This window comes from Bactrocera dorsalis, chromosome 2 (genome assembly GCF_023373825.1).
Source record: "Bactrocera dorsalis isolate Fly_Bdor chromosome 2, ASM2337382v1, whole genome shotgun sequence".
NCBI classification, from domain to species: domain Eukaryota; kingdom Metazoa; phylum Arthropoda; class Insecta; order Diptera; family Tephritidae; genus Bactrocera; species Bactrocera dorsalis.
The window spans coordinates 14263456-14335544 of NC_064304.1; positions in this window are offsets into that span (position 1 = coordinate 14263456).

The following is a 72089-nucleotide window of genomic DNA, read 5'->3' on the forward strand; positions in this document are numbered from 1 at the left end:
ACATTTTCGCCGAAATATCAACCACGTAATCCACTGCCTCTAAATGCGACCATTCGAACGGTCATAAGCACTCAACATACATATATGCCACAATGCTCATACAAACTCAAGCGTTCACCAACACAATGAAGCAAAAGGGCGCATCGAGCTGCTGCTGTTTATACCCATTCTCTCTGCCACACGCCTCAGTGGAACAGCCACTCGCCCACTTCTACACACACACATACACATGCGCGCGAATACACTGCCATACATATTAATTTACTCGACCGCATACCGTACGGTGTAACGATGGAGATAATCGTATTAGGAAGAGGACTTGATTTCACTGCGCATCCGCTTCGAATGCAAGCACCGCAAGGTGTCGCACACGACGGCAGCGGAGCACAGCACAGACAGCGCTAAGCTTGGTGGACGCCAGCAATGAAGACGACATTCTCTGGTCTGGTTCTTGCTGTTGTTGTTGTTCTTGCGGTTTTTGTTGTTATTGCTATTGTTGTTCTTATTCTCCTGGTTTCTGTTGTTGTTGTTCCTTTTCTTGTTGTTATGGGTTTTGTTGTTGTTGTTGTTATTCTTCTTCCCGTTTTTGCTGTTGGTCTTGTTGTTGTTGTTAAAGTACGTAGCACATCGACTAGTTTGTCTATTGCTTTTGGCATTTGAATGCGATGGAGCATTCCGGTGCAGTCGATTGGAGTGCACAAAAATGCTCATTAAAGGAAAGACGTACATACACACATACATATATATTAGTATGAGAATGCATGTATACATGTTTGTGGCAGTGAAGTTGCAGAGCGTTACCATGCATTCGTTTAAGACAATAATACAACGAAACAGTTGTTTCTGGCACACACATACTTGTACACTAGGGTGGGACAAATAAAAATCGTTTTTCCTTTGTACACTGAAAAGTAGGTTCTTCGACAGCTCTAAGAAAAAGCTTGTGCAAGTAATGGGAATATAATTCTCATATAACTCTTCTACTAAGATAATTGATATTAATAAGATATACATCGTCAAACATGAAAAAAAAATATTCGTATTTTGACCCATCCTAAGAAATATATGCTCATACCCAAACACTACCATAAATATACGCACTCACACACAAATACACTCATTATTTGCCACTCTACACCGAAGGGGCATTGTCATGACGACAAATGCTTTGTCTTTGGCATTCAACGACAATTGTTTTTCTGCTTCGTGCGTTCAGCCATGTTTCGCATTTTGTAGTTCGCATTTCGCATTTCGTGCTGCAGTTCACAAATCGCTATTTTGCATACTCCGTCTCAATTTTCGTCATTTAATTGCTGACCATTTGCAACTGGCACTACTTGAATTGCTTTGGCGCTTGCCGATTTAATCGGGAATTCTGCGAGCGCTCGCATGTACATACCATATAACGGTGCATCAAATTATTCGAATTCGAATGGGAAAGCCACTTGAAAGCGATTTGATAGCAGTTGGCTATTATTTTGTACGCTTAACGTTAAGCTGGATTGATGTTTTGTGTTTACATGGAAGTGGCAGCCCTGTCCGCCGAGAGATTGTTACTTTTGTTGGAAATATTTTTCTAAAACACATCATTCCTTCAATGCGGATTAAAATAATAATAATTTCTAATTAGAGTATATGAAAAAATGCCAGATTATTCGTATACATATATCTTAGAGAAGAAGAATCATCTGGGTAATGATTATAGTGGTCACTATGGTGGGTTAAAATACGCCAAGTTTTACGTGGAAGTCCTCAAGAGACTCAAACGTAGGATCAATCGCGTCCGACAAGACATCACAGCCGTTTGGACGTTGCACCACGTCAACGCTCCGGCTCACAACTCCTGTTTTGTGAACAGCTATCTAACCAAGGCCGGCATCACAAAGCTTCGGAAGCCGCCGTACAGCACAGATGTGGCCTCCAACCCTGACTTTTTTTGTTTCATTGCCTGAAAAAGCCGATGAAAGGCAAGCATTTTGAGACTACAGAGGGGATTCAAGCTCTCAAGGTTATTCCGGAGAATGCCTTCCGTGACGTCTTCAATGGGAATCGCTTCAATTGGGAATCGCACTGGCAGCATTGCATCGACGCAGCTTATTTTGAAAGTTTTTAAAGAAATGTAACGATTGATTCAATAAATTGTTTTTAAAGCGACTCAGCTGATCTGCTAGTTTTGATCTTAAAAAAGCTTATTTTTAAGTCAATGATAAACGTTTTTACTAAAATAATTGAAAGATTTATTTTGTCTGTCCGGGTCCAAATTTGACGAGACGTATACTAACTTATATGAGAGTATTCTCGTAACATCACATGACATTCCGGTATTCATTTATTGTATTGGATCCTAATTATCTGCGGATAATGCTGCCGAGTTGTTGGTTCTAAGTCGGATCAAAGTGTGTATTCGTTTAAGTAGAGTCAACTGTTGTGGAACAGCTCCAAAACATTCGTACTTTTTTCTCATAACTTTAAGATTTTTGGCATCTTTGGAAACTTATTAAACATAGGCCGAAAAGTATGTCTGGACATTGACAGTATATGAATGTGAGCCTTGAAAAGACCTGAGAAACTTGGATTGGTATATTTCTCGAAATAAATACCACTTTCTACTGCTGATTTATCCATAGAGCTTACACGAGCATGTTCATCCTCAGCCACGTTTTCGCATCGCCGTTTTCAATGAAGTAGTCGGTAACTTGTTGTGTTTTGACATTTGCTTTTGCCTCCAATGGCTTTGCCAGTAATAAAATTCGCTTTTGAACTTCAAACGTCGCACGACGTTGTCATTATCCAAAAGGTCTTTGAATCCTATAAAGCAGTCAATAAGATTGCCATTGGGTTTTCAAAGCACATACTTTGTCTGGAAGCAGCTAGGTCTGTTGAAATCCATCCAATACTTCTCTAGAAAAGTGCGTCTTCAAATCTTTGCCGATTGTATCCAACAGAGGAATGTGAAATCCCTTAAAAATATAATTTTATTCCGATTTAATTTTTCTCACAAAAGCCTGCATAAATATTTCTCTGTGCTTCTTTTTATTAATAAGAAATGCCGTCTTTTATCATACATACCATAATATGGTAAATATAAATTTAACTTCTTCACTGCGTGAATTTCCATGTGAACGGCTGAGAATATAAGCAAACTTCGAGTCAACTTGAGCTTTGTGTGGCTTCACAGTAAACAATACAAATTAAATGATGGAAGCCATTAATAGACCACAAAAGCATTTTTCTACGAATCAAAAGTACACACATCCCTACGCACACAAGTGTACTAAGCTTACATGTACACACATACATATATATGTACATACTTGTATATAGGCATGTGTGCTTAAAGCTCCGAGTCGACATGTCAAGCTGCCAGCAAACATTTCCGACATTTTCGTGTATTCGTGTGTGTGTGTGTGTGTCTACCTGGCAACCTGACTTTCGCAAGATCCTATACACACTCACACATACTACACTCGTCCATGCTTACGGAGTATAACTGTACTACACATGTTTCTTGGCCCCAATCCACTCGGAAGCGCTTGACTTGACGGCAGCTGCGTCTATTCATAGATGACACCATATTTCATATTTCATTAATAATTTGTGGAAAAATCATTAATCATGCAAATAATCAAATCTTCACTTGCTTGCTGCTGAACCCGCCCCGTCGGCCCTCCTCCCGCCGCCATTGTTGTTAGGGACCTTTATCATTATTGTTTGCCATTCAAAGTATCGATTCCATTTGTTTCGCACACACAAACACACACACGCATACACGTAGACATTGACGCTCAATGCGACAATAAAACCAATAATGGCGGCAAAAACAATAACACTTACAACAACAGCGACTGTTTTGGCATGAGCGCGTGCCTTCACATTTGGCGCCACCGCCACCGCCGCCACCGCCGCTTTCTCTTCTTGCCACATTTGTTGCGTGATGAATTGCCTAAAAGCTGGCGCACAAACACCGCTGCACACATGCCAACTCACCAATTTCATCGCTGATGATGACAATAAAGATAAGCGAGTTCATGTCGCTGCCACCGACGATGCCAATGTTAGTTAGTTTTTGGCTTCCCTTCGTGGCAAGGCTGTCGGTGGCGGTGGTGGTGATACCTTAAGTTGTTGTCACTGCTGTTGTTGTTATTGCTGTTTAGTTGTGGTCGTTCGGCTGCTGATGTTTTGATGGTATCGCATCGATGTGAGCGTTCAATTTATAGCTTAATATTTGATACTTGACGAAATGCCATAATTCTTGTTGTTGCCGACGTTGCTCAGGTAAATACATACATATGTATGTATGTATATATTGGTGTAATGGGATTTGCGTTCATTATATGTTTACATTCCAATAACATTACGTTAGGCACGTAGTAATCGTGCGAGATTTTTATCCTTGAATGTAGTATGTTTAATTCATGGCTTGCTCAGGGTTGTATTTATTTCAAGGAATCATAGAATAAACTCCGAACCGCAGCTTAAAATTCTGTAAAATGTATCCGTTCAAATATCCTAGACCAAATATCGATTTATGGAGGCAGCTTCCTCAGTCACATTGTGGAGAAAAGGAATCGAACTCGGGTCGCCTCCATGTAACAAGAGTTAACATTTTTTCGTAAAAAATATTTTTGTTGTTAAAAACGGTAGAAACATGCCCGAAGTAATTTGGAGGAATATTGCCGAGTTAACATTCCTTAGTTCGATAAAAGACCGGTTCCTTTCTGGTTACTCAATTCCGATTGTCATAGGAACGGCCAATAAATATTTTCTGCTGTAACGCTGTAAATTTTAGAACCCTTTCCTTCGTAGTAATATTGATTCTTTCAAGTTTAAAGAAATTTTTAATAAGTTCATTTTTATTAACCCATGGAGCTCATGCATATATATTTGCAATTCAGCTGACTTAACTTAAAGAACAGAAGGTGTTTCGATATCTTGAAAAAAGATGATACTTTTTGAAAGACCTATAGAGTAATTACCTAAGCACTACGCGGACATCATTGCAGCAATAATTACAGTAATAGACACACAAGCATAGCGAAAAAGGTTAATCAGGTCACGATACGGACATAAGCATGGCTCGACTCACTCATCCTCCAGCTCGCTAGGGAAAAAACCGAGCTACTACTGCTAATAAATTAGCATATACCCCTCGAAATAAGTATGTAAACGATTACAGATATTCTTAGACTAACCTTCTGGGCACAAATCCAGCACGCCGTCGGAAAGGCGACGAAAATTACCTTCCAACTTAGCAGACTAATGGTCTACCTAAAGAAAGAGGAAACTCCTAATGTGAACGACAATCAGCTTCCTATTATACGGAGCTGAGATCTGAATCATTAGCCTACCGAACAGTGTCAGACGATGCAATGTTAGTATCCGAAGCGACAGCATGCGTGCGATGGTAACGAGAAAGCACCGTCGTAGAAGACCTGGTTGGCCCAATAAACGTGGACAATTTTATCAAAGTCAATGAGAAATATGAAACCCCTGGGACCTCATCATCAACGGAATTACTCATGGTTAGAAACCCATGAAACAAAGTAAGTATTAAAAGTTTCCGGAGCTTTCTGTGCAATCTACTAAATCTTAGCTCTTATTCTTAATTTTCCAGGTTTTGCAAACTTTAAAATATTAAACATAATTTGTTGTTGATTTTTAGGGCTTATATAATTATTTTTAAAGCGAGGATGTGCACTTCTGCTTCAGTGCAAAATGTTGGCTCTTTCAAGTTTAGCCATTTTTGTCAAAACCACCACTTAGGGTCTGGAACATAGCGTGGTGAAGAGGTTTACGTGTGAAACACACAGACTTCAGATAGTGTAGTACCAATTCATTTTCCTCTTTTTCGCCTGTATTTCTTAACTTCGGGTGAAGGTAATCTTTGTTCCACTATAGTTCTAGCTAGTATCAGTTAATCTGGACATGTTTGGAATAAATAGACTTCGGTAAGATCATTTTATTATTATAAATTACAGTGAATCTTAAAAATGTCCCATACATATATAAAATATGCCTTTTCATTTTTTCTAATAAAATACCGTTATTTGCAAGTTTTCGAAGTGCAAAGAAATCATAATGATCCCAGGCTCATCGACTGAAATTCATTTGGTGCGTAGCACAAACCCCAAACCCCTCCAGCCTTGCATAGACGTCAGCTAGTAGCTTATATACATCAGTGTCAAGATGTGCGCGTTCGCCTGTTATTTTCGCTTTCGCTGATGGATGTGTGCCGACACTGATTCGCGCTTCGGGCCGATAATTAAATTGAATTTATGCAGCGACGCGTCTGGTGTAAAATTTGCGTGCGACTTTTCAATTTTGGCGGCGAAGTATGAGTGCGGCTGTGGGTGTGTGTGAGAAGGGGGCTCTAATAGCGTCTGTATGCTTTTTGGGCAACAAAAAATAACATTTTTATTCCGTTAGACGTGCATATTTATACACTAGACGCACATTTACTTGGTGTATGGACATGTGTAAATGGCAAAGTGCTTTGTTACGGCGCAACATTGATTGAACTGCAGACGCGGCACATAATATTTCATTTCAGTTTTAAGGTGGTTTTTGTCTACGAAATCATATAGATAAATATGAGGCGTATTTATTTCAATTATTTATGGGAATCATTTGCGAGCAGCATGTTTAGATATGTACTTATATTTTGTGTAATACTTACATTTTCATTTTGTTAAAATTTTTATAATTATTTGGTGAAAACAAAATTAATTTGAAAATTTAGAAATAGTTGTTAGGATGTTTTAATGTTTAGAATAATAGTTTCCCGGGTCTTTTCAAATCCACTGCAAACCTCGTTCTTGACCTTGCTTCCGGTCTAATGGAGAAGTAAATGTATCTATAATCAGAGAAGGATGGTGTGTTTAGCACCCTCCAGTTTTCCACCAATGTTTCTCTACTTGTACTTGTGTGTCTGGAAGTGGGTCCAATGTGGGTTGGTTCCTCCCATCAATTAGCTACCACTAGAATACTTTGTATTATGATTGGCGTTAGCACCGGTGCTGGATGTAGCCGCCAGCCTTTGGAGCTCTACTTTTGGCGCCTCACAATCATGTGGTATGTAGCAGGATACAAGGAGTAGAAATTCATTCTTGGCAACCTTCACAGCCACAACCTTCAGATCATCTGTGGAAAGACTGTAATATGAGAAAACAGGCGTTTCTTCACTAATACCGCTGATATTACCTTGTTATTTACGCCACGTCATAGCCGGCCTTCTCTAAATTTATAAGAAGCTAGGCAGAGGCGATTTTACTCCTGTGGAGGTTCACTTGGAGTACCCTCAGTACTTGGTTTTGAACCGTCAGGCTTCTGACTGGGTTTTCCTCCACTTCCACCTCTTGGAGGATAAGTGAAGTAGCCATAAACTATTCTATTCCGAGATCGTTTTCTACTTCATCCATCTTAAGCGTGCTTTTATTGCTGTCCGCGAGGTGGTGCTTCTTGAGGCGAAGGAACACGCTTCCCACTTCCCACGCCATCTTCCCGAACCTCGCGTACAGAAGACCCTCGGCTACTTTATTGATCTGGAAGATGTAGCTCTGGCCTCTCTCTTCGTTGATGGATTTCGTCACGCTTAAGACTCTCCAATTGTCCGGATTTTGTTTTTGTAACAGCCGCAGAGCATGTTTCGGGTCCAACATGCTATCCTGTTCCATCAAATGACAGCATGAGTGCGCTCGGTTCGGCGTCCATTCTTGAGAAGAGGGATTCCAATAGCTTTATTTTCACTGTTTTACCCCGCTCCTGTGATATTTGTCACTGTTTCTCCAACTCATTGGCCGCCGAAAGACAGTGGACGCTTTCGGTTTGCCGTCCACGTGCTTGACGTCTAGCTTCCCGGTACCCTCCGTCGCCTGAACCGGAGAGCGAAGAAGTTTTTCATCCCTTTCCGCGTTTATGCTTACAGTACTGTCTTGGCCCGAGTATTCATGGACTGCTCTCATTGCAGGAGGTGTGGCCGGTAGTAGCAGCTTCGTCTCAGTCCGCTCCGTTACTTTGTTGTCCCCCATTTTCAGTTTTTGATTCGCAGATCTCTACTTCTAGCGTTTATTTTTAATCGAAATGCGTAATTTATTATTCATCGTAGTCATCAAATAAAATATTCATAATTTCTCTTAAAATCGTACAGAAATATTTATACATAAATCGGTCATTAACAACTTTTCGCAAAACAACAAAACAAAAAAATATTTTGACAATAATTGTCACAAGATATATACACCTATAGTACACAAAAGTCAGATATATGTGTATGCCATACATATACACGTACATACATACAGTTAGTCACTTAACAAAAACGCATACAAAATGGCAGAAAATACAAAAGGCTTTAAGACGTGGAGCGCACTTTTTAATTGTTCTTTGCTTCGTATGGAATATTTACTTATTTGCCGCTTTAGATGTATGTTCAATGGGGTTTGTAACTAACTGTATATATACATACATATATATGTATATCAGATTAAAAACGTGCGAACATTTTTACCACATTCGCTGCAATTACTTTTATGATTACAGTTATTATTGCTGACAACAGTTAGTTAGCTACAACGCACACATTTTCATACTCAGAAACGTGTTGCAAACATAATTCACACACACACATACAGCGAGCGCGGGTGTTTGACTGATTTATCTCTCAAGGACATCATCCTATTTAAATAAAGCGCTACACTTTGAACATTTCGCATCCTTTTTGACCCCACGCCGCCGTCGTGCTGTTTAAATGACAATTTACAAAAACAAATCCCGCCAACAACCAAGTGTTATATGAATTCACAAAATAAGCGCGTGTGAGTGTGTGCGGTTTCAACCGATTGCTTTTTTATATTTTGTATAATTTTCCTTTTTACACTTTGGTTAAACATTTGCATTGTCTGTCCGTCCGTCTGGCTGGTGACGCGCTTATCTGGGTTTCTGTGCGCGGGTAAATAGCAAAACATGGAATCGCACACCCCACACGGCCGCCCGACTGTCGGCGGCATTGACGGGCAATCGCGGCGAATGACATGTGCCCGAAAGTGTGGAAGTTGTGTCTAAAGCTCGGGGAGACAACAAGCTAATTACGTGAAACCATGAAAGTGTTCATGGTCTTTGGCTTACGAATACGCTCGCGCGCCTTTCGCCGGATGGCTTACATTGTACGGGGGTTTGTCGTTCGGTTGGGTTTCGTTGTGACGCGACGTGGACTCGGACCGCAATTAAATGAATTGTAAGCAAATGCAAAGCGCTCGCGTATAACTGTAAAGGGAATGTGAGCGAAAAGTGAAATCATAATATTGAATTGTTTGTTTACCCTTTTTGTTGTGTCGGCTTCGCTGTTTGTGCTGTGACCTTCGTGGTTATGAATAAAGAAGGGAATATTAAATTCAAATTTTAATTTATGAAAATGTAATAGCTGTTTGCATTCCATTCCATTTCCATTTCCATTTCCATTATCTCACGTGTTTATTTAATGAGAATGGAAATAGAAAGTTACATTGAAATCGGCCTAGAGTTGATATCTTCTATTTCTTAGAAAAATAATAATAATAGTAATCTCCATTGTATTACCGAATTAAATACTCTACAACGATGAAGAACTTATTTGTAATGCGAGTCAAATTGGAACATAAGTACGAACGAAATACTGTAGTGTCGGGTCTTAAAATTATATTATCTCTATAAAAACTTCCATCCTAGTTTAAAACATATAATTTTTCTCTGAAAACTATATTGTAACCCATTAACACCAGCAAAGCTGCATTGTCCTTATCTGTGCCCTTCGAATTGAAGAAGATTTCTGAACCTAGCAGAGTTGATGACCGCTGAGCTTCGTGAATACTCATTTTCCATTCGTTTCCTCAAAGTCTTGGGCAGTACTGAAGCGCTTGTACAATCCTCCTTGTTCAATCTCTCTCATATCCGTCTACCTTTCACTAGAAATTATTGCGATAAATTTGGCGATTTGTGAAAATATAATGTGGGATGCCATATTTTTTAAAAAATTTAATTCTTTATATGTAAGTTTCCTCTTTGAGTATTTATGATCTTTTGGATCACATGTGGCATCCCTTATATACCCAAAATGATAACGGTAGCTTAGTGGAAACAGGTATGAAAGCTTAGGTAGTTAACTGATGTAACCCTTTTTATAAAGCTGATACCTGCTCTGCCCTCCACATTCTATACCTGTTATTACAAATGTACTCGACATCTAATTTTGAGATTAAAATATTTTTAAAGTCACTTTAATAAGTTCAAGGTGGCAGCTACCGGATATTTTAAACTCACTGTTACAACAAACAACTTCTCGAACACAATGAGGACAAATGTAATGATCGTTCACTGGGTAGTAATTGACATTTTGGGAAGAGATAACAGGTACAATTCGATCAGATGTGAAAGTTACGGATTAGAAAAGTTAACTTCAATCGCTAATTCAGAAATAAAGGCTTTGCCATGTTTGATGAAGACGCTTTGGCATTCTCTGATTAGGAAAGGAAAAGCCGTTAGGGTAAAGGAAGTTGCTAAATAACTTTACTCCTCAGCTTCTGTCAAATGCCAATGATTGTCTGAATTATATATAACTCGGTCTCCCATATTACTTTATCAGAAAAGAGTGGGAAAGGCGTGAAGTGCACAGGGAAGCAGGGATAACCATGCATGCAGATGGGTACAAACTAGATAATCGTGTGGGAGGCAGAGCCTTTTCAGCAAAATTAGATATCAAAAGCGCCTTCTGTCTACCAGACGACTGCAGTTTCTTCAAAGCGGAGATCACGGCAATTAAAGAAATCTTTCTTTTCTGACAGAGTGTACTCACAAGGGACATACATATATATGTATAGTTTATTTCAGATAGCCAAGCGGATTAGAAATCGTTGGGGTTTCCAAGGGTTTCGGCAAATCATGCCTTCATCTCTTAGTAGATCTGACATTCTCTTTCACGAAAAACCTGTAATGGGTCCCTGACATAGTGGTGTCTGTACAGCGGATGAACTAGCCAGAGCAGGATCTACCTTACAATTAGACTCCGAAATTCATATATCTTCGGCATATAATTTTGATATTTAATCGACCAATATGTGATAAGATTAGTTGAATCTCGACAAGTCAATCCCTGGCTTGCTCAACAAGCAGGCAAACGTGGTGTATATGGAATATGGGGCGCTCATATCAACTTCTGTATTTCCAAAGCAATGCCATAAGAATTTTGATAGGAGGTAGAAAAATGGGAGACTGTAAAATTTCTATGCGATCGTAAAGCTGTTTACTAATAATCTCAGCTATCGGTCGAGGGTTTCTTGGCAACGTCTTGGAAGTAAAATAAAACAAATGAACTGAGAAGCGAAAAGAGTGAGTGGACTTTAGACCCTTTCTCAACACAATAGGCCTCTTAAGGACCAATGTGCGTCACGCAACAACCACTGTATCTATCTATCTATCCATTTACCTACTTCAGTCATTACTACAGTAATCATCACAATGATATTGGACCTTAAGCGCATAACTGGTCATATTATAGGTAAAAATAAAAAACTGGGTGTCCACTTGGATTTTCAACCCACAATGACTCTATGATATACCTAAGTAACAATAGATACTTCATTCTGTTTTAATATAATACTTTAGGTAGATGACATATTAATTACTTCTTTAATATCCCAACCTCAACATCAACTGGTAGGTATATTTTGTATAAAAGGTACAGGTATTTGATTTAGGGTTAACAAAAGAAAGGTATCACCATTTAACTACCTGTTCACTTGCGATAGTTTTTACCTGTGTTTCCCTACCTGCTTCCACTAAGCCAGCGAGAACTCGTCAGCTATAAAAGGGACAGCACTGGTGATTTAAAGTCATAAGCTCACAAGCACTCGCTGAGAAAAGTTCCAAATCGCTTTCGCAAAATTACAAGTAAAAATTTTAAAATTTCTAAAAATATGGCCACTTACGGAATTACATTGACACAAGTAGCCGAATACATCGCAATGATCACCACCGGCAGGTTTGAGAAGGTTACAGAGCTCAACCAACAAGGATTCTACAAGCGTTTCTGCGCAGCACAGGACTTTGAAGAACTGATAGGAGCAGATATTTCAACCAACATGTATAACTCGATTGAAGAAATTGATTACAACGAATGGAAAACGAAAATTCATAAAGTTCAGCGTTCGTCAACACCCTTGCTGGGTTTACAAGCACCGGAGATATTAGTTGCTCCGTTCGAAAAGGAGAATGCCGCATTATTTATGCTGATGGGCAATAGAATAATCGAGTCAGAAGAAAGCTACGAAAAATCATTGGACGATACAATCACTTCTACCGCTGAACCAACAGATTACTGCGACTGGAAGATGGGGCTTGATGAAGTTCAACGGTCATCGACACCACTGTTTGGACCTCAGGGATCAGATATGTTATTTTTGCCATGCGAAGTGGAGGATGCAGCTGTGTTTATGCTAATGGGTCACAGGATTATCGAGGAGGAGTATTAGCTTTAGTTTATAATATATAAAGGAATGTTAGTGTTTAAGAAAAATTGTAAATTTATGTAGCTTATTGGACGATCTTATAAATTTGTTTATAAAAATATAGTTTTAAAAGAAATTTTTAGTTTATTTGCACTTAGGTCAGATTTTTATAGAATTTATAAAATTACGACAGATGGCGCCACAGTATTTCGTATTTTAGTTCAACTGCTGAGGGTCGTGGTCGATAGTTTTATAAAATTTGTTTCATAAAACTTACCTTCTTACAACGATATTCATCTATAATTACAAAAAAATATATTTCTTCTAGTACAAGACACGTACATTCTCGTATAATCAGAAATGTATGTGTGTGTTCCCTGATGAACTTTAAAACAAATTCAATTTTCCTGAGGGGATTTGCTTGTGAAGTGCCGCAGAGTGTCATTGTTTGTAATTAGACGTGCAACACCAACTTGCAGTTGCCACGTCGGCGGCTGGGGCTGAGGTTGCTACTGGGGCTGGGCTCCGTTGGCTGTGCATTTGCCGACGAACCACAAAACGAATTTTCTTGTCACACAAAATGTTCAATTTAATGAGCGCTAATTAATTAAAAATTCAAAAGACACAACGTTCGAGCACACACACACACACATAGACAAACAAACATATGGCATGGTAAGTGTATGTTTGTGTATGTGCTATAAGTACATTTGTTGGCGCGCTATGAATATTTGGTGTGTTGACGCGCGGCTGCTTGTTACACTCGCCAGCACCGTTGGAGTGGGGAGTGGCACATGCAACACACACACGCCTGCTCGCGCTGCCAAACGCGCACCCTGTCAAAATGGCATTCGTGCCGTCGCGACCGCCGTACGTGCTGCAGCTCCACGCTATGCCCACTAACACACACATACACTCACAAATATAGAGTAGAGCAGAGTGCAGCAACAGCCGAAGTGACGGCCTCAAGATATTGGCAACAGCTGCAACTGCCGCCACTGCTATGCATGCCACAAGCGCACTGTTTATGCGCCAACACTTTGCACTTATTCTCAAAGAAATTCCATTAAGGCCAAACGCAGACGAAATTTTTCGGATATGAAATCTCAAAGGATGGCGCGGAATTTAAAGCGCTCAGCCGCGCCGTTTGCATAGAGTTTTAAATCGGATAATTTTCTTACATAATCAGCGTTATTATCGTATATTAGGGTGATTCTTTTTTCTTATTTTTTTTTGTAATTCAACTTTATTTGCGTGAAATCCGGTCTTAAGAGAATTTTCCTGCATAATAAGCGATATTTTTTTTATTAGGGTGGTTCACATTTAAAAAATTGTAGTACTTTTTTTGGTTCTTAAGAACCTCAACATAGCATAACTTTTTAAATCTGATATGTGTTTTGCGTATTTATTGTTTATTAGGGTGGTTACTATATTTAAAACAAGAAATAAAGTTAACGTCGGCTGAACCGCAGTTATAATACGCTAGAAGGTTTCAAGTTTTCTTGTCAGAACTTGATTTTGATCAGTCATTTGTATCTCGCTTATCTTACTATAGTTGTCCGATCTGAATAATTTCTTCGGCTATTGTATTGTTGCGTAATTAAAAATAAATAATATAATTATTAATAATTAATCTATGTCAAATCTTTTCACAGTGACGTTTTAGCAGTCCTACTCGAGTTCTTATGTCATTCCTTTGATTTTAATAGTCAACATAGGTTGCCCAGGCCGTTTGCTTGCTTTTTGAGCAAGTCAGGCATTGACTCCACTGATACTGACCTATATTTATAACATGTATCTTATATATAAGTATTAAATATCTTCAAGTAAATCCCCTATTTGCCACAGTGCATTCGCTTCTACTTCCCAGTTGCCAGGGATTTTACTATGTCCTGGAAGCCCTCGCAGGCTTATGGTGAAATACAATGTTATATTTCACTACGATATCATGGCATTATTTCACTATCTTTGACGAAACCCAAGGCGAATTTGGCGATTTTATAGCCCCTGGGTCTTTTTTCATTCTTTATTGGCGTAGACACAGGTTACGCGCTTATAGTCGAGTGTACAACAACGTCTCAGTCATTCTCCCTTTTTGCTGTTTGGCACTAATTGGAGGTTCCAGTGTAGTCAGGTCCTTCTCCACTTGGTCCTTCCAACGGGTCTTCCTCTTCATCTGCTTCCCTCCGCGGGTATTGCGCCGAATACTTTCAGAGCTGGAGTGTTTTCGTCCATTCGGATGACATGACCTAGCCACCGTAGCCACTGCCTTTTGATTCGGTGCTTTCAAAATCAGCTTTGAATCGAATATCTGTGCAGTTGTTGATTTTTCAGGTCTAAAGCTACACTGACAAGGTCCAATCAGTTTGTTGATGGTGGGCTTTAATTTTTCACACAATACGCTCGATAGAACCCTATATGCGATATTGAGGAGACTTATTCCACGGTAGTTGGTGTAGATTGTGGGGTCTCTCTTTTTGTGGCTTGAGCAGACCATACTTAAACTTCAATCGCCAGGCATGCTTTCATCCGACCATATTCTTCAAAGAAGCGGATGCATGCTCCTTATCAGTTCTTCACCGCCGTGTTTGAATAGCTCGGCTGGCCCCGCCGCTTTGTTATTCTTCAGATGGGTAATTGCTGTTTGAACTTCTTCATAGTCGGGCAATGGAACGTACGGTCCATTGTCATCGATTGGGGTATCGGGTTCATCATCTCCTGCTGCTATGCTTTCACTGTCATTCAGCAGGATACATATTTCATAATTTTAGTGTGCTCTGGGCATCAGTCACTAAACTATCTCTGGGGGTTCTACAAAAGTATACTCCGTTTTTGAAACCTTCTGTTAGTCGCCACATCTTTACGTAGAATTTTCAAGCATTACCCCTGTCGGCCAGCTTGTCAAGCTTTTCGTACGCATTTCTTCCTCTTTCTTTTTGTCTGCAAATACGCCTCGCTTCCCTCTTCAACTATTGGGGTCTATCCGATCCCAAGGTCGATTGTAACGTTGCGAGGTAGGCAGTCTGCTTTGTTTCCACTACGACACGGCACTCCTCATCGTACGAGCTGTTCTATGCTATTCCATGTTGTGAGCACACTCCTCGACAGAACAAGAAGATGTTTTTTAAATGATGATCTCCGTTTAGAAGACACTGCAGTTGTCCGGTAATTGGAAGGTAGTTTTGGTATCTAATTTTTATGAAAACTCACCACGTCCCAGTTGAATATGTAGTTTACATCTATCCTTAATAGTAATTGAGTCTTCGGTGTAACAGAATATGTAAGGTTTACTTCAGCTATAGCAACAACAGAATGAAGGAAAAGACCAGAAGAAAACGGATTTGCGTCGGATAAGAATACTGTGGGTTGTTCTAAATTTACAATAGCCATTTAAGTAGCTACTTACTTATATTAAAGCGAGAAACATCTTTAATAGGCTTCTCTCAAACGACTCGGGAAGTGTTTGGAAATCCAGGAAAATTAAAGTCTTCAATACACACACAAGCGCCTATATGCCTCTCATGTTTATAATTAATATTAACTTCAATCACGAATATAATGTTCACCAAAAAACTCACACAGACACACACTTGTACGCACACCGAAGTACTCGTAGCTTATCCGCCATGCACGCAACATACGTAATTTAAAGCCGCTAGTCATAACGGTCAGTAAATAATTAATTAAATATGTATATTACGAGCATTTATTGATATAAAAGCACAACCACACACACTACACGTACTCACACACACACTCATACAGGGTGTTGCAGCACCCATTGGCAGCACAAAGCAAACAAAGGATGGACCGCTGCCGGCCAAGGTGCTGGGCAAACAAATAACAAATACATATACGTATTCACTTACATAAAACAATGCTGTCGCACACATACACAAACATACTACACACACACACGCACATGCACGCACGCAACGGCATTCTTATTGTTTTGATTATATAATATAATATTTCACTTGCATAATATTTGCTTCGTGTTAATAATATTTTCAACTCATCGAGCCGTCAGCACATTGAATACGTAACGAATAACGAATAACACATAACGGTGCTTGGCCGCTCGCAGGAAGCTTCAAACGCAGGCCGCTACTCTTAATGGCCACAAGTAACGGCCGTGCTCACATGTATGCGTGTGAGTATGTATGTGTGATTGTGTGTGTGTGTTGGATATGCAAATAAAACGGCGTATATTTGCTCATTAATAATAATTATTAAATATAAATACGCCATTTCATTTAATTACGAAAACATTTTTTAATCAACGCAACGCCACAAATGCCCCAGAAACTTGTGCTCGTCCGTCCGTTCGTTCGTCCGTCGGTCTCTCTTTCTGGTTCTGTGTGAGCGCTGGGCATAATGCTCGTGTGCGTGTGTTGGTGTGTGCTGTTTTAATTCCGTTGCACACTTGTTAATATCTGTTAATGGCACTAACGAAGGCATAAAAAATAAAAATTATCGGAAAAAAAGTTAGCATTATGAATTTAAATTTAGCCTCGAAGGCACTTAAAGTAAGACAAAAAAATTAAAATACAAAATGTAAGTATAATGACACAATGCAAATATAAACAATTTTAACTGTATATATGTATGTACATAGATACATATGTGCTAAAAACAGCATTACGATAATGCGAACCTCGATAAGGCCACTTCCACTTCTTTTTTTATAATTTTTTTAATTAATCAATTACAAAAATTTCTAGTTTAATAACATTTAATATTATTAAAGTTTACTAATGAATTTATTTGCCTTAATTTTCAATTTCAATTAACCAATTTACAAAAATGATTAGCCAACACGCAACGAAAATTAATGTAAACTTTTTTTGGATTCAGGAAAAATAATTTAACAAAAGTATCCGGATATTGCAGATAAAACGCAATATATTTATTTACTCATCAATATTTATTTTCTTACTTTCAAAGTAATTCTCATCAGATGTAATATGTGATAGTCCTCGAAACACTTTTCATAGCACCTTATGGGATGGCCATCAGCTCCTTCAGCGAATTTTGTTTTATCTCTTCGACCGACTGAAAACGAGTTCCATGGAGTGGCAAATTCAGTTGGGGAATAAGAAAAAAATCACACGGAGCCAAATCTGGTGAATAAGGTAGTTGATCGAAGGTATTAATTGCGTTTCTGGCTTTAAATTCGCTCACAATCGTGGCTCGATGCGGTGATCAGGGTTTTCATTTATTACTCCATAGCAGCAAAATTTCTAGAATTATTGCTATGCTGTAGCTACTGCCCTCACTTTGTTGGGAGTCAGTCTCTGTTCTGCTCCGAGTTTTGTTAGGTAAAAACTATAGCTGTAGCGAGAGCAAAAAATGAATGTTGTGCTCTGCTTTGGCTTAGCGGTAGCAAAAAATTGGGAGCTGTAGTAGAGCAAAGCTAATAAAAATGCATAGGTTTTTACCTAACAAAAGTCGGAGTAGAGCAGAGAACATACTTTTACAATGTTATGCTATGACTTCCAACAAAGTTAGAGCGCTAGCAATAGCAAAATGAAATGCTACGGGAGTGGAGTGGTTTTTCAAACGCTGGCGATGATGCGTTATCATCGTGTAAAACTTACGAGGTGTGACAATTAAGTAATGAGACTGATTCCATAAAAACCGTATATTTGAAAATTATTCTACAACTCTGCCATCCCCTTTAAAGTAGTGCCCTAGGGCAGCTATACAGCGATTCCAGCGCGTTGTCCATGAGTCGTCACCTTTCTGGAACGCTTCAACTGGAATGTCCGCGAGTACCCGCATCACGGCCGCCTGGATGTCTGTAATCGACTCAAAATGGGTTCCTTTGACCACCGATTTTGTTTTAGGAAACAAAAATAATCACAGGGTGACATATCGGGCGAATAAGGCGGCTGTTGCAACATGGCGATCTCTTTAGGGGCCAATACTGGGACACGCTGAGGGCGGTGTGTCACGGCGAGCGATGTCTGGGCACACCCTGTCTACTCGTTTTCGCAATCTTTCGAGTACTTGGCAATAGTAGACTTCGTTCCGGTGGAACGAATTCTTTGTGGACGATTTCACTGCTATCGAAAAAGGCAATAATCATCGTTTTCACCTTCGACTTGCTCATGCGCGCGGAAATAACCATTGTGAGCTTTGGCGTTTGGTTTCCGGGTCCTATTGGAAAAATCAGCTCTCTTGATTACGTTTTTATACTCTCGCAACAAAGTTGCTAAAGAGAGTATTATAGTTTTGTTCACATAACGGTTGTTTGTAAGTCCTAAAACTAAAAGAGTTAGATATAGGGTTATATATACCAAAGTGATCAGGGTGACGAGTAGAGTTGAAATCCGTATGTCTGTCTGTCCGTCCGTGCAAGCTGTAACTTGAGTAAAAATTGAGATATCATGATGAAACTTGGTACACGTATTTCTTGGCTCCATAAGAAGGTTAAGTTCGAAGATGGGCAAAATCGGCCTACTGCCACGCCCACAAAATGGCGGAAACCGAAAACCTATAAAGTGTCATAACTAAGCCATAAATAAAGATATTAAAGTGACATATTTGGACGTAATTTTTTTGAAAAGTGGGCGTGGCCCCGCCCCCTTCTAAGTTTTTTGTACATATCTCGGAAACTACTATAGCTGTGTCAACCAAACTCTAGAGTCGTTTCCTTCAGGCATTTGCATATACAGTTGAAAAATGGAAGAAATCGGATTATAACCACGCCCACCTGCCATACAAAAGGTATGTTGAAAACTACTGAAAGTGCGTTAACCGACTAACAAAAAACGTCAGAACACAAAAATTTTACGGAAGAAATAGCAGAAAGAAGCTGCACCCAGGATTTTTTAAAAAATTGAAAATGGGCGTGGCGTCGCCCACTTATGGACCAAAAACCATATCTCAGGAACTACTCTACCGATTTCAATGAAATTCGGTATATAATATTTTCTTAACACTCTGATGACATGTACGAAATATGGGTGAAATCGGTTCACAACCACGCCTTCTTCCCATATAACGCTATTTTGAATTCCATCTGATGCCTTCTCTGTATAATATATACATTAGGAACCAATGATGATAGCGGAATAAAACTTTACACAAATACGGTATTTGAGCTGAGGTATCCCTTGTGGAAAAATTGTCGTGATCGGACTATAACTTTTCAAGGTCCCTGATATCGAACACGAAGAACTCAGTGCCTAACCTAACCTAATTTTTCACCGAAAATATCGGTAAATCTCTCACAATTTAATTCTAATTAATTTTACAGCAAAATAAAAAAAATATGTAAATGACGGATAATGAAATCTCGAGTATCACTTTATCATGCGAGAGTATAAAATGTTCGGTGATACCCGAACTTATCTCTTCCTTACTTGTTCATTTTCGTGACGAGCACTACAAAACACACGTCTACTCAACTTGATACAGCAGGTGAACTAAACAAGCTGGAGTGATGGTACATACATATGTATATCAATGGAGAGGGGAGGGATGCCGGAAAAAAAGAAAGGGGAATTTCACACAGTTACAGGTTACAGGTTTATCACAAGCGCGGCAATAAAATCAGTCTCATTCTTAACTTAATTGTCAAACCTCGTATGAATGGCTCTTCCACAATTTCGGCTATTTTCGACGGATGTTCTCACGCAAACGCCGCAATATGTCCAAATAGAACTTCTTATTGACCGGAACAAATTCATGATGCTGCAAACCACAAATATTGAAAACAACATTGAGGATCACCTTGATTGTGGATTGTGGATTTGATCCCCAAAATATCCAAAACGAAGCATGTTTTTAACGATCTCTCGACCGTCTTTGAAAGCTTTGTACCACTCATAGGCTTATGTTTTTGAATCACGGTAAGCCTTTTTCAAAATTCGCAATAATTCCGTGCAAAAAATTTGTTAAAAATACAAAATTTGAGACAAATTCTGCTTCCGATATTATTAACCATTGTAAAAATTGCAACGTACGCGGACTCTACTTTAATACGAACACAAATATTTGAGTGACACAAGGCATTCAGCAAATGTCTTTTGGGAAAGTTGAACTAATAGATCTTGAAAAACAATGGAATTAGAGAAGTAACAGAGCATCTCAACATCTTTCGATTGGATCGACTCAACATATTTTGTTTAATGCTTTGGGTATGAAGCGTGTCAATGCTAGACTTACTGGTGGTGAGGCGGAACTCCTTATAAATATTAGGACGAAACTGTTCCACAAGGTAGAACATGACGCTCAAAAATAAAGCCAATACCGAAGTTTTCTCGCAAAGTGCTTTTTTGGCAGAAAATTCATGGACTTCTTACCACGATAATGCGTAATCCCATTCTAATATGATTATTACCGGACCGAACTGAAAAATATTTTTCAGGCAACGCGTATGCAAATTGGATTAAGCATAGGCATGCTTGTATTGGCTCAAAATAAGCCTAATTTGAAGGCCATAATAAAACATGTATGAAAATAAGTGAAAACGGTTTTTTTTTGTTAGTCCGCGTCAAATTTGATCAGATGGTAATGTAAACATTTAGTTCTGCTTTCTTCAGGTTGGGCAAAGAAGCGAAGCAAATGGGTCTGGTACTGCACGAGGGTATCGAATACCACACATCATTCAACGATAAGCTGTACGAGATATACGACGACATTGACATAGTTTGGCGAATTAAGAGACAGCGGCCACGCTAGTTAGATCTTGCCGTCCGAATGGATGAAAACACTCCTGCCCTGAGAGTATTCGACGTAGTATTCGCCGGAGGAAGAAAAGGAAGACCTCCACTTCGTGAAAGGCCAGGCGAAGAAGAACCCAGACAAGATGAATCCAGCAAACTCAATCTGTTTCCCAAATTCAAAAGTACTAGGCTTTATGTCTGTTATTTTTCCTCAGTGAGTCTGCCCATCACTCTGCTCCGTGGAGCAAGACATAGAGGATAGTTGAAATTTCCGTGTGTATGTCTTACGATATTGACCATCAGCGAGCTGGGTGGGACGCCTTTTCCGCTGCGTGTTGCATTTGTCCCCATAGCTAAGCCTGGAGTTTAGTCTTACACCTAGATAATTGACGAACTTTTGTGTCGTTCATACCCGCAGTACTAAGCCAAAGGAGGGTTACGAAATCTATTCGGTCTCATCTTTAACTTTGAAAGCTGTGGATACATAAATTTTGATTATCTTTATTGAGTTACATTCAAAGAAAATTTGGACTTAAACTACCTAATCAACTGGTAGTTATTTGACAGCATCGCTTTGACAGTGATCCATTTTACGGCTTCCAGCTTAAATGCCTCCAACTACAATCTCTACAAGTTCAGGAAACAATACGAATCCAGTGTAATGACCTTTCCAGACCGTAACGATCGGAGCTATCTTCAATGCTTGCAGACACGCTTTAAGGTGCCCCGAGCATCACCTATCTCAATGCTCGCACACACTCGCGGCTCTCAACGGCACACATGGAAGTTATTAGCCGGAATATTATTTATGAACACGCCAGTGGCTTGACTGCTGCGTGATGCCGCGTAGTATTAATGAAATGCGTAAATTTTGCCAAATTACTGCCATCCAGAGCAGAGCGTAAACTTTCCTGTAGCGCGCAACTTCAGCTGGCTGACTGGCCACTCACAAAGGATTATTAATTAATTTTTATATGTTGGCGCATTACTTACACTTGATGTGACCTTCAAGTCGGCGGCAGGAGACACTCATACACGCACACACGTGTGTGCACATATGCTAGGGGCTCTGATACAGCGAAATTAATAACGCTAAAGCGAAACGAAAGTAGGAGCAAAGTATAAATATAAAGACACACATAAATATTAGCCGGCTTCGGACTGTGTGTATGTATGCATGTGTGCGTGTGCCACAAGTGCCGTTAGAAACAAAAACTTGTTTACACGTGCGCGGACGGCGTATGGAACAGATAGCATTCAGCTGCGTGGGTATGCAAAGTAAATAACAACAAGAACAAGTGGCAGTTGAAAAGAAATACGAGAAGTTGGCAAAAAGAAAGCCACTCGTCTCGGGATTTAATTATAAAAATAACAAGGATATATGAGAAAGCCAACGACTGAAGACACCGCCGCCGCCGCCGCCAGCCAATGCGGTAGCGTATCGTTTGAAAGTCGGCGGAAGGTGTGTGGGTGGCGGGTGTCGAAGACCGCATGGTATCATCGCTGTTTGTTGCTTGGTTTTCTTCTCTCTCTGTTTGTTATCGTGTCTGTGGCTTTTGTTTGTTATTCTAATTTCTTTCTTTGTTTATTGAAATAAATAATAGCTTAAACATGTTATTTACCGGTTTTGCGGGCGGCGCGAAGGCGCAGAGGATGTGAAAAACAATAAGATCGGCAGGAAAACATAAAAACAAGGAGCGAAATTAACAAAGACAACATATGTAGTCCGCGTTGACATATTTTACACTCACACACACATGCTCGGCTCAAGGGACTTATTCACGCTCGACTAGTCGGCCGTTTGCCAGGTTGGCGCAAAGCCTTTCGGTTTCGGAATTTAGCCAACGTTTACCATATTTATTTCTCCTCTACAGTAAGTCAACAGTCAAATGGGGAAACAACTTCGGTTACTTATATGTCTAGTTGTATGTGTCGCATAAGTAGGCATTTCGTTGGCAGGTACATTGACCTTGGAAGTTCTAAAAAGTTTCTGTTTTGATAGCTAGTTGTTCAGCCCTCTTTGGCTTGCTTGAAAAAGTTTCCAATAAATTTCCAAGTGATGCAATGTTTACGGCATGGTATCTTACTCCACCTTGTTAATGAACTCGGGATAAATTGGAAAGGCGACCAAGAAAGAGAGATTCATGAGGAATACAACACGAGAGTAAAGTAGAATGGACCAATGGTTTTCGGATCGACAGTCTCAATTGTAAAACCTACATATTCTTTGACGCATCAGAGGGTGAAACAGGAACAGGAGCGGGTTTCCGCTGTAGTAATCCAAACGCAAAAGGTAGACCAAAAGGTGTGCTTCAGCTTTAGCCACCAAGTCCATACTCCTTCTAGTGAATATCAAAACGGCAATTATGGCTCTCCGTAGGACCTTTCTGTCGAAAACTCGTCACGCCGACCCTTTAGATGTTGTCATCAGCCATGCCTCTGCACCATATAGCAGGACGGGGATGATGAATGGCTTGTTGAGTTTGATTTTTGTAACTAGACTTTCAGGTTGTAATTATCATCTGGGTTCCCAGTTAGGGTAGGGTAAGAAGGAAATGAAAGACATGCCAGTTGGCAAGCTCGCTGGGAACGCAATTTCCTCAAACTGTCCTAGGCTAGTCAGCTCCTTCAAGGATTGTTTGAACTAATGGACCCCGGAAGGACCACAGGATATACACAAAATTACTTAATTTTGAGAAAGTGCTGATGATAGAGATACCAAAAGGCTTCTACTTTAAGGCGAAAGGTACCTTAACAATATTGGAAGAGTCATCACAGGGACCTACCGTTAAGATCCCATCTTGACAAAATTGAAAAAGCGGATTTGCAGGAATGCACAGCAGAATGTTGAGACGCTGGAACTTTTTCGTTCCGAATCTTCTGCCTTCAACGGATGAGATGGAATACTATATATTGCACGACTCCCAATACTCCAACTTAAGATACATTGAAGCGCAGGGCCGGAAATAAGTTAAGAATTATACAGATTCCATTGAATTTTTTGATAAGATTTAATTTGGTTACCACCCGGGAGCACAATGGATCTAATGATGATAAGAACTTATTTCTTTGATAGTTGGGTCTACATAAGCTAAATTGATTTGTTTCCGGCTTTTTTGTATTTTTTTATAATTTCTCGCTCTGAATCGAAGCGGGATTGTCGTCATGGACTTAAGACTAGCATATCCCCACAGGAAAAAGTATAACGGGGATACCACATGATCTTGGTCACCAATCAACCGGCCCAAAACGGAAAATTATGTGCTCACCGAAGTGTTCTCGCAATAAATTCTTTGATTGATGCGATGTGTGTGAAGTGGCGCCGTCTTGTTGAAACCAAACGTCGCCGAGATGACAAGCTTCAATTTCAGGCATCAAACAGTCGGTTAACAAGGCGCGGTAACAGTCGTCATTTGTTCTCACCAGCATCTTTTTTAAAGAAATATGTACCGACGAGTCCACCGGCCCACTAACCACAGATCGCTGAACAAAATTTAGTTCGAAAGCGTCGGATCTTGGTGGAAACTTTCAAAAGCTCATAAAGCGAAGCGATGTCAGTTGCGAAGGTCGAGCGGCTTCAAACAAACTGTATTTTCTACGATTTCAATTTAAGATCTCGACGTAAAATACACCTAGTCGTTCCGTACGTCAGTCCGAGTTGCTGCGAACGGAACCGAAACGACTTTTCACAGTCTTCGTGTACACTCTCAGCTACGGCTGCTATATAATACCATAAAACTAATGAACACTATTGCAATTAAAGCATTAACTCGCATTTAAAGCGACGTAATTTAAATCCTATAAATTAATACACCTTACTTAATCAGCTATTGCATAAGTATAGGTATGTTATAGAGGCTTATATAAAGCTAGTTCATAATATATATATAAATATTTACATAATATATATGCATATTTATATTTATAGATGTTGGTATATACTTGTATGTATGTATGCCTTAAGCGTGATTGATTAGCGTAATATTTATACGCATTTTAGACAAAATCTATTAATTTCATTTATGTAACTTATATAACATATAGACATACATACATACATTGATATATTTATGTATATGAATATTTACATTAGTTAATGCTAAACATACACACACAAGCGTGGTTACACATGTGGGTGCCAAAACACCTTCCGAACTCAGAACCCTTTCTCCTGGGCGACACTAAACGCGTTAGGCCGGATGCAAATATATAAATAAATAAATAAACGGGCCAATGAATAAATACGCGTTTGCAACTAATTAATGCGCAAATGTGTCATTTCATCAATCAGTCGGCCAATGATTGACATCCGACCGGCGACGAGGTGTGATGCAAAAGAAGTGAATTTAATTAGCAACACCGTTAGCGCAAATGAACGCCAATGAATGGCATCAAGGGCCAACATGGCGGCGTTACAAGGGTCAAAGCCAGATTTTGTCAACAAATAACAGTTATACACACACCATCAGTTATACGCATGTGTATGCATGTGTGTGTTCGTCAATTAAACAAATCCAGTTCGCACCAAATTTAAGAAGTTACGTCGCAAGCGGAAGTGTCACCATTTTTGCCAACGAAAAAGTTCATTAAATCCAAATAGTAAATTAGTCAGCTCAAGCCTGACAGTTAGCCAGTTGTTTATGCGCTTAGCAATAATAAATGAACGGTAAGTCTGTATTAGTGTATTAACGCTAATGAATTGAGTGAAAACAATGCGCAAAAATATTGCGCTTTTTCCTCTACTTTCGCAGACAGCGCTTCATTGTCTCTGTTTATTAATTGGCGTATTTTTGTTATGTTTGTTGTAATCGAATATTTCCAGGTCGATAACAAATCAAATTTCAGTTTGTTCGAATGGAATTATTTTCGGGAGAGAGACGGTAGCATGTAACGGTAAATGATGAAAACAGCAAAATAAAACGTAGTGGAAAAAAGGCAGGTAAATCCACCCATCATAAGCTGTGTCTTAGAAGTAGAATCGCTTAAACCAATGTAGGCTCTGGTAGCATCCGACTAGAAAAAATATAGGGATGCCCCTAGGAGGAAGTGTGGTCACCTTTGCTATGAAACCTAGTTGTAAATTTTTTGTTTTTATAGTAGGAGAAAGCATCGAAAGCCGAATTGCGTAACTTTAATCCACTAAAACTAATCTACTTCCAACTCAAGACTCTACCACGGAACCACCAGCTAAGGCATGCCTTCGTGGAAGTGACAAGACATTTTACGCCTCCTCCATAGCCTGGATGGACTGACGCTTATTCTGCTCTAACTGTCTTAATTTAGTCATGATGAGAGTTGCTGCTTCGTAAAAAGCTTTCAACTTATCTGAGAACTGATAAATAAGTGCAGTTTCTAACTTTTCCCTCATGTTTCTTCTATGGACTCCGTACATATCGAACTATATGGACTGACGTCTTTTTGAAATTAGTATGGATAGCCTCTGAAGCACCCATGTTCGCTTAATATTTGGGTCAGGTGAAAATCCATTTGTGTGATTCAAAATTTACATGGAAACATCACGTGGAATCCACTTTCCAGCGAACATTCTTTTGAGATTTGCGAACAGGAAATAGTCACTGCTGACCATATCTGTAGAATAAGTTGAATGCGGAAGCAATTCAAAGCCCAGTACATTGTCTTAGTGAAAATTTCTTTTTTTCTTCAAATGCGGTGGTTTCATTCTGCAACTGCTCCGAATCATAAACTTGTCGTTGCCTTAGCTCCACAGTGAGTTAACGAGGCCCCCACTTCGCACAAAGCTTTCTCATACCCAAATATTCGTGAAGGACCACATGTATATTTTCGTTAAATTGATATTTTTAGAGTGCCTTCTACTTCGATTAACTTCAAAATTTAGTTCCATATTTTGTGGACTTTTTTGCTGTTTTCTTCGGGAACAGCCTCTTTAAGTCATCCACTGCCTTCACCGTCTTCGGTGCTCATTTCCCCACGTTAAAACTTAGCATATCAATCCTTGATGGTTGATTTTCCTGGCGCAGTATCCGGGAACTCGTCATAAAGCCAAGATTTTCCTTTAACTGTATTTTTTCCCTCCAAAAAGCAATATTATATTTGTAAATACGCAAAATTCTTATCTCCTCTTTCGCAATAACAAATGTTGCTTTACTCATTGTGATATAATTTACAAACTAAGATCCGACTATTATACAAGCTGTGTTCCAAAGTAAACAGGACTTATAAAAAAACAGCAACTAGTTTTTTCTGCAAAATCAATTTGTTTTATTCAAAATATTCTGATTCTGCCTTTTTGCATGGTCAAAAAGCATGCCGAACGAGTGTTTTAGCTCGTTGGCCTTATGGCCGCCAGTATGCCGGTGCAAGCCTTTTGAATAGCCTCTATGTCTGCATAACGCTTTCCATTCATGAGCAAATGCATTTTTCCGAAAAGAAAGAAGTCGCACGGTGCCATATCAGGTGAATGCGGGGAGTGGTTAATGGTTAAAATGTGATATTTGGTCAAATAATCGGTAACAAGCGTTGATAATGACGGACACTTCGGATGTTTGATTCTGAGCAATTTTTTGGTCGTCAGTTAATTTGTGCGGAATAAACCGTGCACTACCTTTCGTAAGCACAAATGTTTGATCAAAATGCGATAAGTCGATGTTTTGGAGATATTCAATTCCATTTCCAAGAATTTCAATGATGATTTCGGCTGATTTTTTATGAATTCACGCACAGTTTCGATGGAATTTTCGGTGACCACGAATTTTGATTGGCCTACATGTCGATCGTCATTTATGCCCTTATCATCGCCATAAGCTTGTTTCATCAATTGAAACGTTTCGATAAAAGTTTTACCAATTTTAAAACAAATGTATTTGTTGGCTCTTTGTTCGAAGCTCATTTTCGCACCGATAACACAAACATACTGGCACTTAAAACGCAATAACTTCACTTCCAATCGATGAAATATAGCAGATTCTAACGCACCAGTCGACATATAGACGGCGCCACCAGGGAGCGCTTCATTCAAAAAGTCCTGTTTACTTTGGAACGCACCTTGTATTATACATCTATAAAATAATAATAAAATAAATTACAATCAAATAATGAAGAATCAAGCCTTGGACTTTACAGCGAAAAAAAAAGAAAATCAACAAAATGGCCATCAAAACCCAGAAACCAGCTGCCATCGTTTGCTGCGTCTAAGTATTCCACTTCTAAATTAGCGCAATCTATTATGCATATTTCTAGTTGGCAATTTTCCATCAATTAGCCCGTCACAATAGAGCGCGAAGCATACTTTTAAGAGCCACGAACACAAAACTATCATAAGGCGAGCGCCGCCGATCTTATCTCCAGCATTTCCATAAACAAATGAATATTTGTCTGCGTGGCTATGTGTGTGTGTGTGCGAGCGCTGTCAAAGTGCATAAATCAATGCGGTTTGAAAATGCAATAAATCATCATGATTACTGCCGCCCTAATTATTTATGTTGGCTAATTAAGGCGACGTTGCGGCGATAGCGGCGCATCAAATCAACGCTAATTAGGTTATTTGTAGCGTGCAAAACGCGTTGCCACTTGCAGCCAGTTGGGCGAAAAGAGCGCAGAGCGCAGAACGTCGAGCGAGTCAAAGTGCCGAAAAGAAGCCAAGAGCCGGCGAAGCGACCAAGAAGAATGAAAATAGAATAAAGTCATAAATTAAAATTAAATTCGCGGCGAAAGTGAGAAGCGCGAAGAAAGTAAGCTGCCGAGCAGACGCTGGCTGGCCAGCCAACGGTTGGTTGGTATATGTGTATGTGTGTGAGTGTTTGCATGGGGCACAAGACGTCTTCGCGCTTTAAACTGCCCAGCGAAGCAGGAATTCGTAGGCAGCGCATTGTTATTGTTGCTGCCACTGCAGCGGTACTTCAAGAACGCCATTACTTGCTGGCGCTTAAGCAGGACACGTCCGCGTAAGTGTGGGCTGTGGCAAATAAACCCGAGAATTCCACAAATTCAAGTAACAACGCGGCTCTGTACTTTGCCGCTTGCTGACACTGCAAGTGGCGCCACATAGCGCACTGCAACACTGATGTTGCATTTTATGGCATATTCGAGAATTCATGTGCGAATTGCAAGTGGTTGCATGCACCTCAGCTCGAACGCGGTCACGTGGACAACGGTTCCATTAGTCGGTGGACTCCACAAAGCACACGTCGGTGGTGCAAGCGACCGTTACACTCACATGTACGCCTACATATATGTGACATCTGTTGCATGCACGCAAGCAGACGCGGCAACAATTTATGCAACTCACTGTGGCTTAAGCCGCTAAAGAAAGCAGTTGAAAGCTGGCATATAAGTAAGTAAGCAAGTAAGTTGTTCCAGTTACGTTGTGGCAGCGCAGCACTTGCACTTGCCGCAAGCACCCGTAAGCACTCACACACTCATACGCAGAGTCATATTTGCACTACTTGCAACAGCTTGCCTGATCATCATGCCGCAAACATGTCTCGCAATAGTGCAAATCACATTTAAGGCGGCAAGCACTCACTCCCACACACACACACACACGCATCCGCTTATGTTATCACTCACACACCCCTTCACTTCCCGCTCACCGTCCGCAGCTGTTAGCGCGCTCCGACTGTCAAGTAGCGCATAAATTTGTCATAAAATTCATTGTTGTCTGTGACAGGCGGCGAATGTGCGGCAACGGCACTCCTCCGACGTGCAGTTGTGACAATGCTGCCACACGCCGAGCCAAACAGTCAATTCTCGGCGCTGCGAGCGCGCTGCCTCAATTGAGTTACTATGTATTTTAATTTCAATCATTGTCTGCAGTGTGTCAAGCTCAATAAGCGGAAGTTACGATTCTGATGGCATATTTGTAACGGTACACACATCCACATAGCATCAACTATACGGTATACGGCTGAATCTATAAATAGTTAATGGGCACGATTGGCACTTTCACTCGGTTGATCCATTTGCTTAACCCATATTTGATTTTCAAGATTTCGCTGAGTGCGGGTGAACCAAATTGCAAGCTGGAATCGTTGCCGCCTATTTACTCGGGCAAAAATAGAACACAAGTAACGCTGAATTGATTTCGAAATTGAATCCGCCAGAGAGAAATGAATTTGTAGATTGTTGTATTATACTTAACGAGCATATTATTATAAGACTAATGGAGTCTTTTGGATTTTGAGATTGGAACCAAGATCTTCGCTTTGGGACATGAAGCGGTACCCTGTACTGAAAAAGTGTATACTGCTCAGGAGGTATAAAATAATTTCTTACTAATAGATGAAAGTTCGACTTTAGAATTGTGGAAGGAAATATACTACGCAATCTTATTCCAATAAGCTGTACTCCCTGTAGACAGAAACTAAAAAAACCTACAAAAATAAAGCATGGCAAGCCAGTTAGAATGATTTCACTCATTCTCCACTCCAGTTCTGTTAGAACGATTCCTTTCAGAACACACTTGGATACGCTTCGCCTTAATACTGCATTCTGAAAGAATTCGGATTTTTGTTATTGGATACAACATGATCCATGATGGTTTTAAGAAATGGTACACTGGAAACAGTCTCTGGTCAATTATTTATAAATTCAGTTCTATTTCTTTTATAGAAACCTGTTTCTAGTTAGTGCGAGCGAAGCGAGTGAGATCTAATGTCTTGTAAAAGCAACCACGAAAAGGCTGTATTCGTTTTACTAAATTATGAAATCAATCAGAGATTTGACTCGAGAAGTATATAAGCCCTCTCGTTTTTAATCGAATCGGATTTGCTCCAGACATATCGGTTTCAGGTATTGAGTTGACTTGTCCGTACTAATATTTTATATACAATAACCTCTCATAAGCCTGACACAAAGATGGCGCTACTTGAATTAAATAAATACAGTTAAGCTATTATACCTGTGTATACAAAGCTTATAGTAAATCCACACTGGTCGAATGGACTTATTGATGCTTTTCGATTGTGCATATTGTTTGAACTCGATATTAGGCGAACAACTTTAATGGGAATACTTGTATTCCTCAAATCGGTATCCTTCTTGGCTCAGATACTGCTGAATACCTTTTAAAACCACGATGAAAAAATTTTATAACCAACCAATCATTCGTAGCAATCTTTTCAAACCATAAAGCGGATATCTTACGAGGGCTTTAAATTCCAATATTTGCGAAAAAAAGATTTTATTCTTCTTTTTGGATACAAGTAGAAATTGGCTTCCTAATTATTATGGCTATCAAAATTCGGGTTTATTCGCCTATCTTTTTTGGCAAAATATTGCTAGGGTGGGTAGAGTGGGTAAGTGCAATGGCCTGCTGTAGTGAACAATAAGATAACCATGGACAAAAGTACACAAATATCCAGAGTCTGATATCCATTCATCTACTACATCTGTTGATACGAAATGCCGACTTTACGAAAATGCAACACTGTGATTAGGACCAGATAAAGGCGCGACATTCCAGGAAGTTTCTGTCTTGACTTTCTGTGACTACTGGGTTGTTCACAAGGTAGTTTCGTTTGATGATTATTATATGTTTTCGCAGCTAACTTCACACTTAACCTTACCATTATTTGATTGAGAATTCTTTGGCCAAAGTAAATACGAATTTTGTCTGCTAATTTATTCCTTTGTTAGCTCGTATTTCGATCTTCTTTCGACCTTCTTGGTAAACATTGGATCAAAGTTTTTTAACTGTCACGCTTTGCGTTTTTCCGGTAGTGCTTTTTATGATTAAACCGTTGGAAATTCATAATTTTCGTACTGAAAATAAACATATTTGGGTCATAACTGTACTACTTACTATTCATTTATAAAAATGTATGTGCTTATATGTATCCATATGCATGCGATGTCATTGAACTAAACACATACCAAGGATTTTCAATGTGAAGTAGATCAAAGTTTCCTCAATGTAATAGTGAAATGTTTTGAAATTTTGTGTATCCAGCAACCAAGGGTCCCAAACAAAAATGAACGAAATAACAGTTTTCACTGCAATTACAGTTTAACCAGCCGAATGCTGGATTACACATATATCTTCTACCTGATGTTTGATTGTATGCTGGAGTGGTTAAGAAATGGTCATAAACGAAAAATTATTGGTTTTAAATAATTTTTTTCTGTTTGAGTATATTTTTTTCATATGAAGTAACATTTTTGCATAGAAAAGTGAGGAAAGTATTGAATATTCAAATTGCATTGGGTGTGTGTCTTTGATGAGCTACGCGCCTGGATGTAGGCAACGATTTAGATATTTTTAATGTTTGTCGTTCAGTTTTGTAGTTTAAAAGGAATATGAATGGGATGAGTGGTAGGATTGTTATCATGTTTTCATAAAATATGGTAAAAAAGATATTTTTTTGGTCTCAATATAATAGAAAGAATTCATTGAAAGAATATCAAACTACTACGGATGCTTATTCCAGACTTCACTCGAATTCGTACCAGACACAGTCATATAGTTAAGGTCACTTGCATAAAATGTATTGACCACAAAAATAGACCAGTGCCTAACCACACCATATATAGTCCAATTTAACGCTGCCTTTATAAGTCTATATATATTTACCGCTATTTACGCTTGCTACCGCATATCAACTAAAAAAACAACAATAGGCATCTAGGCGCGCCATTAAGTCTCTCCCGTCTACATGGACCCAGTAAAAATTCGAACTTTTTGTTGTTGCAGCAAAACTTTTTCAATTAATGCTCGCAATCGCTGAGCAACAAAGAGTTGCGAGTCAAATAAAAAGGGAAAAGAATGAAATACAACAACAAGTTAATTAATCAGCAATAAACTTTAGCACGGCCACACACATACATACATGCATTCTTACACAAACGTATACATGCACACATACATATGTAGAAATGTGCAAAGAACAAGCATGCCACACATACAGCTGAGCGGAGTATAAATACACAGACACAACTAGCACATACGCACACACATCCGCAGTCGATCAAACGCCCTTCACTCGTGCTGCAACGAAAACGCAATTTCTAATGAGTAAACTTCCAGCAGTCAGCGCATAAACACGCCATTTGCGAGCGGTGAATGAATGCAGCAGTTCAGCAGTGCAGCAATGTTTTATTGCGCGCAAACGTGCAACAACAAAAGCAAAGAAAGTGAACTACGACTGCACTGAAGCTGTGATACCCTTCACAGGTGCATTTCTTATAGCATTAAGGGTATGAAAAGATCATTATCTAGATTGCGACCGATCAGTTTGTTTGGCAGCTATATGCGTTAGTGGTGCGGTGTCGAGGGCTCTGACAAATATACAGTTTCTTGGGCAGAGCAGGACGTATGCAAAATTTCAGCTTGACATCTCCAAAACTGAGAGACTAGTTCGCTTATATCGAGACATTTTGATGGGAGTGATCGCAATATGGTCTCCAACGTGTTCTTCTAGGTGTTATAAATTTCGTGGCAAGCTTACAGATACTGTTCAGGGTATAAACACGACACATGAAACGTTGAAGAAATACGTGTTTGTGCGTGGGTGGGCTGAAGATACCAAGCAGCCAGCAGGTGAAGCGGAGTTGAGATAGAAACTAACGGTATTTATATTTGTAAATCACACCTCATACACCTACACAGTATATGTAAATTGATATGCTTGAAAGCGAGCGTTTGTGTGTGGTAAAGAAGACCGGAAAATAAAAGGTACCGCAGCAGAGGCGAAGACAAAAGTTTGCGCACAAAACATCATTCACAACTCATCTCTGCTCCTCAAGTGCCACCAAAAGAGTGTGTGTTACTTTATCATCTAATCATTTCGGCTTGTTTTTGTGCAGCGAGTTCACATGAAGTTCATAAGAATTTATTAACTTTCAGAAAACCACACAAAGGTTGTGTCTCTGCTGCTTGAGAAGTTTGAAGGTAATTTTTCTTAAATAATTAAAATCGGTTGTGATTCCTTGAAAAGTGATTGCGAAGTGATTTTGAAATATAAATAGTTTCAATGTGTTCTCGTAAATGTCGGTGAACATAGAGGAAAAGTCTTTTAAAGTCTATTGAGTAAAATTTGATGAAGTAGACGAAGGCTTTACCACCAGAAGCTTTTGAAAAGAATACTGTAATTACCGTAGTCCAAGAGTAACGTTTTAAAATAAAACGACATTTTCGTTCCACACAGGTGAAACTGTCAACTATCCCAACTGAGCTCCGATACACCAACATCCTAGGCAAAAAGAGTTTCATTATGATACGCGGTTTAAGTCGAGTTAACAACAGCCAGTGGTTTCTTCTTTCCGCTATTGGCGCCAATTCGTGATACCAAGTGCAGCCTTGTCTTTTTCCAACTAATTTATCCTACGGAGTGAAGGTCTTCCTCTTCCTATGCTTCCACCGAGGGGTACTGAATCAAAAACCTTCAAAGCTGGAGCCGCTGTTCTTGATTCGCTGAGCAATATCCATGTCCGTATATCTCGTACAGCTCATCGTTTCATCAATTTCGGTATTGCCAATGCGCAAAGGACCATAAATGTTTTGCAAAACTTTTATCTCCAACAATCCTAAACCGACTCATCAGTTGATGTCATTGTCCATGCTTCCGCAACTTATAATATAATATGTGACCTGGTCTACGGAAAGGGGCTTAGGTGTCAAAAAATCAATTTTCAATTTTTAGTTGATTCGGATGGTTGTTTATTTTTAACAGCTGTTTCCCAGAAAACTAGTTTTCGCACGTTAGCTCCCTTTTCGTAGACCACGTCACATATAATGTTGTAGAGTTTGGTCTTTTTGGGCGAGAGTGGAGACTTATTACATGCGGCTGTAAAATCGACGAACAGGAGGTGTGTGTTGATGCTTCTTTCACGGGTCTTTTCTAACATTTGGCGCATGGTGAAAGTCGGGTCAATAGTGGATTTTCCAGGTCTAAAGCCACACTGATAAGGTCCAATCAGTTTCTTTGCGGTGGGCTTTAATCTTTCACACAATACGCTCGATAAGACCTAATATCCGATAATAAGAGTCTCATGGTAGTTGGCGCAGATTGTAGAATCCCTCTTTTGGTGGATTGAGCAGAGCACAATGGGGTTCCAATCGTCGGGCATGTTTTCATCCGACCGCATCTAGCAAAGAACCAGATGTATGAACCTTGTCAGTTCTCTGCCGCAGTATTTGAATAACTCGGCTGGTAATCCATGAGCTACTACTGCTTTGATGATCTTCCGACAAGTAATTGCTATTCGATGCGCAATGGAACATCTATTCCAACGTTGTCAATCGGGGAATCAGACTCGCCATCAAGACACTTTCACTGCCGTTAGCAGGCTGAAGAATTCCGTTAATCGCCTATCGACCCGCTTTTCAAGGTCTTCATACTCACGCAAGCATATACATATAATAGTTCTTAGGTTTGACCCCGTCAAAACTCATTAATTGATGCTGATGACAATATCTGCCATATTTGTCCCCAGACAGGATCCAGTTTGTACAACAACAACATTAATCTTTTGACCTCACTAACCGCAAACCAGACTTGGCACTGTCTGATATGCGGCTCTGAAGGTTCCTACCTCTTTCGATCCTACCGTTTCGATTGCCTGGGAAACAGCGGTATTATAGTACCAAGTTACAAAATGGTCAGGGTGGCGCGATGAGTCCATTATTTATGTCCGTCTCTCTGCAAGTCTGTATATACGCGAACTGACCCTCTCACAAAGGGCACACGCTCTTTTCTTCCCAAGAAACAGCACATTTCTCGGAATCGTCGATATCAGACCACAATAGCATATAGCTGTCATACAAACTGGCCGATCAGAATCAAGACAACGATTTTGTATAACTCTTTCTGCTGCACGTGTAAAGGGAATTATGACTTCAGTGCAACCGAAGTTAACATTTTTTCTTGCTTTTACTCAATTACTACAACAATACTAACAACGTATTTGGTATATATGAGTGTCCACATGAACTCATATACATATGTCTCTATATTTACTTCTCCACAATTTACTAGTAGAAAAGTCGATAAGTAGATAAATTGCAAATTGTTCAAATCAAGCGCCTTAAGGTACTAACATACACACTTACATGTTGCAAAATCACCAATACACTGTCATATTTGCGTCTTAAGTAGCTTAGAAGTTGTGCAAACTGATTTGTGGCAAGTTAAATGCTGGGTATTTTAAAAATGATTTAAGCTTAAACATTTTAAATGATGGACTCACAGTTGAGTAGCGCAAACACACACACCTGCATACATACTCCTTTCCAAGCGGGTATATTTATGTAAGACCGCATAATAGTATTGCCGGTAAATGAAACCACAAAATTTAGCATTGCACTTGGCCAGGGCGAGGTGGATGTTTGTGCGCGTGTGTGTTCGCTAAGGATTATCCGGCATTTAAGGTGGTCCCGTCCGTCCGTTTGTATATACATGTAGGTAGACATATACACATATAAATATGTATGTATGTATGAGTGGCAGTGTTTGCTCTTTGGTGCTCGTGTGTACTCTGTGGTCCCCTGAGCTTTATAAAAATGCTTATGGAAGCACACTTTACACGGTCAGCTATATACATATGTATTTGTATGAAGATGTAGTCAAGTACGTATGTTTGTATGTATGCAAATGTACATAACCCAATAGTAGTTGCGTTGGTAGTATGGTGCTCTTTGCTCTACTAATTGTAGAATTTGGTCTTTGTTCGTCGAGAGAGGACATTTATTCTCAATCGTCTACTTAGACCAAAGTAGCACCTGTTGGCAAGAGTTATTCCGCATTGGATTTCGAGGTTGTCATTGTTGTTAGTGTTAATATTGGTTCCAAGATAGACGAAATTATCCACGACTTCGAAGTTATGACTGTCAACAATGACGTGGGAGCCAAGTCGCGATTGCGACGACTGTTTGTTTGATGATAGGAGATATTTCGTCTTGCCCCCGTTCACACTAACAGACCAATCTGTTTCGCTCCTTATCCAGTTTGGAGTAAGCAGAAATAACGGCGCGGATGTTGTGATCAATGGTTTTCGATTCAGCTCTCATGATAGGGATTCGCCTTGTCTGAAACATCATTTGGTATCGAACGGCTCGGAGAGATCCTTCTCGATCCTGTCATGGCTTTTGGTCAGTTCACACAGTCGTATTAATTTTTTGAGGATACCAAATTCAGACATAGAGGCAGCTCATTTTCGTTCTGTCGAAAGCAGCTATAAAATCGACGAAGAGGTGTGGTTGTTCTCTTTTCATGGATCTTTTCCAAGATTTGGCGCATGGTGAATATCTGGTCAGTAGTTGAATTTTCAGGCCTAAAGCCACATTGATAGGGTCCAATCAGTTTGTTGACGCTCTATAGAACCTTAAACGTGATGTTGTGGAGGCGTATCCCACAGTAGTTGGATCTCGTTGTGAAGGTTTGTGAGTAGTTCCCAACTGATGACCATAAAACTAGTTCAACGAATGACTACAAGTTGCACTATAAAGCTGCAGCATGTACCATTTATGGACATTCCTATGTCAAGTATACATATTTACATGAGTATGCATGTAGCTGTGCGCATTTACATTGTGCTCTCATAACCCAAGGCATGTGTGAGATGTTCGGCCAACAAGCGGATTTGGTGCGCCACACACGTAGCAACGGCCTTGCTATTAAAACTAAAAAAGAACATTATTGTTGTTGCAATTGTTATTATTACCGACTTGCTTTATACGAATGCTGCTGGTATTTGCACACACACATATACCCATTAGTCTGTGGCATGTATTAGTTTGCGGGCGAACGCAAAATAATTCCAAATTTTGCGGTTTTGCTATTACACAGGTAGGACAGCAGCATAACACCGGAAGTTGTGGCAACAACGTAACAATGCTGTCAAATTCAAATTGCACTAGTGTTTGTACAACAAAGCGCTGCTAACGAGAAGCAGGCGGACGGCTAATTTGTTATAAATATCTGGACGAAATAAAATCAAGGCAACAAAACGCAATATAAAACGCAATACGCCCGGCAACAAGGATGTTCCAGTGTATGAGAGTGTAAGTGTATGAGTATGCTTGTGTGTGTGTGCTTTTACCTTGCGTGCATATTAAAATATGCTTATTTCTATTTGCTGATAATCATATTTGCATACTCCTAAGTATGTGTGCATGTGTCTGTGTGTGTGCGTTTGCAGCTTGTTAGTTTATTGTTGTTATTACCTCTGTGTATTTAGCTATTTACTTCTCAGCGGAGCTAAATTAATCAGCGATTTAGTTTGGTCGAGATTTGAGTGTTTTATTGGTCCCTATTGACCGTTGCTACAAGTTAAGCCCTCAAACAAACAAACATACATATGTATATGCACTGGAGAGTAATTTGTGGTCTGTGCATGTGCATATATATGTGCATGTAAATGTAAAGCGTAGCAAGCGATAAAAGTATGCTTATAATAACCTCTAAGCGTAAGCAATATTTTGTATGAAAATATTATTGAGAATTCTGAGTATAACTTAAGCAAATATAACGGTAAATAAATGAATATGTACTCGTATGTGTACATCATATAAATTATGTTTATTTAAACAGTTACATAACCGAGTGTTAATATGTCTGCGGTTGCAATAATGTTATAGTGCTTTGGATATATAGTACATATGTACTTAGTAGTATGGTTCAAAAAAAAATATTTTGGTTTTGCTTGATGCTCTGAAAAAGTACATTTTTCTAGAACAGTAAATTAAAAAAAAAATATATGAAAATTTAATGATTTTCTTTTTTTGATTATATAATTCAATGGAAAAAAATATTTGCTTTAGGAGGTCAGTAGGGTAATCTTTAAAAATTTTTTTTTTTTTTACATTTTCTGTTCCCTTGTACCCTTAGAATCAATGTAGCAACCCACTTACCATTGTAAGGTTTCGAAAAAGACCCAAAAATAATAATACTGCGTTAAATGCGTTTTTCTCAAAACAAACTTTTTAAATTGGCGGACATGATTCCGGTCGACTAGTCAACCGATTTGCTTAATTTTTCTTTAAATGTGCACAAAATGCCTGGCTATCGTCCCTATATTTTTTTACAGTTCAGATCACCCTACTGATCCCTTAGAATAGTCAAATTTCCAACCTTAATATCTTTCAAATGGTTAGGTTTACGAAAAAATTGTAAGAAACTTTTTTACGAAGCTTTCAATTTCCTACGGGTGATCCAAGTAGATGTATTTTTTTCACAGATAACGAGATTACTTTTTTCGATTATCGCGCCGTGATAACCGACTAAGATCTCTGGAATATTTGGTTTCAACAAGACGACGCCATTTCTCACATATCGCATCAATCAAAGGATTTATTGAGAAAACACTTCGGTGAGCAGATACTTGTAATTTCACGTTTTGACCATTCGATTGGCCACCAAGATCGTGTGATAGCATACCGTTAGACTTTATTCTCTGAGCATGTGTATAGTCTAAAGTCTACGCAGGCAATTCGGCTTCAATTCAGGCTTTGGAGCAAAACATCACGAGTTTCAATCGCCCGTTACCAGTCGAAATGCTCGAAAAAAGTAGTGAAAATAAAGCTCTCGTATGCTAAGCGAAGTCCCAAACCTTAAATAAGTTAGAGGATAAAACAATGTAAACTACCGTAATATTGGCATTTGCGAATATGTATCATTGAAATACGCTTAGATGTAACGATGGGCGATAGTATCAGAACGAAAAAAAAAATTGTTAATTTTGCAGAATGATTCGAGAGTTAAAATATAAGGAATTTCAAGAAAAGGTATATTAAGTTCGCCACAAAGTTTTTATTGCACAAAAGTTAATATTGAAGTTCCTATAAAGGAAAAGCCGATGAACCATGTGCGTCTGTATGCCATATATGAGAAAATAGCCTAGTCTTGCAAACATTCCTTTCTCCCAAGAATTTTCAATACTAAAAAATGCACCTCTGAAAGATAAATGTAGAATTTAGCTTCGATTCAGCCGTATTTTTCGTTTTTTGATAGTCTTTAGGTTAAAGCAGAAAAATATTTTTTAGAGTGCAGTCGACTTTCAGCGGTCAGTATTGAATTGCCAAGCTTATTTCTGGCGTGTAAAGTTACTCATTAAATCCCCAAAACTTCTGGAGACAACTTAAATCTTATTAAAAAAGATATTCGACGCATAACAATCACACAATAACCACAAATGGCAGTCGAAATATCCAAACAACCATTCTTAAAAATTTTTAAGCGAAAGAGAGAATCGCCTAAAATATATAATATTACTGAATTTCTGCTAGAAGCTCTGCAAGTAAGTCCAGTAAGGTGGGTCTTCGTACTCATTGTAACCCCAGCTCTCATTTTAGCAAAAGACTTGTAATTTCCATCTCGTAGTCTAACTCATTGAAAAGCAGTGTAAACATAAATGGTGGCGAATTTCGTAGCAATCTCGATGGCTTGCAATTTAGAGAAAGTATTCTTATCTCCAAATTTTTAACAACACTGATGCATTTTATTTCTATCTCATAATATTAATATAAGTACCGAATACTTCAGACACCTAATGATTTATAAAAAGCTATTAAGGTCATGGGTTTGTCTATCGGAGTTCTTTCAAAGTATCCATGTAGACAAAAGTGTTGCTAGAGATTCTGCTTGCTTTGTTGCCTGGTAGAATGCTGTCTTCTGACTATAAGAATACGATAGTCAGTAGATCCGACATTCACCTATTATCGTTATGAAGATCAAAGTTCGTTGCATACTTTTAAGCGCCCAAAAGTTAGTTCAGCCGTGTTTAAAAGAGTGTCAAATAGATTTCCAAAGAAAAAACTAAAAAAGTAAATTATGTTATAACTATAAATGCATGAAATCTTTTACTTAAACACAACTACAACAATAACAATAATAATAATAGATAAATGCATTTAGTATTTTTGAACAAAAGCGCTTTCTCTAACACACGCAAGCTGCATGTCGGCTTTATGTAAAGCCTTTAATCGAATAACGAATAACGGAAATTTCGATGGCATCAATGAGAATGAATTAAGTATTAATTAACTAATTGCAAGCTTTTGAAGTGAATGCGACACTTTTGCATGCGGAGCGCGTATAAAATTCGAAAACATTAAATTGAGGCACACACCCATACATGTGTATGGTATATATGCATATGCGCGAATATATGCTATTGTCGGATTTCCAATCACACACGGCATTTTCACACACATTCTCAGTGAACACACACACACACACACATTTAAACGCAAGGTAATAGGTAATGCGCTTCAGTCAATATTGCCCGGAGCGCTGAAAATATTTGGCCAAATTTAATTTTATCCAACTAATTTCTGCCATTGCATATTCAGCAAATATTTAAATATTTATAAACTCACGAAATTATTTTGTCAGCGCGCGCGATTCACGTGACTCATGATGAGGCAATTTGTTTTATGTGGCAAGCGTTTCTTTGTGTGTGTGTTTAATGGATTACTTGCCGAGTGCAGCGGCATTATTGGAAATTCATTAAATATGCTGCAATAATTTTGTCAATGCAAGCAAGCAAACAGCCACACACAGACATACGCACTTATGGCAGCAAGCGCTCCCACGCAATCATAAACGTGTAAGTGTGTGTGTGTGTCTGTGTTGGATGTAAATAAATGTTTTGTTTGCTCATAGAAATTAGTTTCTATATATATATATATATGTACTCATTCAAGTATGTAGTAGTATGTGTTTATGATATAATATGCACTTATACATGTACACACACATACATTTACAAATTTATGTCTGCGTGTTAATGACACTTTTGCATTGACATTCAGTTGCAAACAGGTGCAGTGTAAAGCGCCGCTTTCATTCGTTCAATAGAAAATCCCTGATGCTATTAATTTATCGCTTTGTTTGCGTAGTTGTAGTGATCCCCCGAATATCGCACGAATCTAAGCGCATTGGCAATGCTTCAGAGTATGTTCATGCGCAAATTGCCAACTATTTCATTTTCTGTTAATGTGTCATAAAGGATTTTTCCATAAAATAATCATATATACTTAATATAACTCACTAAATTATAACGTCAGAAGCATTCAATTTCAAATGCTTTATGAGAGTAGCCTTTATATTTAGAGATTAGAGAACACAAAAACAAATATTAATTATTGAAAAGTGCTTTATTGATTTGCTGTGAAGTGCTTCGCGCGCGAGTAACATTTGGTGGATGTGGCTCATCTTGAAACACCCATGCAACGTGTTACTTTTCGGAAACATTCGCGTAAATGCACATTTCGTCAAATGCCACGATTTCACAGACGTGTTTCAAAGCACCACTATCGTATTTTGTTAACATTTTTCGCGACCAAACGACACGAGCCGTTTTTTGAGCGACTGACAAATTGTGTAGAATCCGAGGAGACGTTTTTTACAATGAAATGTTCCTGCGATATTGAATATATGCTGGTCGCATTAATTCAGCGTTAATTGGTTCCGGAAGAACAATTAAATTTAGACGAGCTTCACGAAGTTCGTCTTGGAGTGATCTACAACCTCGATTGAATCCACTACACCATCGATTAACACTGGTCCTTGATGGAGCATCATTGCCAGAAATTGAATTATGTTTACCGATACACTGTCTCTGAGTTAATCCACATCGAGAATTGTTAAAAATAAGCGTGCGAAAATATTAGTGATTTAGTTCCATTTTTTTGCCGAGAAGCATATTTTAAGCTACTGTAAGCAATACAGATGACGCTCGTATGTCAAAACGTTGTTCAAAAATGAAAAACGTTATGATAGAGGAACGAAGCGGACTGGGATGGCAGTCCAAACGTCGGTGGAAGTAGAGGCTTCTACCACCGGCGCGCACAGCGATCTGAGGAGGCCACACCTCCAAGTAAGTACTACTGCCAAGCCGGCTTTGCAGCGCACAGGTGCCTCAGTCCATGAAAACTCGGACCAAGAAAGCGTTGTAAGCATTAACGCGGAAGAAAAGCTTCTTCGCTCTCCCATGCAGGCGAAAGAGGGTTCCTACTCTGACAACAAGAATGCATCTCGGAAGTAGCTAAGCAAAGATGGGTTGAAGCAAAAGACGGCGTTCGGAATATGCAACCGTTTCGAGCGCAAGTCTAGTCTGAACGAAGAGGAAGTGAAACGGCTGGCTTAGGCTAGAGAGGAGGTAACGAACGGCTGGGCAGAGTTTGTCACTCGAAACTGGTGTAATGCCTCGAATCCAGCGTATGATAATCATTGCACTAAGAAGCATATCGCTGGAAAGAGACAGCGTTCGACGGAAGGCGACACGAAGACGGCTTCGAAAAAGAGAAAGTGCAAACACGTAATCTAGGAAAGCTAGACGTCAAGCACGCTGACAAGCCGACAACGCAGCCAATGAGATTGCAAAACCGCATTTGACCATCGCGCTCATAGACCGCAGTAAACCGCTAGGATAAAAGTTACAGTAGCGGTGGAATATTGTGGAAATAAAGCCATTGGAAGACTCTTCTCGAGAATTGAAGCCGAACCGAGCGCACCTGGAGGTAGTAGACCGCAGCAATGTTCCGTCGGTACTACTCTTAAACTCTCGAGCTCTAATAATTAATGAAAGGGCTCTAAGGGGACACGAAGTTGTTTCTTTTTACGAAGTTTTTCTTTTCTCAAGAACATTTAAAACATTTTCGCCTTCGAAGCGGTAGCGTTTAGTGCCCATTATGGAACTAGGGGTCAGAGAAACTCTTCACCAAGCTCCATTATACGACTTGCTGACATTTGTAATGTAGCTCCGTACCAGAATCTGGTTTATGACATAATTGGTATCCTCTATGGAACCTTAATCACTGAAATTTTCCATCTGAATGGCCAAAGAGTTTAGTTACTCACAGCTTCTTTCTGAAGCAAATTTACTGCTTTAAACGTATTTTATAGTATTTGAGTCCTCAAACTTTAATTTAACTAATTTACTATAAATTACTTATACTTAAATATACAAACATGATTCTGTGGATGTGAATACAAAGCAATTCTGATGATTACTGCGCAACGGTAAATTCTCGAAAATAAATGAAATCGCTTATTTTGGCACTTTGCAACAGTATTATTGAAATTAATTTAAACTTGAGCGAGAAACACACCTGATTCAGCCTAAAATGAGTTAATTAATGAAGACGTACTAAATATAGACGGCTGCTGGGCCGTACTGCCACAGCGCCGTGTAAAGTTATAGAAGCTTTGAAGATAAGAATGGAAACTACTGGAGTGTAATTTTTACAGGTGAAATGCTTTCGAATGTCTAACGTACACGTATAAAAAGAAGACCAAAGAAATTTAGCTCTTTCGTTCTCCTGTGTATTGAACTCGGTTTTATAGTTGCATTAGCCATGGACTTAAGCACCCATTCGCGTTTGAAATTATGTAAATGTGTGCGTGTTTTCGTATATTTATTTCAAAAATAAATTTGTATGATTTATAAACTGGGCAAAATACGCCATAGTCTAATTACATAAAGCGAACAAAAGGCGCTGGCGGCACGAACGACATAATGTGGCAACGCACGGCATGGCTGGCCATGCGCTGCTGCTCACCAAAACGTCGAGCGGAAGCGGCTACATATTTAGCAAGAAATTTATAATAACGAAACTGATATTCGCAAATTAACATGTGTCGGGCAATAATTAGTTATGTTGGGGCTTTTGCCCGGCAAGGCAGAGCCAGGCACAACAAGACTTGGCATAATGGCAATGTATATGTATATGTGACTATATAACTATTTAGAGCGTTATAAATATGCATATTGTTTATGGCTGCAACTAGCAGCAATAAAAGCAACAAAAACAACAATGAAGTCTATGCAATTTATTCCAACTAATTGCATTGCAATCACAGGAATGCCACCACAGAAGCGACAAATGAGCAGCAGACGACTAAGTGCAGAGCCTGAAGTACATATTTACGTATAATTATAAATGTATGTATGTATGTATATATGCCTATGTATAATATATAAACATATTGGTGTTATAGTTAAATAATTTGTATAGAATATTTTCAAATATGCCGAATATGCATATTTATGCCAAAAATTTCCGTAATTTTGTGTGTGTGAGAATACATTATATCGGTATATGTGCAACATAACTGTATAGTTTAATATACACAAAATGCATTAATAATAAATAATATTAGACCCATTTGGCCTAACTGCATGTACAAAAACACATATATAATATATATGCACTTATGGACGGACATCCTTTCTGTGCATAAAGCGAGCTTGTAATTAAACATTAAAGTCGCACGTGCGTGTGTGTGTCGGTGTATTGGTGTAAATAATTTGGATTTGTTAATTTCTAATAACATCAATCATTGCGTACAAGGTTAGTGGTAGACAATTTAGATTGCTTGAAATTAAATTGCCGGGTTGTTGTTGTATTTTAAGCGAGTTGTTAATGATATTCAATGTTATTTAAAGAGAAAGCTGTAGTTTTGGGGTCTTGAAACAGCTTTAAAAATTGGAAAAATCTTCTTCATTGACGTAGACACCACTTACGTGGTTATAGCCGCGGGTCTCAAGCCCAGCGGTCAACCCTGTGAACTGATGTGTCGTCTTTTCACTTTAGTTCGCCTTTAAACGCATGTTTTTGGCTATTCAGAGGATAATTGGCCTAAGACAGGAAGTTGTGAGTTGCTTGAGCCGTATATTGATTAATCGTTTCTGGTTACTCCCAAATGAATAGCGCTCAGAGAACTTTTCTTACTTGCGTTAACTTCTACACATGGCTCCATCTTCCAATATTCGCGCCTTGGAAAAGTCTTTGGACCATTCAGCGGACTTTTAAGTCGCTTTTGTGACCAGGCGTTACTAAAGTTGTGAAATTGTGAGTTTGAATATATCCAGTTCTTTAGTTTTACTGCTTAATTTATGAGTTATTCGGCTCCAAGGTAATTTGTTCTGATCAGAGTTATCGCACTTCCAACGAAGTTTTCAAATATTAACTTTTTATTTCGTAAAAGATTGAATATATCGACGAAATTTGAATTACATATTTCCTGAATGTAATTAAGGGTTCTCTTAGATGTAAGCACTCAGATTGTGCTCAAAAAGCTTCTGGGGAGTTTTCTTGTGTTCAGAAAAAAATTAGCTATTGATTCGCGACGACTTGAACATATAGTATATTTTTATTCTACATATAATAGTAAATGTTTAAAGTTCCGAATGACTTCAGTTGGACTACTAAAGACTATAGTTGTCGGGATGCCCAGAACTCCTAGGTATGGATCAAATCGACCGTCGCATATCTAAAATGTGCGCTGAGCCTTCCAAAACATTGAGTTGACTGATATCAAATCCAACTAATTTCCCGGTTCATGTATGGAAAACCAGATGCTTCAACCTAAGTGAACATCAGAGGACAAAGGCCTTTGGTGTTTCACTTCATCTTCTTCATTACATCTTCAATCTTCTTCTTTACAACGTGAACAATGTCCAGTTAGGACACCTATCATTGAGGCAGTGAGAGCCTTGCTAGAAGAATTTCTGAATATTCCTCTCTAGGACCCTTATATTAAGAGATCTCCGGAGTTTGATATCAAGGAAAGACGAAGTCATCTAAGTTATCAGGGTAACAATCGAAGGGAGAGAGAATTTCTGAATGTTTCTCTGGGACCGTTAATATGTCCAGTTTTCCGTAGTCTGAAATTGAGTTATTCATCAGCACGAATTTCTTTAAGGATCAATTAAACGGCTCAACGGAACGTAGACCTGCCGAATGTTTTCACATAAACCACCCGTGATTATCAAGAATGTTCCGTTTCGAGGTTCCTTTTTTTTTTAAGAAAACACACTGAGAATAAAAATTTAATGGGGAATGTTTCTTATCATTCGAAAGAGAATTCTTTTGATTTTATATTTTGAAAATTATCTCTTTCAAATGTTGGCCGCGGCTACGTCTGAGATGGTCCACTCGCTGGTAACTGACGAATGACAAGCGTGATGTTTTGCTCCAAGTCAGCGAAGCGGAGTTTTCCGTACAGTCTTTAGAGTTTACATATCCCTACAGTAAAACGTTTAAGGGTCTGTTATTACAAGATCTTGGTGGCTATTCGACCGGCCCAAAACGTGAAATTATCTGCTCACCGAAGTGTTCTCTCACTAAATCCATTGATTGATGCGAAGTGTGGAAAGTGGCGTTGACTTGTTGAAACCAAATGTCGCTGAGATCACGAGCTTCAATTTCAGGCATCAAATAGTCGGTTATCATGGCGCAATAATGGTTGCCATTGACGGTTACGTTCTCACCGGCATCATTTTTGAAGAAATATGGACCGATGATTATACCAGCCCACAAACCGCACCAAAACATTTCCTGGATAAAATGGCAGCTCTAGAATCTCTTGAGTTGGCTCTTTGTCCCAAATGCGACAATTTCTCTTGTTTACATATCCATTGAGCCAGAAATGGGCCTCATCGCTGAACAAAATTTGGCTCGAAAACGTCGGATCTTCTTGGAACTTTTCATAAGCCCATAGACCGAAGCCATGTCGCTTGTTGCGCCGTTACAAATACCCCTGCCTAGGATAGTTTCTACTACTTCATCGAAAATGTTACAACAACACCAATAACAGCTACAATAAATTACATTTATATTTCGCTTTCTCAAGATATTTGCTTTTACAACCAGCACTAACCCATAATTCCTTTAAATAGTGCCATAATCGGACTAACTGTAAGCTTGCGGCAAGTGCACTTAATTTTACATTACAAAACTAACAACAACAACAACAGCTCTTGCAATCAAAAGCAAAGTAAATAATTTTCCAACTCATAATTGGCTTTTACGCTGCAATTTATAAGATTCGTGCAGCGAGGCACTCAGCCATTGCCCAAAAGCAGGAACATAGCACTTCAGCAGCAAACCAATAACAGCAACAACAACAATGGTGAAATTAATAAATAAAAGTAAAGCAAAAGTTACGAGCTATCGAACATAACGAGAACAAAGAGCTTAAACTTTTAGGTGCTGACTATAAGCACATAAACATAACGGTATGTATGTGTGTAGACGAGTGTGTATACCGTTAAGTACTCGTACTTGAAAGGTAATGTACCTACGCGTGAACACATTTATGCTACACGGATGTATGCAGTGCGTAAGTGTGTGTGTGTGTGTGTGTTTAGAGCAGGCGCTTGCGTGTTGTTGTGTTTACAGTTAAGAATGCGGAAAATCCAGCGGCGATGCCGAATTCGCACGTAGCTGCACAAGCCTTACTTGCTTACCCTCTTACTTTGGCCCAGTCAACAGTTGTTGCTGCTTCGATTTCAGATTTCAGTCGAAAGCGGGGCTGCAGAGAGAGAGGCGTGAGGCGAGGTGCTGATATCGACTGCAAGCACCATTCGCCATTCACCATTCACCATAAACGATTGGTTACGCTCGGCTTTGGCGCAACGCAACACTCATATATCGGCCCTATTTACGAGTTCAAGTCTTACAACAATAACTATAACAACAACAGCGACAGCAACAATAAAAAACGAGCTAAGCGCAATGTTGTGCATATTTTCCACTCAACTTGACTGTTTGTTCGCTTGCTTCTTCTTCTTGCTGCTTCCATATATATTTTTTTGCCTTGCCTTGCCGCCTTTTGTTTCATTGCTTTGCGGCGCACTACATATCCGCTCATTGTGTTTTGTTGTTGTTGTTTTTGTTTTATGCCATAAGTTGTGCCGCGTCCTTCCGCCATATGACACATGTGCCACCTTTGTGGGTATTGTGCCCTTATTTATGCACTCAAACACACACACATACACAATACACATATATGTGTTTGTGTGCGTGTGCTTGGACTGTTTGTAACCGAAAATTTATTTTCTCCAACACTTTTTGGCATTTTACGCCAATTTTTATGGCTTCAGGATGGCAGCGCACTGATAAAGTGACTTCTGAATTATGTTGTTTCGCCCCCTCTTATTCCGTCTATGTCCCGCCATTGCTTATTGCTGTTTAACGCGTAACTCGTATTTATAGCCGAAGCAGCAAATATCACATTTTATTGCGTTCCTTTTAGTGGTAATTTGAATTGAACTACAAGTTTAGTGGCAAGGTGCAGTCGAAAGAGCAAAGCAATAAACTATATAATTAATAATAAATTATTACCGTTATCCGAAAAGTTTGTTGTGGCGCTTCGTTTTGCGATAGTTTGGCAAAAGTTGACGAAAGTAATATCTTTCAGAAGACTTCCGTTTTTGTGGTAAATGAAAGATATATGGGGGTTTCTTTTAATGAGAGAAAAAAAACTTGTTTTGATTTTGATAGTAAAGTTTCTATGATAGCTACATATATGAAATAGTGGTCCGATCTGATTTTTCTTGTTTTTGTAACTTTGTCTTGAGAGCAATATATGCCATGTATTATAAGGATACCTTTTCAAATGTGTTTCCTATAAGCACTTGCATCCGATCGTTCAGCTTGTAGGCTGCCATATGAGCTGGTAGTCCAATCTGAGCAATTTCTTCGAATATTGTAGCTTTGTTTTAGGAAATAATTTCAAACTTCGTAAAGATATCTCGACAAATAGAAAATATTTCTATAAAAAACTTGATTTCGATCGTTCAGTTTATAGTAGGTCAGCTATATCTAAAGTGATTCAATCAGTATGGCAGCTATATGCTTTAGCAGTCCGAAATCGGCGATTTCGACAAATAAGCAGCTTCTTCTAGAACTCGCGGAACTGAATTTCTGTAAAGTATGATTGCCACATGGACTATATATCACCTTAAAGTCAGGATCAAGATCATTAACCGTTAATATGGTTTTAGAAACCTTGGTTGATGGCTGATCTGTTAAAAGTAAAAATGTGTGACCATCTTGGTTTAGTTTTGGTATAAGATTGCTATTGTGATCTATTTGCCAGTTTGTTTGAGTTTACTTCGCTAGACTTTCTTGAATTCATAATAATTTTTTTTAAAAAAATTAATCAACTTGAGAAGTAATAATATTGCCTACTTTTGCAGCGTTCTTCTATTATTTATTATTTGTAGTTAATGTAAACTCTATGATAACTATAACGATATTTTCGTCTTGAGGAAACAATTTTAGCCAGTTGACTATAAAGACTAATTTGTATTCCATTCCTTTACTAATACAGGGTAGGCCATTTAAAGTTGACCCATCTGGCAATGCTGTAACTTTTAACAGCGCTGACAAATCGGCTAATGTCATACCGCGTTAGAAGCGTCATTCGAAGACAATTTATACCATGGAACAGTACACTCCAAAAGAACGCGCTGAAATTGTTCAGCTTTATATTCAAAATAACTTTTCAATTGTTGTTAACTCAACGTGCGTTTCGCAAAAAAAATAAAGTGAAAGTGCTCCAGTTAAGAACACAATTAAGTCTTTATACGCAAAATTTGTGAACACCGGTAATCTCAGTAATGCCAGTCATGCATCCAGACAACGCACAAGACGTTCTGATGAAAATATCGAAGCTGTACGAGCCAGTATTGAGGAGACTCCATCGACATCGAGTTATCGCCGCTATCAGGAATTAGACATCTCTCGCACCACTCTCCGACGCATAATTCATAAAGATTTGAAGATGTTTCCATATAAAATTCAAATGGCACAAAAACTAAACCCAGCTGATTATCCGCGACGCCTTAATTTTGGCAAATGGGCCATCGGGCGATTGATATCGAAAAATGGTGATGTTGACTGGCCACCGAGATCACCAGATTTGACGCCACCAGACTTTTATTTGTGGGGTTATTTGAAATCCTAGGTATACGCTAATTAGCCTAAGACCTTAGCTCAACTGAAAGCCAACATTCGACGTGAAAGAACAGCCGCCATATCATCCGAAACATTGGCCAAAAGTCATGGAAAATGTCGAAAAAAGAGTGCATTTAGCTGTCAAAGCTAAATGTGCCCATTTACGCGCGATCTAATTTTTAAATATTAGCTGAAACAAATCCCCTTGGACCAAAATAAATTATTTTTGAAATGAACAAAAAACATTGTTTTCTTTTGTTCTTTTTTTTAGAAACAAATGGGTCAACTTTAAATGGCCTACCCTGTATTTTTGGGAATTATATAGCGATAAAGTAGTGAAATAGTGAGCAAGGTATAGCTAAGTTGGAGGATATGTTCTTTCCGTGACATAATATTAAAGACGAGGGTCTGGATCTTATAGCTCTGTTTCAAAAATTCGCAGTTTGAGTATCATTCAGAAAATTTTTCGTATATTCGATTCTGAGCTTTGGCATTTATGAGCCGATTTTGATCATTTGAAAGATTTATTATGTATTGTCCGGGGAAAATAATTAACTGCACTTAAAAGAAAAATAAGGAAGCGAAATATTTCCAAAACTAATTTAAATCATCCAATGCTCCATGTTCATTACGTCTTTAGAGAGACTGCCGAAGTCCAAATTTATCGCAAAGTCTGAATATGTCAGTACTTTACCAACATTAGGTCTTTCGGTCGAATAGAAGAAAAGTGCAAATATACGCTCCTACAATTTTTTTTAGTCGAAGAATGTACAGGAAAAGCGCATCGATAAAAAATTTTCTATCCAAGACTAGTGCAATCTTTTTTATGTTTATATGAAGTTTGTTGTTCATACGTTTAAATAAGGTTTCGCTGAAAGATTTTAGTGAAAATCGTATTTTGGGTATGAAAGGGTGTCAAAGCTAGACAGAAACAATAGATCAGAATTTTGAGCAACTACGCCATCGACTACGGTCCAAATGAGCTGCTTGACAACATAGCTGAGAATCTTACAATTATCAAATGCATCATTATTGGTGACGAAACGCGAGTAAAATGAGCCGTTGTGAGCAGAAAATTTCTAAATTTTTCGCTACGATAATATGCCATCATATTCCTGCATAATTTTAAAATTCGCAAAATTTGGTTCCCTGCAAATTTTTTCTAGTATCGAAACTGACAAATCCGCTTCAGGCAACGCGCCATGAGTCCACAGAATCCATTAAAAGTAATTTGCTAAACTGACAGATATCTTTGCCGGTGCGAAAAGCAACTGCATGGGAATTTAGATTAAGGAGTTAGGTGGGTTTCAGAGGTACGAATTTCTTTTTTAAATAAGCAGCCATATATTTGAAAAATAAAATATTGCATATCTCCTGAAATTTTGATATAAAAATGTTGAAAATTCAGCCGTTGGGACATCATCATCTCTCTGGATGTCTCTCAAAAAAAGTGCTCTCCGTGGGCAACATAACTTGTCATTGGTTCATCTAAAATTAAAAACTCAAAAATATTCCGTTAATACATATGTAAATATCGTTTTTGAACGAAGAAAATAAAAAAAAAATATTAAAATTTTCCTTTTGTTTTCAGAAAATCTCAATTTTTGGTAAAATGCTCCCATTTATTGGCAAAAAAAACATAATTGTAATGAAACAAAAAAATCTTAGTTCAATATCTATAGGGTGATTTTTTAAGAGCTTGATAACTTTTTAAAAAAAAAAAAAACGCATAAAATTTGCAAAATCTCATCGGTTCTTTATTTGAAACGTTAGATTGGTTCATGACATTTACTTTTTGAAGATAATTTCATTTAAATGTTGACCGCGGCTGCGTCTTAGGTGGTCCATTCGGAAAGTCCAATTTTGGGCAACTTTTTCGAGCATTTCGGCCGGAATAGCCCGAATTTCAATGGAAATGTTGTCTTCCAAAGCTGGAATAGTTGCTGGCTTATTTCTGTAGACTTTAGACTTGACGTAGCCCCACAAAAAATAGTCTAAAGGCGTTAAATCGCATGATCTTGGTGGCCAACTTACGGGTCCATTTCTTGAGATGAATTGTTGTCCGAAGTTTTCCCTCAAAATGGCCATAGAATCGCGAGCTGTGTGGCATGTAGCGCCATCTTGTTGAAACCACATGTCAACCAAGTTCAGTTCTTCCATTTTTGGCAACAAAAAGTTTGTTAGCATCGAACGATAGCGATCGCCATTCACCGTAAACGTTGCGTCCAACAGCATCTTTGAAAAAATACGGTCCAATGATTCCACCAGCGTACAAACCACACCAAACAGTGCATTTTTCGGGATGCATGGGCAGTTCTTGAACGGCTTCTGGTTGCTCTTCACCCCAAAATGCGGCAATTTTGCTTATTTACGTAGCCATTCAACCAGAAATGAGCCTCATCGCTGAACAAAAATTTGTCGATAAAAAAGCGCGAAACACATTTCGAACCGAACACTGATTTTGGTAATAAAATTCAATGATTTGCAAGCGTTGCTCGTTAGTAAGTCTATTCATGATGAAATGTCAAAGCATACTGAGCATCTTTCTCTTTGACACCATGTCTGAAATCCCACGTGATCTGTCAAATACTAATGCATGAAAATCCTAACCTCAAAAAAATCACCCGTTAGATAATGTTATTTTAATGATGTGTTTATAATTTTAACTTTTTGAGAAATTTGTTCCACCGACTTCAAAAACGCGTTTAAAGACGGTGCACTTACCGTAGCTAGCCTCGAGCGCCCAAGTTCTCAATGCTGTATCTCCGAAACTATTACTCGGATCAACTTGATTTGAGAACAATATTCTAGAGATATTGTAGGTTTAATGAGTTAAACCAAAAATATCGATTTTTTAAAATTTTCAAAACCACCGAACCCCTTAAGGGCTTGCATGAATATATTGGCTCAGGACCGTATACTGAAGGCGATAATAAAGATTTGTTTTAAACTATGTAAATAATGTTTTGTGTCTGTCCGAACAAAATTTGATCGTGATGAATTAAGGATGCTCTAATCTTAAAACCATTTCGAACCGTATTCTGGTATAACAAATTGTATATAGCGGCTACCAATAAGGGTGAATTGATTTTGTCAAGTTCTGTCAGAATATTCAGTAATGTTTTTTACTAGTTCTTCGCTCAAAACACCACTTTCATAATGGAGGCCCATTTCTGGCTTAATAGCTTTGTCAAAAAACAAAATGGTCGATATTGGGATGAGGTTAGGTTAGGTTAGGGCTGAGTCAATCGTGTATGTTTTGAGTGACCCGAGCCGAGTACTGAAATTAAGAAGATATATCGTATTGAAGATATTTTTCCTGCTTTGCCACTGAAAGGTAATAAAATCAGAAAGTGTTGAGGGTATTATACCTGTAATTATAATTGTATTAATAAGATATTTTCGAAATTATTGAAAGATGTCTTAATTCAGATCATTTACTTTTCAAAACGCTCTGGCTGTGTACACATTTCATTAGTTCGTAGTTCATTACTTTCATGAGCTTTCTACGCTTCGCTGTGTACTTAGCCTTCTTTGCACATGTTAAGCTTTCTTAATAAAAAATGATTGATGGTGAACTTTTTGAAGGTCATGGCCATATTTTACTTCTATGAACGAGTATATAATATAATATCTCACAAGCACAATCAATTTTAACAAATCTCTACTTCCTTATGCTTGCACTGTTGGGTTGAGACGTTTATGTTATAATCTAGGTTATGGGTTTTAGAGAATTTTGAATGCGTGGGGATCCCCCTTTCCAACGAAAACGAACATTTAACGTTCGAATGCATTTCTGTGCTATAAAAAACGCATTTATTATTCATGAAGCACGTGACGTGCAGCATGTATTATTTTAATATTTTGTATAAACAAGCACTTAATACTTTTTTATAAACGAAAATAAATGCACTTCAACATAACTGTCTACATATACTTGCTTTCAAGTGCATAAATTCGCAATATTTTTGCAACCAAACTAATATACGTGAGTGTTTCGGGGCATGTGGCATGTGGCAACGTCAGCGGCGTGCAAATGACGTGCTTCAACTGAAAGCGGCTAACTAATATCTCTACTGCTTTCGTCAATTGGCTTCGTTGTGTTGCTGTGTGTGACGGTGTGTGTGTGTGTGTGTGGAGCTCTTGAAAAATTTACAACTAATTGCATTGCTATTAGTGCAACACTGTCATTTACCGCCACCATTTGCTGCACAACACGCAAATAAACGCCGAACACACAGCAGCGAGCACGAAGAAAAAATCAAACACACACACACACAAGCATTTATGTGCATATACTTGCAACCGCACAACAGCGCCATTCGCACGTAAATATGGGCGAGTGAAGTGCTCGGCAAATGGCAGCAAATCGCATTTAGGTGAAGTTGTTAATGTCGATGACGGCGATTGGCGGTTGTGTTGGTGGATCGGCGGTGATGATTTCCCACATTAGCATGCATGTGTGTTCACTGTATGTCCACGTTGTGTTGCATGTTGCACGTTGCAGCTAAGCAAGTGGCAATTAACTCTCAATTGCTGGCAAAACACTAAACACAACAACTAAACTAAACAGTACGAAAACATTAGCAAAAATAACAGCAACAAAAACAAAAACAAAAAGCTTGAAGCACAATCGCATCTGTATGTTTATGTATATTGGACATGAAATAAACTGTAATTTTGCAAACTGCGGCAACAAATTGGGGCCATTTGCGCCAATTCAGCGGAAATGCGAAAAAATGGAGCGCACATTTAAGTGGCCATGTCGAAAGAGATGTGTGGCAAGAAATATGTATTCCCATTAGGGTGATCCAATAGCTTTCAGGGTTTTTTTTTAAGTAGGGCGAAGCAACGAGAACCGGATTGCGGAGCTTTAACCAAACGTACTCTCAACTTAAGACTCTCTCACGGTACCAATTGATTAGGTATTCCTTCGTGAAATTGATGGGATATAGTTAAAGGTATTCTCTATGGCAAGAGCTGGCGTTTTTAAACCCGGTTTCCGGAGTTTCGTGTGAGTCAATATTAAACTCTTTGGTCTGACGTTTCCCTGATGGATGACAAGCCCTCTTCTGCCTATATTGCCAAGTTCAGCGAATTAAGAAACAGTAACTATGTTGGTTAGGTCATGTCGTCCGAATGGATAAACACACTCCAGCTCTAAGAGCATTCGACGCAGTACTCGATGAGGGAAGCAGAAAAGGAGTCCTACTCACTTGAAAAAACCAGATGGAGAATGACCTGGCTACACTTTGGTGCCAAAGGACGAAAAGGTAGAACGACTGGAGTAAAGCAGTGTCTAAACCAATAAATAAGATATGCTTTATCGCCTTGCGTCTGGATCCGTATTGGAGTCGCATATAATACAACCTATCTCACTATCTTCTTCAATAAAAGATCCTGCAGCCTTTATTTGTCATCACGTTCTATAATAAATGCCTGATTATTATTATATATTGATGCTACGTCCAAAATATAAGTTGAACGCGAGAGATTCTCCAAACCGAGCTTCCGGAGTTTCCGAAACGTCAATATTAATGTCTTTAGTCTGAAGTTGCCTTGCTGGATTGATTGACCAAAGTTAGCCGCTTATGGGCGATTGGTTCCTTTAATCGATGCAATTATGGACATCACGGGTCCATTTAAGAGGGTACAGTCCTTATTAGATGAATACTAGCGCATACCAACAATACATACCACTGTTTGTGCCGGCTACCGCGATTCGACCACAATGGCTTTCGTTTGATGTTATCGAAAGTGGCTCACCTTTCATTACCAGTAACCATCCACTTTGGAGATGGAGTGATTTTGCTGCAGGTAGAAATTCGGTTTCACGGGGTTTATAAATCGTTATAGGGCAGCCATCTGCTGAGTGCTTTCAAAAGGTGCATCGTGATGTTAGTGAAATTCAAATCCCACACCGCTTGTGAGTATAATAGCATTGCAGGTCTGTGGAAAAACTTTTCGTCAGACAATATTCTCAAAGAAGATTAAAAAGATCCGCAAATTAACTTTATATTTTGCCTTCAGTGCGCCACGGTCCTATTAATTATTTCGTTAAAACTTTCCACACTACTTGGCTCACCTTAATGCCTCGCAGTGCTTAGTTTAAACGCGTTTAAACGTTTCTGACCGCTAGTTATTAAAGTTACAGTCCTAACACTGAAAGCTCTAATTTTCCAAGCTTTTTGATTTGTAATTAGCAAAGTTAAATTGAGCTGGCATAAATTCGATAACAACAAAAACAATATGCAACATTAGAAACGGCCTTGAAAAAAGTCATATTTTAGTTTCGCTTTATTAAAGAGTGCTGTAGATCAAACAAAGAGCACTTGGTGGCTTAGAGGGTAAACGTTTTCGTTAGACTATAGATATGTATACCTTCTACAAGGGCAAAATTTTTATTTGCATAATATAATAGAGACCTAAAAGTGGGTAGAGAAGGTAAAGTAAATTGAGAACGAAAATTATTATTTTATTTTTTTAAACAAGCGCAAAAATACATTTAAACTCAGTTATTAGTTGGTTTACTACCTCCAAAGCGGCTTCTCCTAATTTTTCTTGCCTTATCTGTACTAGAATTCAAGCAAGCTTACGAAGAAGAAAGTCACTTTAAGAACCACTATTTAAGAACTCTACTTACCAACGTCACGCCTGTCTTTTGCCATTGCTCCAACATAAAAAGTATATACATATATATATAAATATGTTGCCATATGTTCTTGTTGGTGACCTATATAGCAGGTAATGCTTTCACTTGTTGTGGGTTAAACTACACACTAACATATCCGCACCTACCTCTAGGGGTTATGTATGTATGCAGATTTCTGTGTGCTCCCTGCTTCGCACCATCTGTCAGTCGCACATTTGCACGGTAATAAGCAATGTTATTGAAATTCATATTGAATTTGTGATATAAAAAGCTGTTCTCATATCTACTATCCACACACGCCACATACTCCCCAACCTATGAGGTCGCAAGCAGAAAATCTGTCTTAGATACAAATACGTTTGCAATTATGCGTATGTGTAGGGTGCTACGAGTCGTATCCCCGCAGAAAATGATTTCAAAAGAGAATGAAGGAAAGGAAATTTCCACTGCGCTCTAGGAACATTTGAGATAATGGAAAGGGGAGTTGCTTGCTCAAGCAGTTTTGTTGGGTGTGGTTAGAAACGCTGTTCTTGGACACAATTCTTAGAATTACTCAATTTGTTGGGTTGTAGTTGATTGAAGATATCTTTGGTTAGTCTTAATCTTATTTAATATGATGGAGAAGAAGGACGATATCACCAAAGATGACTTTAATGAGCGGTGGAACGTGCTTATGCCGATTGCCCTCTCCACTATGTAAAAATTGTGCGGCGACTAACGGCAGTTTTCAAGACCAGAGCACACTCTTGTAGCACTCAAAGTGGTTATCTAGTGGCTGATGTTCAGAGCTTACTGAAGTTATGTAATGAACACTTTTCCAGTCTGCTCAATGGCAGTGGAAGTGTAACATGTGGAGATGACCTACTCGATTCCCCAAAATGAATACGAAAGAATAAATGTTCCATTGCCCGACTATGACCGGTAGCTCTTCAAATGCGAAGAACTGAGAAGTTGTTTGCTTCAGCTTCTTTGCAAGATGTGGTCAGATGAAAGCCTGCCCAATGATTTGAACCTAACTGTGCTCTGCGAAATCCACAGAAATCTGCGCCAACTATCGTGGAATAAACCTCCTCAACACCGCATATATGGTTCTATAGAGCGTAAACAAACTAATTGGACTTTATCAGTATGGCTTTAGGCCTGGAAAATTTACTATCGACCAGATTTTCACAGTGCGCCAAATCTTAGAAAAGTCTAGTGAAAGGAAGATTGACACACCACCTCTTCGTCGGTTTTAAAACCACCTTCGACAGCACGAAAGCGAACGGCCTCTTTGCAGCTAAGTCTGAACTTGGTATCCTCGCAAAGCTAATATGGTTCGTCTATCGTGGAACCAGCATCAACATTAGCAACAATATCAGTCTTGAAATCCGACGCAGAATCACTTTTGATATAGGCAATTGAAAATTAAAGTTCTTTCTCGATGAACAACGGCCAAACTCTACAAGTGCCTCATCATTCCCGTCCTGCTAGGAGTTTTGCGGAAGTTTTATGGTCCTTTGCGTGTATCGCATTCGATGGAACGATGAGTTGTGCTCGATATATGGCGACATTGACATAGTTCAGCGAATCAAGAGACAGGGCTGGCTTTGTCATATTGTTTTTTTGACGGCTTTACAAATTGATGTGTTTAAATCGCACATCGAAATGGTGAAAGAAGATAGGAATTGCCTTAAGTTCATAAAAATGAGTGTTTCTCATCTTTCGCGCCTTCAATTCATTGTTTTACATAAATGTTGTTTCTTGCAGGGTTTGCTTACGTGTGTTTTTTATAGACATTTGCCAGTTCCTTAGCGCTCCATATGAGTTGCCGTGCAAACGGGACTCCGACTGCGTGACGCACTCAGAGCTGCCACTTTTCACGGCGACGCGCTGATGCCTCTGACACGCTGACTTTTTACGTTCGAATGTTGTTGCCTTTTTTGGTTTTGATTTTGATTTCATAATATTTTTTTATGTGTGTATGTGCTTATTATACATATTTAGTTTTTTGCTGTTCTTCACGGTGTCTGCCTTACCTTCCTTTTGTTTTTTGCTGCTGACGAAGTTGAAGTTGACTTTTGCTTATCATTGCCGTGGATACGCCAGCACAAAACTCACATACATTATTATTATTATTGACAGAATATATACATACATATGCAAATGTATATTCGTATATATTTTTTTTTTCTAAGAAGACTGTGTATTTGTGTGTCATATTATTTTTTCGCGTAAAGAAGTGTTGTTTCCAAGAACATTTCCAGCAGCTTTTCGGATGATATTGTTAGTTTAGAAAAGAAATGTGTCAACAGAAGTATATATATACATACGAATGTATGAGTATACTTGTTTTCGTCAAAAATTTGTGTCATTGTGACTCTGCGGCTCCACCTGGAGTGTCAGGAAGAACCCAGGAAATACGAAAGTCATCGCAAAATAATTTTAGAAAGTGTCAAAACTGAAGCGCCGAAAACTGAGTGAAAACTATCACTTTTTTAACGAGCTAATGGGTAGGAAAATTGAAGTCACGTTGCCGGTTTTGGGCCACAAGGGCTGTGGCGTACATTTAAACATGTGTAAAAAAGCTTTCTTGAAAGCGGAAATATTAAATGTGCCGCTGCTGTTTCTCAATTTCGTAATAACCGTTAGAAGTCACAACAAGTTTTCAAGTATTTTCTTTGAAACCCGAAAAAACTTGCGCGAAGTGTGAATGCAAATTAGTGAGTGGGGCGAGGGGATGAAGGAGGCACAAAAATAACGAATTACTGCATATAAAAATTGGAGTGTTACGACTGGTTTATATATACTAAACTACATACACACACTCACGCAAACAATTTGTACACTCACACACACATTTATACACACACGCACACACAAACAACTCAGCAGCGAAGTCGCTTGGCACGCGCAATGAAGGAAAAAGGATTATGCCACAGCAGCAAAAAATTCGAAAATAAAAAATGGTGGAAAAATGTTGACTACAACAATAACAATAACAACAACAAAATATCGCAGTAGTGAAAATATTTCAATGTGAGGAACAATTGTAATTGAGTCGACCATGATTTATGCACCCTACATACTTCGTTGGGTTCTGTCATGCTCACTGCTCGCTGCTGGCTGCAACGGAACCGGATACAAGCGTAGCAGCGTACAAGTAGATTTCTGCAGGCAATATCACACACACACACACGCATTTAGATATTTATGCAAATAAAAAGAGTAGACGCGTATCAAACACTTGTGACATCGAAAATATTTGTTTGTATGCGCTCACGCAGTTTCACAACAACAACAAACTGTGCATTGTTGAGCATTTACAGTGGCGCGAGGAAAGAATGCAGCGTAAAAAAGAGAAGAAACTTAAAAAAAGAAGATGCCTTAAAAGCTCTTGATTCCGTTCCGTTTTATGGCGGCTATATGCTATAGTGGTTCGATATCGGCGATTCCGATAAACGAGCAGCTTCTTGAGGAGATAAAGACGTGTGCAATTGTTTAGTTCGCTATCTCAAAAACTATGAGACCAGTCCGCGTATATACAGACAGACGAACGGCCGGTAAGGTTGAGAGGGCTTCATCGACTCAGCTTCCAATGCTGATCATTTAAATATTATATATTCTTTATAGGGCCCTCGAAGTTTCCTTTTGCGTGTTACAAGCTTTGTGGCAAACTTGATAAACCCTGTTCGGGATGCAAAAGGCGCATTAACTTCAACACCTGGCGAAGTACATTGAACATAGTTGAAGACCTGCAAGGATTTGAACTAGATGGAAGTGAGAACAGTACTCGCCTGTCAGCCATTTCGGTAAGATGTTAGTCTTACTTACAGAGGTGAAAGAATATTGTCCTTACCAGCTCTTTGTCAGGCATACACTCTTAGCTTAGCCCGTCCACTGTCCGTCAGTTGCGATCCCCGTAGTAGCCTGAGCTCAGCCTTACCCATTTGTAATATTATATATGGGCTCACACAAACTTAAAAGAATTAAGCCTGGAAGAAGCCAGGTGTCTTTAGTAGAGCGCTAAAGACTCTTTTGTTTGAATATTTCATCGTTTATATCGAGTTTAATGTGATTTTTAAAAGTTCATAAGAGCTCTATCGCTAAATAATGGTCGGGTGGCAAAATTACGATTTCTTAAGGTTTGCCTGCGAAGAACTTTTGTATGGTTACGTGAGCAGTCGTGAAGTGGGTTTGGGTAAGGACTGGCTCCGGTTTCTTATACCACACTTATGGGAGCTCTTGTGTAATTAAGGAAGGCATCCCTTTAAAATTGCTTCCAGGTCTCTTAGCACTCATAACCGAATGTTCCCACTGCAGGATCGCTTCATAACTAGATTACGAAGCCACGAACATTCATAATTGACTTTAATTTGGTTTTTCTTAGGAAGCTCCCACACAATGCGCAATTGTAATCCAGATCCTTTGGATTCCAGAGAAAATGATGACCGAAGGAAGCTCTCACTTAGTTTTGGTTTTAATATATTTTGCAAAGGAACCTTTCACCTATGGTTTAGTTTCGACTAGTTTGATGAGTCCAAGTGGAGAAGGACCTGGCTTCGCTTGGAATATCCAATTGGCGCCACATAGTGAAGACAAGAAACGCCTGGCGCGCTGTTGTTAACTCGGCTATAATCGCGTAAGCGGTGTCTACGCCAGTAAAGAAGAAGAAAATAAAGCGGATGAGTCCTCTTCAACTTATCTAATCTGCCTTTTACAGATCTCAGTTGTGGTTTTGCTAATTCCGTTAGAGCTATAACGAACTTTTCGACCAGCTAGAAGAGCAAGATTTTCGCGATGTCTATTGCAAAGCTTCATACAAGAGAACTTTTCACAATGCCATCTTTAAACACAAGAGTGTGATTCTCATACTAGCTATACACGAAACATATCTACATTTATTCTTAGCGCTGCAGTGGCGTTCGACACGTGCTGAGTGTAGAAAATCAGGATTCAAATTCAAATTCGTATAAATCGCATCGCTTTTACGTGTGCGAGTGCCAGGACTAAGGATTATGCAACAACAAAGTAGAAAAGCATTGCAAAAACACTCATACCAATACACACACACCACTAAAATGACAACAACAACCACTCAAAGCTCTCCGCACAGCGTGTTGGGGCTGCTGTGGCGAAATCGAATTTGCCCCAGTGTTGTTAAATTGGTTTTGTCATATTTTCGTGTTTTTGAAAAGTTGTAGTGGCACTCGGTGTGCAAGCTGTTATTCCAATACCCCCCACACTCGTATATATAGCCCGGTGTGCTTGTTTTGGTTGGAGGAGATACTTAACAGGTGTAGGTCAATGTGAATGGTGTCATAACTATTGTGTTTGCAGACGTCACGGAGTGTGGGTTAAGCCACCTGTCTTCAGCAAATAAAAAGTGTACCGAGTATTTTTGTTGTTTTTATTGTATTGTACCTGCTCTGTAAGCGTTTTAAATCAATACTTTGCAATAAAGTGCGCATGAAGTGAGAATAATATTAAACCAGCGGGAAGTTGTTTGCTTTATTTAACACGTGATTCCGGTACTTTGTGCTATTTTTGTCGAAACGGAGGCCTTTCTTGGCAACATCTTTTGTTGTGAGAAGGATTTTTGCTTAATATTTATGCATATTTTCATGTTGTTGTGAACTTAACAGAAGTTTCAGAACATGCCTACACATACAACTTTAAAATTTTTCACAAATCGGTGGAGCTATTGAGAGTGGTAGGCAAATTCAAGGGATTTTTTTCTCATATTTGATTCTTAAAAACATTCTTAAAGTTATAAATGTGATGCACATCTTCTCGCAACTATACAATAAGATATGTCATAATTCAAGTAGAGCTAATGTACTTTATTTGCTATTCAAAAAAACTGAATTCCTTTCTGAACACATGAATAATCATATACATATCGCGTTCCTTTCCCTACCTGATATCTTAAAGATTCGTCGTTTACAATACGTCGAAGTATACTTTATCAATTTTTGGTTATAATCCGAACTTAAAAGCGAAGTTATTATTTATCCAGAAGCAAAATTTGAAGAGCGAGTGCTGGCTAGTAACAGCTTGTGGAGTTCTAGGCAATAATCTGATAAGCTGATTAAAGCTTTTGGCGATATGAATCGTCATACTTTTTGATTCGTATGTTATCTGAGAACTCGGTTTCTATTTATTTAAACTTATCGTCTTTACCTAACCGACCTCAGCCAAGTTTCAGGGAAAAGTTTCGTTTCCACGAGAACCAGGGTGGTTAACTATGCTGCACTCTACAAATTATTATTGCCGCTACCGCAGGAAGAGCAAAACTTGTTTCATTTGTTTTCATTACTGCACGCTGAACAGGATATATTGCAGCCGCTGAGGTTAGACGAATTAAGTTGACTTCTCATGTACTTCTGACTGTCTGGATATAGGCGAACTAGTGCAGGGGAACTGAGCTGAAAGCTTTTGAAATATCGAAACTAAATTTTGCAGACGTCCCTTTCTCTCATGAAGACATTTATTTGTCGATTGAAATTCAAGGTCTTGTATGGACAACTTCTTAAGTTGATAAGAAAATTAATTTGTTAACCAAGAAAATGATACAATCTTCGAACATATTGTTCAGATCGGGCCTCTATAATATTCAAATGGTTTAATACCATTATAAGCTATACAAAATGCATTATAATGGTATTTTGTTCACCAATCTTTCCTATCGAGTGCCAATAGGAACTTTGTATATGTTCCTCTTCATATCGTCGTAAAAGCAACGCGACGGTTTTCAATGTTGCTTACATTTTCGGATGACGGCCTTACACCACTCTTGCCAATCTTGTTCACTATCTCATTACCTTTGATGCTTTTTTGACACGGCGTCCAGTAGAAGCGAAGCCTCTTGTTCCTGGCGACATTCTCCACTGTTGCACTGCTTTCCAAGATATTTCTGGCCGATATGCGAAATGAGGTTACGACCTTGATTGCGGCTGACTATTTAGATAATGACTTTGGAGTTTCCTGCCAATGCATTAGAGGCTAGCATTGCGGCTTTCACAATAGCTCAGATTTTTGTTTGAAATTTACTGCAGTGGTCCGACTGATTAAAAGGCTGCATAATGCCAAACTCTGGACAGTATTTTCCTGCACCCACCCCGTCCTGCCTTTTCGAGTCATACGTAAAAATGTTTAATGTATTACGCGATGTTAACATATATGGCTACCATATTTTTTATATTTACTCTCAACTTGCTTTCCCAATCGGAAAGATGGATCATGTCATCCACCAAACTAAGTTTGAAGGTTTTATATGTAAATTCTCCTGCATTCTCCTGCAGTTACCTGTCGATTTTTCCGCGCAGATTTCTGGTCTAGAGGTTTAGCACTAGTATAAAAGCCGTCATTGAAGTGGTTTTTAGTACTCCCAGAACTCCTCTTATGAACAGCGCAACGAACCTCTGAATCCTTCCCATTTGCGTTCGGTACGTATGGTCTATCTTGGAATAAGGATCAAAACCAACAACAATATCAGCCTTGAAATCCAAAGCAGAATCACTCTTTCCAACAGGTACTACTTCGAACTGAGTTAGCAATTGAAAAGTAAAGTCCTAGTTTGACGAAAAAACACCAAACTCTACAAGTTCCTCATAATTCTCGTCCTGCTGTATAGTGCGGAGTCATGGACAATGACATCTTCTGATGTGTCGATCTTAGGAGTGTTCGAGATGTCTTATAGATTATGCGGAAGATGGAATGATGAGCTGTACGAGATAAAAGGCGACTGCACCGTAGAGTGGATTTGGTCTTACAATCGCTGTGTAGCAGCATTGCATGAGAGAGGGAGAGAGTCACCAGAGTCTGCCTACAAGAATATAACACTACGTTCAATTTTTTCTCACTCTTTCTTCCATTGTAGTTACTGTTCTAAACCACAGCATAGTATTTTGTGCGATTATAGAGAGAGAGTTGTGTTCGATTTACGGAAGGGACCCTCCATGAAGAGGTTTTGTATTTTCTAATGAAAGATACATTTTTCTGGATTCAAACCCCAGATGCGATTTCCAATTCTGAACTGTATTGAGCGCGGTAATCATAATACTGCTAATGGTGTGCTGACACCTTCCCGTTATTAAGATGGCAATGCAGTCTGCATATGTTCCAAGATAGTGGAACTGTCTCTACAGACGATATTATCACGGTATCTAGAGAAAAAATTAAAACTTTTTTTGGTCCACCCTAATATATATATGTATATATATGCACATATTTTAATAAATAATATATTCTCTGCAAAAATAACTTTGAGATAGTTACTGTTATGCTTATATGTAAACACTGATATTTGCTTGGCAACCTTGGACATTTACTTTGCGAAATAAATTCACTAGAATCCTTTAAAGTCCTCTCTTGACTTCAGCGTCTTCGTTGTCAAGCAAGCGGAAGTCCGAAATTTCTGTCATTCCGATACAATCAGAAATCAGCATCAAAAGCACATTCAAATGAAGGCAACTGTATATATGTTTGCCTGTATGTTTGTAAGGAATTCGAAACGCAAGTAGAAGTGCAACAACAATGTCTGCAACAACAACCAACAAAGAATGCTGATGTAGGTAGTAAGCAGCAAGCAAGCAAGAGCCAGTCGAGCAGTCAGGCAGCCAAGTAACTCGTCGACGTCGACAACTACTACAGTAGACACTAATTTCCGGTTGCCGAACGGAAGAGTTGCCATATTTAAAATGCAAACTACACTTTTGCTTGATTTTAAACAATGAAACGGCGCTGCAGTGTCCGCCTCGTAAATTTCTGTACGCCATTTATGTGGCATGCCGGCACACGGCACCACCCACCGAAAACTGAGAACAACAACAGAGTAACAGCAACAGCAACAAGGAGCTTAAAGTTTACCAGGCACCGACTAGCGACATGTAACACGAGCGCTTTACGCTCGCCTAATGTACGAGCAACAACAGCAAATAAAGTATGACACACAAACAACAACTACAACAACAATACACGTGAGTTGTTGCACGTACACTCAGGCAGCAGCGGCGTAGAGTTCACTCACCACTTTCGCTTTGTGACGTCTGACGCTGTGACTCTAAAACACCCTCGCCCTCCCCCGCCCCGCACATACTTAAGGCGCGCCGACTGTTGTCTGCCCTGGTGTGTGGCGCGTTGCCATGAGTAGTGGCAGTAATGTGTAGTAGTGAAGTAACGGTACTGGAGGCACATTAAAATGAAAATGAGTTTGCCGGAAATAGAAAATTGCCAGCGAAAGGGCCCAAAACTGGCAGCCGCCATGGCGTAAACAACATTAAAGTCACACAAAACAACAAACAAGCGACAGCAACAACAACAACAACAAAAACGAGAAAACAGCCGAAAAACTACAACAACAATGGCACATCAGAAATTCAAAATAAGTTTATGTTGCAGCAAATAAAGTGACATTAGGGGAATGTTTTTAGTTTATGCCTTGGTTAAGTGTAAATTGTTGTTTTTGTCACTTGTTATTGTTGTTGTGCAACTCTAAAACAAGCATTATTCAAGCCAAACTAATGACAACAACTCAGCTCTAGCGGGCGTATGGGGACGTCAGGGTGTGTGAGGCGCTCTATAAAAATCATACTCAAGTTGGTGTAGTGTGTTTTTGGTGTTAACGGTAATGGCATCAGGTGGAGGTGATGTTACGTAACCGACTTTCATAAGCGCACAAAGAAATCTGCAAAATTCTAACCGTCGGCACAAGGCTCTGCGTTGTCATGCCGCTCACTCACACACATACTCACTCGTTCGGTTGGAGATAAGCTGCGTCTGGGCGTTACTTTCGGTTGTTTGTCACCATTTTATGCCAAAAATATTCATTGTTAGATTTATTTCTTAGTTTATTACAGCTATTAGGTAGGTGTGTACGTGGCCTTTTTTCTCGTTTGCACTCTCATTTGTCGGCCATTGTGTAGTTGTAATTTTATTTATGAATTTTTGCCATATTCATGTTCAAACTGTCTGAGTAGCTTCTAGTAAAAAGCTCAGATATATGGCAACGCCAAACATTTGTTTTGTGTGATTTTATTGAAATGTCTGCTAAAATTGTTTATTCACTTGGATTGCATATTTCTGGGAAAATCTTAAATAAATATGTAAAATCATTTTAATGGAAATATGAGGCCCCCTGTGTTTCTAGGAAACGATGTTTCGTGAAATTTATTCTATTGTCTTATGCTTTTATTGAGTTTACAAACTTTAGGAATTTTTATTTGAAACGAGCAATGCTATGATAATTCGGATTTGAATTTTTGGCGCAATTATTCCTAGTGTGGCAACTCTACTGGCAGTAAGTGGAGACTTTGTTTGATAAAGTAAGCTAAAGCTCTACATACATAGCTCGTTCTTTAGCTCCAACAGCAAAGTGATAATAATAAGGATTTTTAAAATTTTTAGATAATAAAGTGGCAACCCTAGTCAAAACATACATTCAGAAAAATGTTAAATTATTTTTTGCGGTTGAAGTAATATACACGAAAACCTTTTATATAAAATAAATATTAGTAAATATGGCAACTTTAACTACATAGCAATTTAAAAATTTTACTATATATTCAAAAGGGGCAACCGTAAATATATTTATTGCACCTCATTTAAACAAAAATTCTTTATATGTATCAATTTTACCCGCTATTTTATGAAATCTTATTTATTTTATAATTTTTAAAAATAAAAAGGTGGTAACTTTGGTTTACATATAATTTATACTTTTTTATTTCTTATATCAATTTCGATGTATTTATACTAAAAATGAAAATATTTTATGTAAAAAAGTGGCAACCCTAAAAATGTATTGCTCGCAAAATTGAGTCTATTTTATTTTATTTCTTACAATAATTTTGATGCAGCATTTTTAACTTCACATATGTATAACATTTTTTTATTTTTATATAAAGGTGGCAACCCTACAATTTTTTTGCACCTGAAATTCAGTCTATTTTATTTTTTTTTATTACATCAATTCCGCTGAATGTACAACTAAATTAATTATTTTTGATTTTTACATATATAAAGGTGGCAACCCTAAAAAAATTTTTGCCCTGGAAATTTAGTCTATTTCATTTTCATTATTACACCAATTTCGATGAATTTACAACTAAATTAATGATTTTTGATTTTTATATAAAGGTGGCAACCCTAAAAAATTGTTTGCACTTAAAATTTAGTATATTTTATTTCTTTCATATATTTTGATGTATTTATAACAAAATTAATAAATTTTTATAATCATTTATGGGTGGCATCTTTGTAAGAATTTATTACATCTTAAACTTTAAATTATACAAATAATTTCATATCGTTTTTATCCAGTATTTCCTGAATTCTGGATACTAATTTTTATGAATATTGGAAACTCTGGGTTATATATAATACATACCTTTGAGTACAAATATGTAATTTGTGTTCTCTTCGAGGTATTTACTATAAAAGAAATTAAATTTTTTAAATATTTTTAAAAATTTAAAATTTAAGAAATTAAATTTTTATAATTTTTTAAATTATATTTTTAAGGTTTGAATCCTAAGTCGAAATATTTAATACACAAAACAAGAAAGGTGTACGATACCCCATATATCACAATAAAACTTGACTTCGTTGGAAGTTTCCAAAACTATTTTTATCTGCCGTTTATCTTGATACGAGTATATGGTATATTACTAACAGCATGCGAGAAGAGAAAAATGTCGTATTGCCTTCTCTACAAAAGATAGAATCCGTATGTCATATATCGGTCTTTCAAGTAATATCTTCCGCTTAGTCTTCATGTATTATTCCTATGTACTGGGTTTTACGGAAAAAATATCGGTGAATGCAATATGCGCCGAAATGTAGGCAACAATTTTTTAAATAATCACTCAAAATCGCTTTTGAGTGATTTCGTGTCCTTAAGGAAAATCTGCTGCTACATAAGAGAGAAGTTTGTATTCTTATAATACAGGGTATGCACAATTTTTATTAACACTTTAAATCTGTTCTCATTATGATCCATTTAATGGGTATGACATATTAGTAAAATTAAATTTCTTAAAGCCACATATTCCACTTAGTATATTCCCAAACTATGTACAAGTATAAAAACAAGTCAAAAGAACGATCAAACTTTTAGACACACAGAGGCACACACCCTACACTCATTACGGGAACAGATAAACCATTCATAAATTCTAGCATATTTTGGCCGAAATTGCTTCTGCTTATTATGCTTTGTCGTTGTTTACACAGCGGATCACAGTCAGCTCTTATGTAATTAATTATACACTCTGCACCCGCTGCTATTCAGCATCTTTGCTCGCAAGTTGACTTCGTTGCCCTGTGTCATCCCGTTTAGCGTCGCTGTGAATGTGGCCACGTTGGGGTCGTGGGAGTGCGAATGAGTTCGCGCTCAAGTATGCTGTGAGGAAAATGGCATCAATAAATTTTAGCAGTGATTATGCGCACAATTTGACAAACTGTTTGTCATTTCGGTGGGGTTTGGTATGTAATCACTTCCGCTGGCATATCTACTTGTACATACTCGTATGTATAAGAATGTATAAGGCTATGTAAATAGAAATAAATTGAAATGTTGCGTGAAATAGAAGCAAAGCCCTCTAACTGACAACACGTAATTTCACAAGCAATTAAAAACCTATTCAATTATCGGAGTAAACGTTTCCGCCATTCATATTGGTAAGTTGGTTGAGTAATCCTTACGGCGTAGATAATTGATTTAGCTGTTAAGGATTTTTTTTAAATTTTAATAAATAAAATTATAATTTGATTAAGCTTAACTTAGCAGCTCCTTTTATTTACGAAGGATTTCAGTTAATACCAACCAGTGATTTTCATATAACAGTCTACATTTTTTTGTATCACGCCTTTACTAAGACGGAATATAGTTTTTTTTATTCTTCTGCTTCTGTGTAACTATTTATTTCTTCATAATCTCCTGACCGTCTCCATACATTGTGGATACCTTCTGTTCCAAAGATATTACCTAAAATTGGATTCATTTGAGAAAATTTTCGTCTACCACCGATCCCCCGAGCAATTTTCATACATACCACTTTTTCCGATTCACCATTGAAACCTACCTCTCTAAGTCTCCAGTGAATCGTCGATGCATCTACTATCACTCCTATCGCATCACTGAGGTCCCTTTTAATGTCAGACGAAGATTTAAAGCGATCCAGTAGACAAGACCGTCGAATAAGCCTGTCTTGGGCAATTGTTGTTTTTCGTACCTTTCCAGATCCTTTTTTCAGGATAAAGTACGCGTTTTTATGAAAGCTGCGACAGTAGTCTGGCTTAATTCCACAATGGTCAATATTTGTTTAGAGCTCTAATTTTGCTGTGATAAGGTTTTTTGGTCCTCTGGTAACATGAGTCATTTGATAACTTTTGTTATAGAAGCATTTTGTTTCAGATATAAAAAAACTGCACATTTACAGAGTTTAATGTTCCTTAACAAAAGGCAATTCATTTGGAAAACAAAAAAAAAATTTCCTCCCCGTAGGCGATTTCCACGAAGACCTCCGAAAACAGTTTTCTGTTGAATTAAAAATGATTAAAAAAGATGAGTACAGAAGATGCTGAAAGAACCACTCGAAATTTTGATTTTTGAGAAAATGATAGCTTCCCCAAAAAAGTCGTTGCTCACGAAATAATTTGTATTTCAAAATGACTTAAAAATCGCTATTATATCAAAAATCTAATTTGTTTGATCAAAACCTAAAAAATATATTGAAAAGGCTTGTGTAAAAATGAAAATTTCCAGTCAACTGGTCTAGATGCATCGGAGAAGTTTTCCTCACTGTCTCTGTGATCAGGGTTCCGAGAAAAATGTTTCTAAAGTTTTAAGAGCTGATTTCTCTGATCAATCAAATGCTTGCAAATACGCTCATACAAGCTCCGAAATTATTAGTCGGATTAACTTAAGTTAGAGTTTTGCGTCCAGTGTTTGAACAAAAAATTTTTGATTCTAGGAAAAAAAGCTGTTTTACATTAATTAATTAAAGTATGTGTTAATATTAGTAATATTTTAATTTTCAGTGAAATTACGTCGTCTTAGTCAATGGTACTTTTGAGCTTAGCCACGTCACAAGCCAAGAACTCTATAGGTTTGTGTCTTAACTAAGCATTAATTGTTCATGACGAATTTATGATGGTAGGCAGCTGATTAATTTTAATTTTTAAGCCTAAAATTGGGATTAAAATAAGTCAGAAAATAATTTTTCAACTTCGACTTGGTAGAGAACGAAGCCTGTCAGCAGTTGCTACTAAATTTTCTCGAAATTATGGTAATTTTTATACTCTCGCAACAAAGTTGCTAAAGAGAGTATTATAGTTTTGTTCACATAACGGTTGTTTGTAAGTCCTAAAACTAAAAGAGTGACGAGTAGAGTTGAAATCCGGATGTCTGTCTGTCCGTCCGTCCGTCCGTGCAAGCTGTAACTTGAGTAAAAATTGAGATATAATAAAACTTGGTACACATATTTCTTGGCTCAATAAGAAGGTTAAGTTCGAAGATGGGCAAAATCGGCCCACTGCCACGCCCACAAAATGGCGGAAACCGAAATCCTATAAAGTGTCATATCTAAGCCATTATTAAAGGTATTAAAGTGAAATTTGGCACGAAGGAACGCATTATGGAG